This window comes from Rosa chinensis, chromosome 7 (assembly GCF_002994745.2).
Source record: "Rosa chinensis cultivar Old Blush chromosome 7, RchiOBHm-V2, whole genome shotgun sequence".
Classification (NCBI taxonomy): Eukaryota; Viridiplantae; Streptophyta; class Magnoliopsida; order Rosales; family Rosaceae; genus Rosa; species Rosa chinensis.
In genome coordinates this window covers 66264974-66336222 of record NC_037094.1, presented here as the reverse complement: position 1 = coordinate 66336222, position 71249 = coordinate 66264974, and the positions used below count along the sequence as shown (strand labels likewise).

General features: G+C 37.1%; 6 protein-coding genes, 1 long non-coding RNA gene and 1 other non-coding gene across 33 annotated transcripts; 6 read left to right on the top strand and 2 right to left on the bottom strand.

The window, feature by feature from the left end:
* Nucleotides 1–21805: 21805 nt before the first annotated feature.
* On the top strand, nt 21806–23639 carry LOC112178430 (ABSCISIC ACID-INSENSITIVE 5-like protein 3). Its single transcript, XM_024316576.2, has 3 exons — nt 21806–22835; nt 22963–23034; nt 23556–23639. The coding sequence occupies exons 1-3, from the start codon at nt 21987–21989 to the stop codon at nt 23637–23639; spliced, it is 1005 nt and encodes a 334-aa protein (XP_024172344.1). The 5' UTR covers nt 21806–21986.
* A 2959-nt stretch (nt 23640–26598) lies between these two features.
* Nucleotides 26599–28483, top strand: LOC112177097 (prostatic spermine-binding protein). Its single transcript, XM_040511204.1, has 3 exons — nt 26599–26858; nt 27222–27374; nt 27862–28483. The coding sequence occupies exons 2-3, from the start codon at nt 27258–27260 to the stop codon at nt 28303–28305; spliced, it is 561 nt and encodes a 186-aa protein (XP_040367138.1). The 5' UTR covers nt 26599–26858; nt 27222–27257; the 3' UTR covers nt 28306–28483.
* Nucleotides 28484–28690: 207 nt separating this feature from the next.
* Nucleotides 28691–34721, bottom strand: LOC112177096. Of its 3 annotated transcripts, none has more exons than XM_024315293.2 (14): nt 34554–34721; nt 34209–34291; nt 34033–34120; nt 33333–33432; nt 33162–33235; nt 32997–33080; nt 32685–32762; nt 32292–32416; nt 31953–32025; nt 31334–31395; nt 30878–31258; nt 30236–30338; nt 29468–29692; nt 28691–28960 (listed from the first exon to the last, which is right to left on the bottom strand). In XM_024315293.2, exons 2-13 carry the CDS (start codon nt 34289–34291, stop codon nt 29495–29497), a joined length of 1449 nt encoding a protein of 482 aa, XP_024171061.1. In that variant the 5' UTR covers nt 34554–34721; the 3' UTR covers nt 28691–28960; nt 29468–29494. The 3 variants fall into 3 exon arrangements, with proteins under 3 accessions (XP_024171061.1, XP_024171063.1, XP_024171062.1); XM_024315295.2 differs by having other exon boundaries at nt 33009–33080; XM_024315294.2 differs by having other exon boundaries at nt 34425–34566.
* Nucleotides 34722–35282: 561 nt separating this feature from the next.
* LOC112178734 (uncharacterized protein At4g37920) lies at nt 35283–39352 on the bottom strand. The gene is made up of 6 exons (XM_024316937.2): nt 39106–39352; nt 38192–38610; nt 37315–37483; nt 36378–36622; nt 35888–36075; nt 35283–35743 (listed from the first exon to the last, which is right to left on the bottom strand). The coding sequence occupies exons 1-6, from the start codon at nt 39248–39250 to the stop codon at nt 35584–35586; spliced, it is 1326 nt and encodes a 441-aa protein (XP_024172705.1). The 5' UTR covers nt 39251–39352; the 3' UTR covers nt 35283–35583.
* A 41-nt stretch (nt 39353–39393) lies between these two features.
* TRNAL-AAG lies at nt 39394–39474 on the top strand. The gene has a single exon. It is a non-coding gene; the product is annotated as a tRNA-Leu (tRNA).
* Nucleotides 39475–41367: 1893 nt separating this feature from the next.
* LOC112175268 (pentatricopeptide repeat-containing protein At4g18520, chloroplastic) lies at nt 41368–43862 on the top strand. Its single transcript, XM_024312934.2, has one exon. It carries the CDS (start codon nt 41554–41556, stop codon nt 43402–43404), a length of 1851 nt encoding a protein of 616 aa, XP_024168702.1. The 5' UTR covers nt 41368–41553; the 3' UTR covers nt 43405–43862.
* Nucleotides 43863–44404: 542 nt separating this feature from the next.
* On the top strand, nt 44405–45228 carry LOC121050464. The gene is made up of 2 exons (XM_040510475.1): nt 44405–44820; nt 44920–45228. Exons 1-2 carry the CDS (start codon nt 44581–44583, stop codon nt 45109–45111), a joined length of 432 nt encoding a protein of 143 aa, XP_040366409.1. The 5' UTR covers nt 44405–44580; the 3' UTR covers nt 45112–45228.
* A 7029-nt stretch (nt 45229–52257) lies between these two features.
* On the top strand, nt 52258–57628 carry LOC112180114. 24 transcript variants are annotated; one of them, XR_005803132.1, is made up of 6 exons: nt 52258–52532; nt 53421–53540; nt 53819–54230; nt 54453–55420; nt 55498–55564; nt 55903–57625. It is a non-coding gene; the product is annotated as an uncharacterized LOC112180114 (long non-coding RNA). The 24 variants fall into 24 exon arrangements; XR_005803137.1 differs by having other exon boundaries at nt 52258–54230; nt 54453–55082; nt 55200–55252; nt 55334–55420; XR_005803136.1 differs by having other exon boundaries at nt 52258–54230; nt 54453–55082; nt 55200–55252; nt 55321–55420.
* Nucleotides 57629–71249: the final 13621 nt, after the last annotated feature.

Below are 71249 nucleotides of genomic sequence, written 5' to 3'. Positions count from 1 at the left end.
ATTGGAAAACAACTTGAAGGAGAAGATGAAAATTTGTTTGTATTGGATAAAATGTTTACCACTGCCATTGTTAGTTCTCTTCGTGAAGCTATTGATCCAAAATTGAATGTTGATTTGGTGCCTTCATGCTCATGGAAAGATATTGTTTTATACATTTTAAAAGAGAACTCGAATTGAAAGGAGGAATCTTGGGTGAGCAATGGTACATTCCATAGCAGGAAAATTTGCTTAATAGAATATCGTCTCATATATGGTAAGAAAAAAGACAAAGATGAAGACGACAATAAATACGGAATCAAGTCAATATTGTGGAAAGATATTGAGCGAAAATATGTTGATTTTGTTGGAGTTAGTGCACTCATTATGCAGATTCCCAAAGATTTAGTTAATCTTGTCAATCAAATCAACGATGGTGAGAAAAAATTTGGGATTGCGAATGTGATAACCTGAATTTTTGTTATTTAGTTTTGGTAATTAATAATGGACCAGTTATATGAATAATTGTTATTGTGCTTTATTCGTAAGTCATATGTGAAGTGGAATGGTTTTCGTACGTATAATTATTCAAATTTCACAGTTGAGGGGGTCGTGAGAAGTTTGACTTTTTCTATGTTGGGATTCTCAGAAAACTTCTTTCACAAAAGTTGTAGAACGCGTCAATACGAGTTCGTGGACATATGGAACGCGTCAATCGGAGTTCGTATGAATAAATTATGGTTTTTGGAAAAAGTTTCCGTTTTAGTATAAATAGAGAAATTCTAAAAATCATTTCATAAATCCCATTTGCCATTTCCGGAAATCCTTCTCTCTCTCTTTTCTCTCTCGACTAATACCTTTAGTATCGAAGATATCCGTCCAGTCCGACCCGGACCCGGCCGACTCGACCCCACTTTCAGGCGGTTTTCGGCTGCGAAACTTTCCAGATCAGCTCGTCTCCGCCGTGCGATCCTCCCTCTGGCATCCTCTAGCGGCGATTCCCGGCAGTGACGGCGCAGCAAACCGGCGAACTTTGCGGTATTTGGACCTGGCAGGAAAACACAACTCCGGTGACGCCACTACTTCATGCTTCCTGTTGTGAGTTCGTAGAAGCCTCTTGGTTCGATCTGTGGTGGTTGTTTGGGTCGATTTACGTGAAACTTAGTTCAACTTGGATTGAACAGAATCCACGGCATGCGAGGTAGTTTTCGACCCTTGATGCTTAGTTTCTGACTTCGTACTAGTTATGAAAATGGTTAAGCATGCTGAGATGAACATCTTTGATGTTGGAAGTTTTGTGAAATATTGAGTTTTGGCTGGTGGAGGTGTTTTGGCAGCGTTCCGGCCATGTAAGAGACTGTTTTTGGTATTATATATCTTCTACTCGTCGATACGAGCGTTTTGATATATAATATGCAATTTTTGGAGTTCGTATGAATTTGTTATTGATGTAGGACAAGAATGGACTCAGTTTAGCCGAAAAACCATAAAAGTAAAGAAGCAACGTAGAATCAAGAAAAGTGATTGGAAAATAGGTAACTCACGCGTAATCAGGTTACTAGCTGCTGGAATATTCAAGAAGATTTGGTTTTGGACTTTTGGGGTTTCTCGTGCGAAAAGTCAGGTTTTGATTTTGAATCAGATTTGACTAACTTTTGGTCAGAATGTCCGTTTGAGACGCATGATACCTTTCCATAATGGGAACGACGAGATCTTCAAGACTCACTTTAGTGAGCCCTATCAGATTTAGGCCAAAATGTATCGTCTTAATTATCCGATTCGTGATTTAATATTTTTAGGCTAGTTTTACATTCTTTTATTTTAGGTTTTCTAGTTTATTTTGAATTTGTTTTATTTTAATCCGTGGGTTTTAGGGTTTCATTGTCAGTCGCCCTAGGGTTTCTTTTCTCATATATAAGCAACCTCAAACGGCTGCAGAATCTTTTATCATATTATCAATCAAAATTGAGAATTTTCTCTTTTATCTCTGGTGGACTCCAGAATCTTTATTTTAGGTTTATTGCTGGTAGACCTAGTTATCAATCCGACTGCGTCAGGTGGTATCAGAGCAGGTCTTCCCTGTCTCTTTTATTTTCCTTAGTAGCAATGGGTAAAGTTACGAAATCAGATATTGAAACTCTTACAACAGCGTTTACCGCTGCCATCAATTCCATGAATAATCAGATTGGAGAAATTCGTGGATTGTTGGGTGAGAGGAACAACAACAACAACAATAATCGGAATAGAGGCGGGGAAGGAGGCCAGCGAGTTAGGGCTCCACGTGGTGAAGTTGTTGATAATAATTCAGAATCTGGTTCTGAAGAAGAAGTTGTGCAACCTGAAAAACAAGGACAAGCTAATCAGGATTACAAAGTCAAGGCTGAGATTCCTTTCTTTTCAGGCAACTTGGGTGTAGAAGATTTTCTGGATTGGCAGGTTGAAGTGGATAGATTCTTTGAGATCATGGAGGTTCCAAAACACGAGCAGGCTAAGATGGTTTCTCGGAAGCTAAAAACAGATGCTGCTTATTGGTGGGATCAATTGCAGAGTTCTCGTCAGAGGCAAGGAAAAGAGCGTGTTCGAACATGGAGGAAGATGAAAGGTCTTCTTAACGAAAAATTTTTGCCTAGAGATTTTTCGATCAAGAATTACCCTCCCAAGGTTTTTGAGAAGAAGTTAAAGTCCAAAGAATTTTCTTTGCCCATTGAGATTAATAGTTTATCTGAAGAAAAGCCAGAAAATTTTCTGATGGAAGAAACTCCACAAGAAATCTTCCATGATGATCAAGAAGATGTTAAAGATGAAATTGCTCATGAAGACATGGTTATTTGTAATTGTGAAGTCTTGGATCCTGAAATAAATCATTCAGAACCCGATGTCATTCAAGAATGCAACCTTGAGCGCCAAGAAGAATCTACTACGGTTTCCTATGAAAGCCAAAATACATATGACAGACTCATCTGTGGTGTTGGGTTCATGATTGTGCCATCAGAATATGCAGAAGATCCGGCCAATAATCTACAGGTTCAATTGTCTAATTTTTTCTTAGGTCTTTTGTCTACCTATTCTTGTCCTTTATTCAAGAGGAACTCGAGGGCGAGTTCTTTCATAGTGGAGGAGAATGATGTAGGACAACAATGGACTCAGTTTAGCCGAAAAACCATAAAAGTAAAGAAGCGGCGTAAAATCAAGAAAAGTGATTGGAAAATAGGTAACTCACGCGTAATCAAGTTACTAGCCACTGGAATATTCAAGAAGATTTGGTTTTGGACTTTTCGGGTTTCTCGTGCGAAAAGTCAGGTTTTGATTTTGAATCAGATTTGACTAAATTTTGACCAGAATGTCCGTTTTGAGACGCATTATACCTTTCCATAATGGGAACGACGAGATCTTCAAGACTCACTTTAGTGAGCCTTATTAGATTTAGGCCAAAATGTATCGTCTTAATTATCTGATTCGTGATTTAATATTTTTAGGCTAGTTTTACATTCTTTTTATTTTAGGTTTTCTAGTTTATTTTGGATTTGTTTTATTTTAATCCGTGAGTTTTAGGGTTTCATTGTTAGTCGCCCTAGGGTTTCTTTTCTCATATATAAGCAACCTCAAACGGCTGCAGAACTATCTTTTATCATATTATCAATCAAAATTGAGAATTTTCTCTTTTATCTCTGGTGGACTCCAGAATCCTTATTTTAGGTTTATTGCTGGTAGACCTAGTTATCAATCCGACTGCGTCAGTTATGATTTTTACGGTTTCATACTCGTCGATTTATTCGATCTGTGAGGATTCGAGTGTCCGATCGACTTGTGGTTTGGACATATCGATCGTGGAAGTATTCCGGAGACTTTGGGAGGTCTCGGATGTGGCTTCGCCTCTATTGGTGCCACTTTGGAGATTTTAGTTCAAAACAGGGGTTTCAGATTTAAATCAAATGTGAATCGTTGCTAAGTTGAAACCGTATGTGGTTAGGTACTTGACGAAGTATTATTGGATGGTTATTTTGTGGTTGGCTGCTTTGTTCTATATTGAAGACGCAGCAGGATTTTCAAGGTGAGTAATCTCACAACGTTCATTTACGAACGGAGTTACCATTATTGTTTTGGCGTTATTGTTTAATTGCAAACTATAGTTGGTATTAGTAGGCATTCCTGAGCGAATGACTACGTATATATATACGTATATCTATATATATATATATATATTTACGTGAAATATATATATTCTTGTGAGTGATGCGTGATGAATAATATGCATGATTGTGTTCATATTATTGTTGAAGGCGGCTTTTCATGAAACAATACTGTTGAAAAAGATATTTTCTATTATTTGAAAAGTATTGAGTTTGATGTTACATTTTTGAGTGACTTATTTTAAATGTATGGGTCCTTGTACCAAGAGCCACAGATGGTGAGCAGGGATGGGGAAAGCCGAAACTAGATGTTTGTAACATTTTTAGGTCGGGTGCGACTTACTTAAAGTTTGATTTTAAGACCAGACGGAGTCTGAAGATCATATGTCACAGATGATGACAGGTCGCAGATGGTGACCTTACGTTTGATTCTAAGACCAGACGGGGTCTGAAAATCATATGTCACAAATGGTGACAGGTCGCAGATGGTGACCAGGGCAGGAAATCAGCAATCATGTCTTTGGCCGGACGAGTGGTTACTATTTCAGTTAGAGGTCTAGTTTGTCTGCCATTATAGCTTATGGGGGTGACGGTAGAAGTTGTTGGAGACTCATAAGTATGTAGTTTAAAAGAGAGTTCTGAGGGTATTCTTTCTTTTATCATCTAGATGAGACTTGATTTGCTTATTGATGGTTAAGTTAGCAAATAGAATATTGTCACAATGGTGACTTAAGTTGTCCCTTCGGTGGAAAGGATATGGAATGTTTGAATGAATCATGATTGCATTGTTTCCTTAAGCTGATTTGTGTGAGTTGTTGATTGATGTTCATGAGTTACTCATATGAGATTTCATAAGCTTACCAGGTTTGTTGTGTGGCAACCCGGTGCACTATTCAATGGTGTAGGGGTTAATCCTGCAGGTCAGGGTAATCGTGGCTGAAGCTGAGGTAGCTTGCTGGCAGCAGAACGGGTAGGAAGCAAATTTTGTTGGATTTTCCGTTGTATGACTTCCGCTATGTAGTAAGTTCTGAGGAGCAGTTACATTTTATTTTGTGATGACAATTTAATTCGTAAGCTTATGTAATATATGACTCTGTGGAGCGGGTCCATATTTACATAGTGGGTTTCAGGACATCAATATGTACTTGGGTTAAAGGGAAAAGTTTCCATGTATTGTGGATTGATGGCTGAACCATCATGCATGTATAATTATGAGATTATATATCGATTTTTATTTGTGTTAAAAATCAAGGGCGTGACAACAAAGTTGATGTTGGAGAGAAAATTTATGGAGCCAAGATTAAACATTTATTCCAAATATCTATTTGTTTGGAAAGGAATGATTCAATTGCAAGTTAAAGGTTCAACAAAAGATTTGAAGCAATGGAAGACTCTGTCAGGATTTTCTTTAACCAATGACTCTAATTCAAGGGCAAATTCTTTCCAACTAGGGGAGTATGATGTTGGAGCATATGAGCAAACATCAAATGCATTATTTTGTAATTTAATGCTAGATTCGTTATCTTTGATATTTCATTATTGAGATATTTTTTAGGGTATCATTTTATATTTGATTTAGGGCTAAATACTGTTTAGTCCCTGAACTTTTGCAGAAAAAACATTTCAGTCCCTCGCCTTTTAATTTGACAAGTTTATTCCCTGTTCTTTCAGTTTTACATCCAATAGGTCCATTCCGTTACACTCCGTTAAAATGTGTTGCTAACTCCCCATTTTAAGGATAAAATTACTATTATAGCCCTGACTTTCTCTTTCTTTGATTTTTTTAATTGTTTTTATTCTTTCTTTTTTTTTTCTTCTTCTTCTGATCCGCACCAATCCTTCCTCCACCAGATCAAACCTTAGACCGACCTCGATCCTTCCTCGACCAGATTCTTTATTGTAGTGCGTCCTTTTCTCTTTTTTACATGCCAATCAAGCGGTTTACAAACCATAGGTAGATTTAGTCTTATATCAGAACATTTGGAACCCCAAGCACCATGAAATGAGAAGTTACTTACTAACCCCAGCTGATGGGTTCATCAACAACTCAAGTGATTTTATTAAGTGATCCACCTCTATCGTTCATCATCTTCTCCCCAGATAGGATCAGATCATCTTCTCTCCGCCATCGTTCATCCATCCAGATCAATTTCGATGCCAAGAGATTCGTACCCCCTTAGATTAAATCCCTCTCTCTCACTCTCACTTTGAAAGTTTTGAATTGGGGGTTTTTAGAGATTATGGCTAATCAAGTCGATTTCGGCCTCGTGTTCCATTGCAAGCACCTCTACTCCTCTCCAGCTCTGATCTTGTTCTTGGTGACGAATAGGTTGAGTTGGGATTTTTATTTTTTAATTTTAGGGTCTTTTGATGCTTGGGGTGGTAGTTTGGATGCTTCTAAGTTTGTTAGAGGAGGAGAACTGAGGGAGCCGGGAGGAAGGAGATGGATGAGGTGGTGGTGGAGAAGTTGAAGTGCTCTAGTGGACTGAGTGAACTGGTTTTCATTTTTTTTTTTATTACCTGTTTGAGACCCCTCAGGCCTACAATAGGTATTTAATCTTAAACTGAGTCTCATCAAACTGAGTTGGCATAAGAGGATTAGCCACATCAGCCATTTAACGACACAATTTAACGAAATGTGTAGAGAATATATACATCCCACATGGGAAAAATGGGACATAGCCTATTGGTTTATAAGGGTTTGGGTCACTTCATCCATTGTCAATTAGTTTTGGATGTGAACCCCAGATTACTTTATCATATCCACGTCACCCAAAGTTGTCCACGTGTATGACTTGAAAATTCGCCACATGTACGGGGGCGTACGTGTTGGGAATATATACATCTCACATGGGAAAAATGAGACCTTGTCTATGAGTTTATAAGGGTTTGGGCCACTTCATCCATTGCCAATTGGTTTTGGATGTGAATCCTAGATTACTTTATCATGGTATCAGAGCCAGGTTATCCCATGTGTGCATGCCTCACGACCACACGAGCTCCACGTCATCCAATATAAGTTGTCTACGTGTATGGCTTGAAAATTCGCCACACGTGCAGGGGCGTGTTGAGAATATATACATTCTACATGGGAAAAATGGGACATTGCCTATGAGTTTATAAGGGTTTGGGCTACTCCATCCATTGCCAATTGGTTTTGGATGTGAACTCCATATTACTTTACCAGAATGGACCTATTAGGTGTAAAACTGAAAGAACAAAGAGTAAATGTATCAAATTAAAAGGTGTGGGACTGAAGTGTTTTTTCCTCAAAAGTTCAGGGACTAAACAGTATTTAGCCCTTTAATTGAATTAGCTTTCCATTTTAGCTCAAGTCAACTTATTCTCCAAGTATTGTTAACCCTATAAATGTGGGTATTGTAATCGTTGTTAGGAAGTTTATAGTTTATGAATAAAATCAGTTTATTTGCATATTTGCCCTACTTTATGAGTTTGCTACTCCTTATTTCTGGTGTTTGTTGAGTAATTGTTGGAGGCCTGTGTTCGATACCTTTTCCCCATCAAACAAAATATTGAGAGAAGTCCGAAATTCAAATCTTCTCTTAATAAAACTAAAAGAAAAGGAAGTTAGGTATTTTTAATAGTGATTTATTTACAATATACTCTATTGTATAACACTCTATACTACATTTTGTGATTATTCGGTTTAAGATGTAGAATTTTAGACTTTAGGTGGCAAAAATTGTACAACCTAAACTCCGAATCCTAACCTAGCTAAATGTTAATGCAAAGTGCTACCAAAAAAACTTAACAACGAACAAATTAATAAACGATATGCACAACGTACTTGTATTTAAAGTTTTATAGGGTTTAGAATTTACATTAGAGAGAAAACTAAAAAAATTAAAAGATGAAAAATGATACCGATCGTTTCAGTTAAATATTATATTGAAATTGAAAGAGAGAAGACAGAAGATTCGAATTGATTTTATTTTTTTTATGAGAAGATTCGAAGTTTATATACTTTTTAGGATTTGCTGTTGCCATCATATATTATAATAAATCAAGTGATTAAACTAGATCAAAACTGGTATGTCAGTGACTCAGTGTGCTAGATCACATGTGTTTTGTACATATAGAAATACAGAATACATTTGTAAAATGAGAAGACACCAATGCATCATCCATTTAAGGTCATAATTGAGTATAAAGAATAGGGCACAGTCTTACTTTTGCTTTATTTATAATGCCTCAGGATGGGACTTTGATTTCTTTTCTAACCTTTCAAAATTTGTTTTCATCAGCTAATGGCATCTGCTTCCCTAACTCCCATCACTTATGAAATCTAAAGTGATGATCTAGTGCTTATACCAAACGCATCACCAGCTTAAGATAACTTTAATAAAATGATTTAGTAAAAGGCATTTTGTTTGGACTCTAGAGTCTAGACTATCCCGCCCACCTTCTTTTCTTTTGTACTTTATGTTTTCTTTCTTCTTATGCATAGCAAATGATTCAAAAACTTTTTTTTTTCAATAACACAAGTACTTAGAGCAACCAAAAATTTGTTTATCTATCTCGATGATCTCCAAGCCTTGCACCAATAAATTTTTTTTTTTTTTTGAGTGTAAAGGTTGAGATAATGTATGTATTATAAAATGGAATGTTAACTCTTCCGCTAACTACAAGTTATAACATTGTAGTACATGTTACTATATCGCTCAATATAATTAAGTTGTTCATGTAATATCCTTTCGTGAAACACATACTGCCCGATTTCTTGCGAATATGTTGTTGGTCAAAGCATTAAACACCAACAAGTATCAAGTTTACATAAATTTGCAGAAGACCGATGGAACAAAGTACACGCAAGTGTAGCAGAATATGGCCTAACTGGTAAAGTGGTGATATTAGTCGTCGGAGCCAAGATTCTAGTCCCATGTTATGTGACCTTAAACAATCACAAGAAGAACCATTAGAAAAATCATGATAAAGCAAGGCATTCGTAGAGAAAACCAACCATTTGGGGTGTCAATATAACCATTAGATGGCTTTAAGATTCTCCATTAGCTCACAATACATGTGGTTCGTCATTATCAAATACTCAAATTCTATTCGTTGTGGACAAACAATTAAACATAGGAACAAATTGATGATCATGAACCGCTGGGATTCCAACTTTTCCCACTCAGAAGAGAAAAACTGAAAAAGCAACTCCTTTCTTTCCATCTTTTATCTTTGTCATAGCATACTTAAACACGCAGTCCCTTCGACGTCATAGCATGCTTAATGAACAAGGTGTTGTGGGCCTAACTCGGTATGTTATTAAACCAAAGATATTAGTTCAAGTGTGTGATTTTATCTTAAAGGATAACTTCCACAAAACTGAAGTTCTCTCATCTAATATGATCTCATTTTGTCAAATATGGTATATATCCTATAACTTGCAACAAATGTAATTGGTTCACATTGCTCTCTGAAGGAGTACACTATTAGCAAAACATGCATTTTCACACGGGAAAGACTGTCACAGAACTTCACACGGACAAAAATCCGTCTATAAAGTACTATATTATACACAGAGTTCCGTGTGTATACATGTTTCACACAGATATCTGTGTGAATGATTTTAATGGGACTTGAGCAAACATGTGAACATAAAATTAAAAAATATATTATACACAGATATCTGTTTGAAGATATTTAAAATATAAATATAATTATATATGAAAGTGTTAACATTTACTCATTTAGAATTAAATACATAATTTTGATAGTGTAATTTTATCTGGTACACTATTCGCATGTTTGACACGGATACCCGTGTGAATTCTTTTCAATAGCTTTCTGCAAGTTCCAATAGGGTCCTAAGTTGTAAGTCATTCCACTATCTCTTCATTCAAGTTTTTCAGATCTCGCAAGTCATAACCACCCACCTCCCTCTCCCTCCCTCTCTCTCTCTCTCTCTCCAGATCTATCTATGAAGTATGAAGCTTCACTTCTTCACAAACAGGAGAAATCCAACCATATTGAAAGGTTCAAGTCACCGAAACCCGAGATTTCAAGACCGCCTTCTCTTCCTTGGCAAGGTTTCTGAGTTTTGGGTAAATTTGTATTTTTTTTTTTGGGTAATTTCGTTATATGATTCTAATATAATTGGGGGTTAGGGTTTTAGATGCCAAATCTGTAAATCCTCTGCAGGTAAGGTATATGGATTTCAATTTCCTCTCTTTGTTATTCTTTGTAATTTCTTGCTATTTTTGTGTTTTTTTATTGTATATCTGTGGGAGTACTCACCACCCTCTTCTTTTAGCCAATGCCCTCTTCTTCTTCAACGTCAATGGTCTCGTCTGGGTCATCAGCCAAGTCCTCTCTAGCTATTGAGTACCTTAATTTTCATTAAAAATTTGATCTTTTTGGCTTTCAGAGATTAAAAATGTGATCTTTTTCCTTATCTAATCTGGGCTTTTGGTGCAGATGATCGATTTGTATTGGACGGTGATGCCCGTAATGTTGGTTCATTATTACCGGTCTCACCCTCTTGCTGATTTTAACTAGTAATAGGATCTATTATTTGTGGATATGAAATATTTTTTTTTTGATGCGGTTGGTTTTGATTTTATGTTGTTGATAGGTTAAATATCCGTCTGAAGTGCAAGCCCATGGATTTGATCAAGAAGTTGTGTTTCAATCAGGATGAAATCAACCCTGAGATGATCAGTCACTGCATTGCTGCGTCTGGTGTGTCATAGAAGCTCTCAAGACAATTTGAAAGACTCCAAATCTGGAAAATCACATGAAGGACAATACAGTAGATGGAGGAACCAAAAAAAAAATCTAAATGAGGTTAAATTAATTAAAATTCAATAAATATATAAATACAGACACAAGTGTAGTTGCTGAAATTAAAGTGGGGTCCACATAAATATTACACACGGACAGCCTTTTCTGTGTGAAAGAGCATTAGCAACGCTCGCAACACGTACAAATTTTAAATCCGTGAGTGTACTGTGTGAAAAGACGAATACACGCATAAATCCGTGTAAATTTGTACTTATTTACACAGATTTCATCCGTGTGAAAATGTCTGTTTTTCTAGTAGTGGTATATCAGAAGAAATTTGTTCTCTTGTACAAGACACATAAAGCTAAAGTTTTATTATTTATAACTCACTTCGATGCATTCACGAGGACTTGTTTTTTATAGCCTCATAGGACAGCTGAAGAGTGACTCTTAAACTTTTCTTATTAACTAGAACTAAGAGCAACTCCTACAGATTCCCCATATTTTGATTTTTCTCTACTTTAAGGAAAAATAAACCTCTTTTGCTCCAACAGATTCCCTATAAGAGCAACTCCAACAGATTCTTTATATTTTGATTTTTCTCTACTTTAGGGAAAAATAAGCCTCTTTTGCTCCAATAGATTCCCTATAACTATCTCTTTTTTAGGAAAAGTGAGGAGAGAGAAAACCAAATTCCCTATATTTACAGCAAACTCCAAAATTTTAAAGAAGAATATGGAGATTTTATAGATTACTGTAAACTATAGAATCTGTTGAAGTTAGAAAAGAAAAATAGGCTAAAGGTTTGACTTTTGCTTCTCTATAATACAAAAATTATAGAAAAGCTGTTGGAGTTGCTCTAACTATCTCTATTTTAGGGAAAGTGAGGAAAAGAAAACCAAATTCCCTATATTTATAGTAAAATTTTAAATTTTACTTCCCTATCTCTAAATAAAGAAAACAAACCAGACTCAAGGAAGACAAAAGGACGCAGCTCATTTATTCACCAGAGAATTCTAAGAGAAATCTAGATCATTCTCATTTATTCTCAACATGCTTGCCTCGAGAGTGCTAATAACTTCCTTTTCTTTTCATGTTTTTTTCTTTTATTTTCATTCCATATTGTAGTCTCATGACCAAACGTACCCATATTATAGCTCATTTTTAACCATCATATTCATACCATACGAGGAAACAAAACACTAAACTAATTAAAGTGACCGCGATATCAATGAGATTGGTTAACCAGTTCTTAGATTGGTCGATAATTTGTACGTTCAAGATAATCTACAAAAAGTGAAGTTCCGCAATCATGAGTTACATCGTACGACGAGAGAAAAATAAAAGAAAGAAAGTAGCTAGTATTTCTTATTCTCTTGTTAAGGATTGTTCTCACAAGCTTCAATAATTTGGCCTTTGACGCTTGGATTCCCCACTCAATCAGCCAGTCTCTTCTTCTTTTACTTTTCTGCTTTCTGCGATATTTGTCTCTTAAGATGCAGAATAGTGCGAAATATGGACTACGGAAACTGAAATGACCTTACTGGCTTATTCAAATTCCCTGGAGTGATTGACATGTTGGGTTTTGGTTCAAGTTCGTACGTAGTGTGAGAGCATGCAGGATCTAGTTAGCTAGTTGGTGGTACTTGGTATAACTACTATTTTAAGAATATATATATATATATATATATATATATATATATATATGGTCATTGGTCATTGATTCTATTGCAAGTCCCTTTGTTCTCTGTCCTTGTACAGTTGATTCTGTGCTAAATTTGGTGGTGCATGTAAGAGGAAGGCCTTTATCAGCCACTAGTTATAGTTTGATTTGGTTCCCAGCTCGATTTGCCTTTGTCGATCAAGTGGGCAATACAAGGTGGATTCCTCGTTTAATTGTTTGGAGAAAAAGAAAACATAAATGGTTCTGTACATGCTATACTATATTGGAATTAAACTATTCTTTTTAGACTAGGGTTTATATGATTTTTATTTCTTAAACATGAACTCAAAACTGAGAAACGCTTAACTTTAGATTAGAAAGCGTTGTTGTTTTAGATATATCTATATAAACTTAATATTAACAGGAAACGCAGTTCTTGGCACTATGGCGGCTCAAAAGGGACAAACTATATATATATATATATATATATATATATATATATATATATTCATTCTTGTACGTCTTCTCCCGCGGGTGAGGAGGACGAGTACTACGTGCCCTTTTACTTAATTGGCTGGTTTAACTTGTATTCTGACTCATCATCCTGGAAAGGATGCAAAGAAAGAAAAACAGAAAAGCATGAAAAATCTGAGTGGTGACCACGATACCCACTCATCGATCATTCTCTGATTCATTTATCCGTTTCCTTTTCCTTTCTGGCATGGGGTACAAATAATTCATATCACTTACTCCAGTCATCGTTATCCAATTTGCATTATACGAACTCGTTCATGATAAACTTTAAGAAAACCTACACAAAGCCCCGTCCCCCATCATGGGCCGTAATAAATTGTATGCGAGGGAAAGTTCATAAGAATTAACATACGAGTCCAGAAACTAAAACCCATTGCAGCATGAGAATGCAAAGAGAGAACTAAACTTGCATGGAGAAGAAGGTTTGCAATCTCCAAAACTTTGCCGTTAACAAAGTTTCAAATAATTGACTTGCCATGATTGATCGGATCCTTGATTGTTTGCAACTAATTATAAAACTTTCATCATGGATGTTAAAAGACAATTACATTACATTACTACCAAAGCAACAATTACCCACAGAGTATAGCTTAATAGCTTCTGCACCCCTAAATCCTAGCCGCCCATCGGCTTCACTACTCTTGGCCATCATTGTCATCATATTTCTTGGGCGCGGTCCATGCATCGGCATCTGTGGCGACCTAAGTAGTCGTCGTTCAAGTATTTGTTGTTGTTGTTGTTGTTTTTTTTTTTTTTGGCGAAAGAGTCATGGTGTTCGATCAGAGGTTCACAGTCATTGCGGCAGGTTTTTGCGCTACGGTGGGTGTCGCGAGCTGGGTTTCGACCGGACTTATTGCAAAAACATAAAGGAATTTGGTGGTCCTCTGCGTGCGCCTATACCTGATCTGGGGAACATCTTGGTGTTTTCCGGTGAAGGCTGAAACAAGAATGATCAACCCCAAAACGAGGCTCCCCTTGTCAATCTGATTCCGATAAGATTTGGTGATGGATATCGGGGTTAGGGCAGCCATGCTGGGAGTCGGCTCTACAGTGGAGGTGCAGCACGTCGGCAATCCCAAGAATTGTACGGTAGCCCTGGATGTGGTCTTGACGGCATTGGGTCAATGTTGAAGCCAAGCTTACCAGAGGGCCTATTGGGCTGGGATAGGGCCTTGGGGCCTCATAGGGAGTGCACTTCTAGGGCTAGGTTTTATTTAAGTTTTTTAACTTTACCTACACTGTGTCATAGTGGTCCGTAGTTATAGACTTTCTTTTAATAAATGAGCATGGGGTGTTCAATGAGTAGACCTATTACTATGTATCGCGTAGTATCACTTCAACTTCTTGTTTGTCCATAGATGGCAGAATGGTCATTTTCGCTTTAATTAAATGACAAACCGATATGATTTATTTAAAAAAAAAAAACAATTACCCACAGATTTAAATCTGTGTGAGATAAGTCTATCTCACACAATTTTCAGTGTGTGAAAAATTTGACCTATAGTATGCACACGGATTGTTTTTCCATGCTCTCTCTCTAGGGGGAGCTATTACTCATCTCACACGATCTTGGAAGTCCGTGAATCTTTGACGTGGGCTCCATTATCTATTCACAAGCATAATTGGTTTAATGAAATGTTTTTTTGTGTGAAAAGCTTCTTAACTCACATAGATTTCTGTGTGGAATCCCAAAACCCTAATGCACACTCATTTATGTGTGGAAAGCAACTCAGGACTGATTTATGTGCGGAAGCCTAAACCCTAGCTCACACTGATTTCTTTCTAGAACCCCTAAACCTAACTCACATTGATTTTAGTGTGGAAGAGTGATAGCATCCAAAAATATATATATTTCTGATAATTAATTTGCAACCAATTTTTTTCTTCCCGGAACATTTATATACTCTTATTTCTCAACAATAAATATACTTCAAACTCATTCATAATTATTTCCAATAAAGTAAACAAATCTACAACTCAATCGAGAATATTAAACTTTACATTCCTAGCAAGATCTTTACATGCCTAGTAAGATGACATTTCATACCCTAAATAAATTGTTAGATTCCAAAAAAAATGCTGCTTTCCAGAATACATTGGTGTACAAGGTGGAATATCACTAAGATTTTTTTTCCTTTTAACAACATAATCCTAGGCCCCATCAAAAAACCCGCAGATCAAGTGGACCAATGGAGGCCCGCCTGCCCAGAGGGCCAAAAGCCCGGCCCGGCCCGTCAAAAAGCCCGCCATAGGCCTGGCCCGGTGGGTAGAGGGCCGGGCTTGGTTTAGGGTTTTGAAACCCGGCCAGGCCCATAGGCCTAGCCAGCCAAAAGCCCTTTAGGCCCTGCCCTTAAAAGCCCTTTAGGCCCGGCTCGTAAAAGCCCTCAAACAAAAAATATTATATAAATAACACAGAAACTCTTGTGCAGAACACCTAACTTCTATGAATTACTGGGAACTTCTCGGTTGGAATTAGGAGCTGTACCCTATATGCATGGAAAGCCCCGTGTGTCTAGTTTCTGAGGAATTTTACAATTTGTATTCCGACTTTTCTAGAATGAGTTATGGTAATTTAAGTGAAGGTAGTGCAGCTTGAACAAGAATCTGCAACACAGAAACTGTTGTGCAGAACACCCAACTTCGCTGAATTACTAGGAAATTTTTGGATGGAATTAAGATCTGTATCCTATATTCATGGAAATCCCCATGTGTCTAGTTTCTGAAGAATTTTACGGTTTATAATTCTGACTTTTCTAGAAGGAGTTATGGCAATTTAAGTGAAGGCAGTTCAACTTAAAAGAGAATCTGCAACAGAGAAACTGTTGTGCAGAACACCTAACTTCACTGAATTACTGGGAACTACTCGGATGGAATTAGGAGCTATACCCTATATTCACGGAAATCCCCATGTGTCTAGTTTCTGAGAAATTTTATGGTTTGCAATTTCGACTTTTCTAGAAGGAGTTATAGCAATTTAAGTGAAGACAGTTCTGCTTGGACGGGAATCTGCAACATTTTTTACAGGTTCATGTCTAGAACCGAACTTCGTAGAATTACTGAGAACTTCTCGGATAGAATTAGGAGCTGTACCCTATATGCACGGAAAGCCCCATGTGTCTAGTTTCTGAAGAATTTTACGGTTTGAGATTCTGACTTTTCTAGAAGGAGTTATGACAATTTAAGTGAAGGCAGTTCAGCTTTGACCGGAATCTAGAAGGCCCAGCACATATATTTGGAAATCTTCAGTGTGCCACATCATCATTATATGTATGTGTGTGTAGACTTTGTGTGAGTGTGAATTTGTTGTAATTTAGCTTATGGTGAAATTGGAAGTTCTCATACTTCTATATAGAATATGTGCATATATATTCTACATGTCATGACAACGGTTGACCGATTCGATCGGATTAGAAAATATGGTGAAATTGGCTAGATTTTTTACCACACTTATAATTTATTATAATAATCTCATCCAACTATCGGTTTTTCCATTTTATTTGAATTGATAGAGGTTGCTCTTTGGAGTGTATGATATATAAATATAGGTTTATAAGAGTAACTAAGTTTGACCTAGTTGATCGAGTTCGAAACAAGAACTAAATTGGCTGAAATTTTTACAACCACCATAAATTACAATCTCTCCATCGAGCGGTTGGTTTCTCCAAATTCATTTTTCACTTCATGTTTGCTTTAGCATGAACCTCAACAATTTAAATAAAATGTATAAGTTATAATACGTTAGGAGGCAAATTGGTATAGACCAACGTCTTTGTAATTAAAATTGAAGTTTTTATCTTATGTTCACTCACATCCATCTATGGAATATTTACAGACATGATGTGAAAAAATAAGCACGTTTCGCGGTCATTGTGCCATCGGTCAACTAAGAAAACATACAAGTGATGACGGTTGACCAATTCGATCGGATTCGAAAATATGGTGAAATTGGCTAATTTTTTTACCACACTAATAATTTATTGTAATAATCATATCCAACGGTTGGTTTTTCCATTTTCTTTGAATTGATAGAGGTTGCTCTTTAAAGTGTATGATATATAAATATAAGTTTATAAGAGTAACTAAGTTTGACCTAGTTGATCGAATTCGAAACGAGAACCAAATTGGCTGAAATTTTTACAACCACCATAAAACATTACAATCTCTCCATCGAGCGGTTGGTTTCTCCAAATTTATTTTCCACTTCATGTTTGCTTTAGAATGAACCTCAACAATTTAAATGCAATGTGCAAGATATACAACTTTAGGAGGCAAATTGGTATAGACCAATGTATTTGTAATTAAAATTGAAATTTTTATCTTACGTCCACGCACAGCCATCGATGAAATATTTACAAACGTGATATAAAAAAATAAGCACGTTTCGCGATCGTTATGTCATCGGTCAACCAAGAAAACATACAAATGACTACGGTTGACCAATCCGATTGGGTTCGAAACTATGGTGAAATTGACTAAATTTTTAACCACACGCATAATTTATTGTAATAATCACATTCAACGGTCGGTTTTCCCATTTTATTTGAATTGATAGAGGTTGCTCTTTGGAATGTATGATATATAAATATAGATTTATAAAAAATTAGTGTCTTTAAATATTTATTATAAATAAAGCCCACAAGGCCTGTCTCAAAAAAGCCCGCAAGGCCCGCTTTATATGAACGGGCTTGGATCATTCGATTTAAAATAAAGGCTAGCCCGGCCCGACCCGCCATTATTTAAAATTTAAAAATATAATAGGGTCCTTGACCAAAAGCCCGAAAATGAGCCAAAGTTATCCCACTTGCCCCATCAACAGATTTTTACTCCCACTAACCCAATTTAAATTAAAATGACAATTTTACCCTCGCCTTAATTAATAAACTACAGAATGCCACTCTATTTTATCTTTCATCTCTTTCTCTCTCTCCACTCTCTCTCCAGCACGATGCCCATGACGCCGGCCCCCTCCCTCCCCGTCGCTACTGGGTATGCCGCCATCGCCGTGGTGCAAGAAGGAGTTGGTCCTCCCGGAAATCGACATCGTCCTCCTCACTCCTCCTCCTCCTCCTCCGCCGTAACCAGCCTCCTCTCCTATCTCCTCGAACCCGTTCAACGTGTTCGCGAACGGCGGCCTCCGCTGGTGGCTGCCGCCGAGATCGGCATCGGAGCGGGCGCGCGTGAGAGTGATCAGGTGTTGGTTTGTTTTACGAGATACGGAAAGAGGAGACCTGAGGGAAATGGCGCAGGTTCGGGGGATTTGGGGCACCATTTCGGGTTCGGGCGAGGAGGACGACCCGAGACCCGAGTCTTTGGAGTGGGGGAGCCATGAGTTTAGTATCGGCGACGATGAGCTTCGTAGAAGCATAATGATGATGGGCCTGAGAAACCCCGAATCTCAGACTCCTTCTAAAACCCTAGAATACAACTGAAATTCAGGTCTGGAGAGAAGAGGGAAATGTGAGATAGAGGAAACGGAAGGGAATGGAATATATTTTATATGGGAGGGAAAGGGGGAGATGTAGGGATCAGATCTGAGCCGTTGGTTCAGTGTGGAGTGGGAGGGAGATGGGAGGGGGCGTTGATGTTAAGGGCGCGTTTGGCAGAGTGGTGGTGCTGCCTCAAAAAGTCGAAAAGCGTTTTGTGCCTTTTGGGTTGGTCGGATGGAGACTCGGCGTGAGAACAGTTCAAACACTTGGCCTAACACACATGTGATGTGGGATGTGCCCCCTTCATTATCTCCTTGTTTGGGGGGCAATAGACGGCTATTGGGGGGCAATAGACGGCTATTGGGGGGCAATAGACGTTTTGAATTGATGTAATCTCCTTGTTTTTTTTCTGTAATCAAAGTTTTATTTGTCTAAATTTAGGGAGATTAGTTCCCATTCTGGCAACTGAAAGTCCTATTGAGGGGCAATAGGAGTCTATTGGGGGCAATACATGGTTGATAGTCGTCTATTGGGGGCAATACATAGCTGATAGTCATCTATTGGGGGGCAATACATGGCTGATAGTCGTCTATTGGGGGGCAATAGACGTCTATTAGGGGGCAATAGACGTCTATTGGGGGGGCAATAGACGTCTATTGGGGGCAATAGATGTCTATTGGGTGACCGAAATCCGGCGACAGGATTCCGGCGAAAGTTGGCCGGAATCCGGCGAGGTTGGCCGGAATCCGGCGAAGTTGGCCGGAATCCGGCGGCCGGTGACCGGATTCCGGCAGCCGGTGACCGGCTCAGGCGAAGTCTCCCATGGTTTCTCTCTCTTCTATTTTTTTTTTCTCTCTCTCTCTAAGTAACAAGGGGGTGAGGGTAAAATAGTATTAAAAAAAAATTAAAAACAAAAAAAAAGGTATTAGGGAAGACTCCCTTAGAGTGTATTGGGTAAGAGAGAATTAAAAAAACTTAATGGGGTAAGTGGGAAAAAAATCCCTAAAAATGGGGTAAGTGGACAAAATCCCAATATAATAAGGCCCGACCCAAGCCCGTTGACGAGCCTTACTGATAATCCTTGTCCAAAAACATAATATCGGTTCCATCAAAATGCTTTGAGGACCAACTCAAAGTACACAAAAGAGAAAAGTAATGTTACCTAATCGAGAACGATAATTAGTAAAAGCCTAAGCATCAATTCAGAAAGAACAACATTCAAAGAAACTGCAATACTGACTCCCAGCACTAACATTGGTTGGAATAGAAGTGCAAGATCGTAGTCAATGAGTGGCAACTCTAATGTAGGATGCCTTAGCCTTAGATTGTACAAGACAATGGCAGCTGCTTTGCTGGTAATCATACCCAGAAAATTATCAAGATATAAATATATTGTTAATGTTATTAATTTTATCTTGAAATAATTTGGAATTGATCACAGACCTTATAAATAAAGTTCTATGCAGCAATCTATCAAAAAGACAAAAGAACAGCAGCAACATGCGATAACTACACAATACTTATATTTTGATATTGCGGTTGATGATTTTTGTCAAAGCCAATAATCAGAGTGGGAATTGGCACAAAAAATCCACCCTCTCCAACACCTGCACACTTCAGAATGCTGCTCCAAGGAATCCAATTATTGTACCAACCACAATTTTCTAGCCAAATCTTATTTCCTGTGACATAATCCAATTATTACTAGACTTCCCCACCTAGCTAAATAAGCTAATAAAATCTGAACATAATGTATATGATTCTTTGTTAGTGTACTGTATAAGAGAGGAAGTAAGATAGACCAAAAGGGATTGAAAATGGGAAAGCAAAAGGTTTAACATGGTTTGTCATTCTTGGACAGCATTTGCTTATCAAACATTTCAAAGTCGACGTGCGTTATCAAATTCAAGACAACATATATACTCTACAAAGGATGTGAAATTGGACTTACGTACAGGCCAGACATGCCTATAGCCAAGGACTCCATCGATCAGTACGCTATTTTGATACACTGAGTAATTAGAATCAACCTCTTTCCCATAATTTTGACTAGAAGAAGCTTATTGCTCCGAACTTTCATTTTCTGAAACAGATATCAAGGCTAAAATAAGAAAGCAAATCCCAACCTTTGTTATCAACCTTAGCCTCCACCAATTAGATGATCTGCTCCATGCCATCTGATACCTAAGATTTACTTCCACCGATTCTTCCTCAACCCTGAAACTCGAAAAATAACATAGATCTATCGAAAACATCCTTCCACAAGGAAAAGAAGAAAGAGGGCAGACAGAGAGAGAAGAAAACCCTAACACCAAATCGACTTCAAAAAAGCCCTAATAATCCCTCCTCCCCAGATCTTCAAATCGACTTCATTACTAACCCTAATTAGAAGTTTATTTAATTATTTATGAGGACATCAGCGTTGTTATATTCTACATCTCAAAAAAAGAAAAAGAAGAAGAAGAACACTCAACATTCTCTTATATCTCAGACTAACTAAAGTTAATATATCAATAAAAAGTAATCGATTGTTTTAAGCATTATGTCTTGGCCATGTACTTATTTTTGGGAATTATTTTCACAGAGTATCACCTCTGTTTTGTTTTCATGTGCGTTGTTGGTTTGGTGGACTATCATGGAGGTCATGTCGACCTGATCGATTTTAGAATTTCACGACCTCAATCTCAGCGAGGTTACTCAACTACATATACGAACCTCTATTTTGGACGTCAATAGATACCATCGTACCCATTTAATTCTCTAGAGGGCGCAAGACCATTTAATTTTCTACGTACATTAGCATATTTTTTTGTCTTTATTATATGACAAATTCTAAAATCTCATAGAATTAGCTTGCTCACTATTGGGCAAGATTGGCTTTATTATTTAGTCAACCGTTATTTTGTTTGGAGTCCGGGCAGTCAATACAGATTTCTAGTGTGAAGTCTAGTGACAATTTCTGTGTAAGAGCTTCCATGTTGGAATGCTGTTGCAGATTGTTGCCCCAAAACTCATTGTAAGTAGTTTATTATTAATGAAGTTATTCTTGATCAAAAAAAAAAAAAAAAGGGGAACAGAGGTTGAGAGAGAGAGAAAGAGAGGTAAGTGAGGAACTGAGGATGGTTGGGTCTCTATATCCCCAAAAGTAGCATGAAAATCTGGTATGGCTGTTAAGATGAGAACTCTCTCACTGAAAATAGGATCCTCTACAACAAATCAACTTTCGCCAGATCATTTCTGGCGGCTCACATTTCGCTTCTCAAGCTTCTTGACTGCTCACTCCATCTTCACCCACCTTTTCATTCCTCACATTACACAATGTGACTCTTCCCTGAACCTTCTTACCAACTCATCAACATGGTTTGAATTTTCCGTTTCTTTAACATTTTACTATTCTTTACATTTCCTTGTATGCGTAAAACATAAATTTCTCTTTTGCGTGTATACCATATATATCCAAAGGTGCCCAGGGCATGTCTGACTGTGCTATCAGCAGATAGATTTTGGAAGGATATGGATGATAGAACCTTTGTGTCTGGAAATGGAGATGAGGAACCACAGTTTCCCCCATTGGCTAGGCAGGGTTCTAATTACAATCTAACTTTGGATTGTAATGAGGTTCAAAGCAATTTGGGCAATATAAGCAAGCCTTTGAATACAAATATGGCACATTTGGATGAGTTACTTAAAAATGTGATATCAGTTGATCAAGAAGGGCAGCTGCTGCAAAACCCTTCTTCTTCTCCTTCTTCCTCACTGCCCACTTCACTTTTTCTTGGGAATTTCAATTTGAATGGACCATTAATGAGCAGTAAGAAGAAAACTATGGATCAGGTATGGAAGGAAATTGTTCATCATGATCATCATCCTCTCAATCTCAATTCCGCTGCAGCCGATGAATCTTTGCATCATCAAAGAATGACAACTATTGGAGAATCAACATCAGCAACAACACCACCTGACCATCTCCTAGTTCGAGCAGGTATCCTAAATGCTCATCCAACGATGCCCATTGATCCAACAGCTGCGGTATCGCAGCAAGCAGATTGGTTTCAGTTCCAAGTTGCTGCTGCTACTCAGCAGCAAATGACAATGTTGGACTCGAATTTCAAGGTTTGTGAGTCAGTATTTGAGAACTCTTCATCAGCTATGAATCTTGACACTTACTCTGAGAATCATCAAGTGGGTATGTCATTTCCAATGCCAGCAATATCAGCAGCATCATCTTCAGAGTCTCAGGCAACTCATGCCCAGAGGAAGCGCAATTACTCGGATGAAATGAAGGAGAAAAGTATTGAGAGGAGGCAGAAGAGGATGATAAAAAACAGAGAGTCAGCAGCAAGGTCAAGGGCAAGAAAGCAGGTCATTTTTGAATCTTACAGTACAAGTTAGCTTTCTGACGTAGTTAACGTTGGTTACTCCATCATATCTATCTCTATAAATAATATGAACTTGCAACTTATGAGTATGCTTTTGTTTAATGGTATAGGCTCATACCATTCAGTTGGAGAGTGAAGTATTTCACTTGAGAAAAAAGAATACCTGGCTCAAAAAGCAAAAGGTACCAGAATCACAAATTTTAAACAACCAGCCCAACTGTTATTCTGTACTTATATTGTGATGTGTAGATTTTTGTTTCATCAATCATAGGTTTTCTAGTCAACTTTTGCATACACTAATCTTTTGCCTCATTTCTTAAGAAGTCTGCTTTCAGGGTTTAGTGGTTGTCTAACATGATATCAAAACTCTATTTCCATAAGGGGGTTCGAAGCCTCCGACTCTTGATTTTTGATGGGTGAAGCAGCACATGAGGGCTTGGGTTAGACTCTTAAGTTTAGTGGTTGTCGTACATGTAACACATCTGAAGACTTAAAAGGAGTTTCAGTCTTCACCTCTTATCATCATCTTTTTAGGCCATGCATTTAGATTTGTATATGATATTAGGTTATTCATTTTCCCAGATTAAGAACTGTACATTATTAGTTTTTTGGTCATTATCTCCATGTTAATAAGACTATATATATTGCTTGGTATCAAACTGTTAACACTAGCTCTTTACTACTTGATGTGTTTTTGATGCAGGAAGTGGAGATACTCTTATCTTCAAATCCTACTAAATCCATGCCTAAACACCAACTTAGGCGCATCAGTTCAGCTTCCTTTTAGGCTTCTAGCGTAGCAGCTGTTTACACATGGTCTTCCTTCATTATCATTCAGCTTCCTCTATTGTGTCGTTTATGGATTCAGAAATTTTGGTTTTGCATTTTTGAGAATTGGTATTTTCCATAAGAAATAACTTTCTTTCAGTTTGATTTTTATGCGGAAACAGTAGATAGTATACAGAATCCTGTAAGGCTAGCCAAGTAGAAGATGAATCTTATCTATTTATCTATACTGCAAAGTATATAAACAAAAGGAAAATGATAAATTTAATTCAGCATACATCCAAGCTCAGATTTATCATTTCCTAGTATGAGTATAGCACTTTCCAATTGGGTTCTAACTTTGGCTTGGCTGGATGTAGGTTTTTCTGACCTCTTGGTGAAATTAATTCTTTCCAAGTAAATATATAAATACACACACACACACACACACACACACACACATAGAGGGAATGATCAAGAGAGGACATCCTTACTTTAAAAATTTGAGGATTTGTACTATTTTACACTAATATATGATCTAATTCAATGATCTCAACCGTTGATTATTTAGATTCCTATGCAAGAATGATGTCTACAAAAAATCAACTAAATCCATAATCATTTGGTTATTCAAAATTGTAAACAAATGTAATCCGTTAGATAAAATTAAAACGAACGTTGTGCTAATCAAATTGTTAACTTTTTTTTATTTGGCTAATTTTTTGTAGGATTCATATGTATGTAGGTAACTAAAGAATGAGTGGTTGTGATTATTAAAATACATCCTAAAAATAAAAACATCCTCACTTTAAGAGTTTAAAGACGTCATCTTATATATATATATATATATATATATATATATATATATCCTATCCAGAGCGAGGTGAAATTTCAAAGCAAAGTTAGGGTTTAACGTCACTTTTCGGTCACATATCCACATCTCGACCGTTCAGTTTTTAGATACTAATGTATAGATTATCTCCTCAAAATTTCAGTCAAATTGATGGTCGTTAAGGCATTGAAAACTGCCTTAAAGATAGTACGGTTCAGGTTGGATAGATTTAGTTCGTCCATTGGTTTGAACGAGTTAGATACTTTATAGATCATCAATTTGGCTGACATTTTGCAGAGATGATCTATACGTTAGTACCTAAAAACTGAACAGTCGAGATGTGGATATGAGACCGAAAAGTGACTCTAAACTCTAACCTCGCTCTGGATAGAATTTATATATATATATATATATATACACACACACACACTGGATAGAATTTATATATATATATATACACACACACAGACACATCAAATGCCTCGTCTTGTTTGAAGTTTTGTTGTCACCCTCTCTTAATGTTCTAACGTGTACGGGTGTGCTAGAAAAGCCTCCTTTTGCAATAAAAAGAGAAGCTATTCATGCAACATGTTTTGCACATATAAGAGTTGATAGTCACCAAACTTATAAGTTTGTCTATCAAGTGATGTGTCACTACTTCTAACTTGTTATAGTTAAATAAGGCTTAAGCTAGTTTGAGAATGTTCAAAGTTAAAAGAAAGCCTATGTATAATATTGGAGTTGAGAGTTTGTCATGCGGGCATCATGATAAAGATTGAAGCTCTCAAATACTCATGATCAATTATATACTTGTCATGAGTCAAAGTTTGTTTGTTATTTCTTTGAGACATTTTATCGAACACATTGTCTATTATTTAAAATAAAAATTTAGAGATCGAAATCTAGGTTACACGAATATAAGAATGATCAATTATATACTTGTCATGAGTCAAAGTTTGTTGTGTTATTTTTTTGAGACATTTCATCAAACACATTGTCTCTTATTTTAAAAGAAAAATTTAGAGATCGAGATCTAGATTACTCATATATAAGAATGGAAGAACAAAAAAGAACAGCTACTAGGGTCATGCAAGAGAGAATCAAAACCTGCGTCAAAATGTGTTTGGAACAAATACCTGTGGAATTTGAATACTTTCCCAGTGCGTGTTCACAGGTATCACTGTCTCCAGGATTTATGAATCGAAAAGTGAATACTAGTGCGGAGAAAAATGCTGAGATTACATTATTCTCTTCCCTTTCTTTTGCTTTTTCCGGTACAGCTCCTCAAAGTGGTGTGATCCTGTATAGTGGCAGCAAATCCTAACAAGAAGAAAGTTAAACGACTGCAATAAATTGCAGGAGGATATTTCACAGATCTTATGCTGAACCATCACCGAAAGTGAAAACCGATTGGCCCCTCCAACTAATATGTATGGTAACTGATCCGTATGTCATAAATAAGGCTTGACGGTTATCTTTTCTTTGGTTAATAACGTAAAGTATCTCTTTCAAAAAAAAAAAAACGTAAAGTATTTGAAATGAAAATGTACGTGGAACTCATGCGGAAATCTGTAATTAAAGTCATTTTCTACGTATGTAATAATTTTTAGATTCGATGTAGATAAAACATATTGGAGAATTAGTTATCACAAAAACTATCCTTATCTTCTTTCGATGATCTTGAAGTATAATATATTGAATTATTTATACACTAGCTAGCATGTTTATAATCAAACAAGTTTAATGAGAACTACTTTGCATGAATCAGCTTCATTCTTGCTCTCATCCGTATTGTTAGCAAGGAACATAATGAAGATGAATATCTTTTACATTCATTCTCTCTTCTATTTCTAAGCAACATTAACCATGATTTGATAATTGCTCCAAAGAAAAAAAAAAACCCTGAATTTGATAAAAGGTAATGTATCACTACAAAGGTAACCCAACTCTATGTAGCTGCATACTCGCTATAGGGTGACTAACAAACCAAAAGGGGATTAATAGTAAATTAAACCCATACCTAGCTATCTAGTCTGACTAGTCTCTCGGGCAGCCGAAGCATGGTACTGTATCACTGCCCATGCTGCCCCCATTGGTCCTACTACATTCATTTCCAGCTTCTCGGGCAATCTCTCTCTCTCTCTCTCTTCTCTCTCACACGCACACGCAGAAAGAGAAAAAGGTTTGGTTCTCTCTCTCTCTCTCTCTCTGCAGGATCAAAATCCGACGGTGGAGAATCAAAGTGATTCCAACGCTAGCTTAACGACCGAAAGCTTCAGAACGACTACTCACTCTCTTTAGTCTTTACTTCACAGTTCAGATCTCTAAGCAAACCAAACCAACCAAAGACAAAGCTCAGTACGACTCTCTCTGCTCGGTCTCGACCTTCAGCTTAAACTTCAGGTTCAGGTAATATAACCACTTCTCTTTTTTGCTTCACCATTTCTAATTCTCACTTTCTCTTCTATATCATACGTACTTACCATTTCTCTACCTTTCTCTTTGGTTTTTTCACCGTTGCCTGAGCTATCTCATCTGATCTAATTACAGCAAAAAAAAAATTAAAAAAAAATTGCCTTTATCAGAAAATATCATACTGCTGGGGCTAGTCTTCCTGCTAATTAGAATTTCATTTGATTTATTTTTTTTTTCCAGAAATTTTTCATAGAATATTGATGTACGTAGTATTACTACTACTTAGTTTTGTGAGAGAGATCCTACAGTGGGAACAGATCTAATTGTCTTCTATGTTTTTGTCTACTTAATTGACAGGGATTTTGTTCTTGTACGTTGAGTGCGTCCGTACAAATGGAGACCAAAAAGAGTGGTCATGGTGAGGTTAGGGTTGGAGAGGTCTGGTTGCTGACGTGCGCTTGGGACGTTCTTGCCACTCTGCTTACCTCAGCCTTGCTGTCTTTAGCTCAGGTCAGTTTGTTTCTTCTCTCTCTTATATTTTGTCCAATTCGGAAAATTAAGAAACAAAATGGTTTAGGCTCCAGAGTACAATATACTTTTTTTTTTCTTCTCCAAGGATGTTTTTCATTTATTTAAGTTAATTAGTTTGTTAGCTTTGAAAATAATGACACAAAAATAATTTGCTAAAGGGTATGTATGCCAACGTGAAAAAGACAAAAGCTCATCAAAAAAGACTTGACAAAGAAAAGGAAATGAATTTCGATGACATATTTGGCTCTTCCGATCCAAAAAGTGGGGAGACTTCTAGATTCGTTTAGGTATACAAAAGTAGTGTTTCTTCAGATTTCCAAAATTACATGAAGAGCATAGAGTTTGAATTCCAAGGTTATTATTAATCAATCCTACCCAAACTGGCCTTCATGTGTATGTTCAATGTTTCCTGTGTGTGATTTCTTGACGTACAGTTTTGGATTGCATCTTTATCCTTTGGTTACAGAATGCCTCTACTTGTGGACCAAAAAACCGCGGAGCCAATGAGAATGAATATTCCTACTCGGAAGCAGTTGATGGTGATGAAGAAAAGAACAATGATGGTGGCTTTGGGGACCCCGAAGAGGAAGAAGGAGCTGGGAACAATTCTGAAGATGAAGGAGCTGGGAACAATTCTAATGGTAAAAGCAACAACAGTTCCAAAGCTGGGGCTGGAGGCGATGGGGGTGAAGAAGATGAAGAGGAGGACGATATCAACAACCGTGATGATAATGATGATGGCGAAGTAGATGGAGATGAGGACAAGGACGATGATGAAGATGAAGACAACGAGGATGAGGATGAAGGTGAGGACAAGGATGAGGAAGAAATTGTAGAAGAAGATGAACCTGATGATGAAGAAGACGAAGAAGAAGAGGCCCTTCAGCCCCCAAAGAAGCGGAAAAAGTGAACTTTTCCTGGTTATCAAAACTATGCAAGAATGCTGTTTAACTTTGTACTCCTTTAAAGAGGGAACCTTCTGTCCCAGAACTATTTAGGCTCATTCTGTTGTATTTCTAGACGTTTTATGATCTAATTAAATGAAAAGAAAAGAAAAGAAAAAAAATGGACTTAGTTTTCTGTTAAAACTTAAAAAATGCTTTAATTTTGAAAATCGCGGTTATGTAACAGAAGGTTATTTCTTGCAATAATATTTACCAAGAAGAAATATAAATTAAAAAATAGGTGGAAAGGCACTTTAGGAGATGGTATGAATCAACACCTTTACACCCTTCAAAAAGGGGGACGAAAGCTAGCAATCAACACTCATCACTTCATTTGTACTAACAAGAACATACCCAAAATTAAGGATACCCTCTATACATTAAACTGGCAACATAAATACACCTGTTATCTTGATTGAATCCAAGGATATAGCATAATGAATCTTATGAACAAGGATATAGTAATAACAATAAAATGAAGGGGGGAAAAACCCTTAATCTATTTAATTTACATATATAACAACCACAGAGATCATTTCTATTTACATTGAACGAAGTTCATTCCCAGACTTGTTGGTCCATGCAGTCTTACCTTTTGTTCAAGTATCAACTTCGACATACCTGTCAAGAGAAAACAGAAGAGGTTTACATTTTCAAATGGTCGGGGAAGGGAACAAAGCCAAAAACAACAGAGGTAAAGAATGCGGGAGGATACTCAAAGAAGCTTAGCAATATACATACAAAGATAGAAAAAATTGTATCAGCATTATGATGGTTCAGATTCAAGTATAATACAGAGATATCAGCATAATACTGTAATAGATGTATCAGGTTCTACTGAACTCTAGCCCTTGATACAAAACTAAAACTCATCAAACATGCCATTAGGGTCCAAGAAATAAGAGACAAATCACAAAATGCTAGTTTAAACCAAGTTTAAATTTTTTGCTTCCATTGCATGTAAAACTCCTTGGCAGTATACAATTCCCATAAAAGATGTGCCTTTCAATTATCAAAAGAAAGTAGTGGTTTCATTTTATTTCAGTAAAAAGGTAGGTTTTAGACAAGACTATACAAAGAGTACCAAGCATGAATCGTGAAAATAGAACTATCCGAACAGTAACTTACAATAAGAAAGACTGCATTAGCACCAAATCATGTCTTTGTTGCATCAATAAACATCGCTCGAGTCCAATGCTCAATATCTTCAGATTGGGATGGTGGAGGAAGAGTCGGATGTTCCACAAGATCCCATCCTTCAATCATGCATTCATTCTTCCCAGAATCAGACATCTCAGTCGAAGAAAGGAAGCTGGTGGCATAATTAGGAATATTATTTTCACAGAAGTTTTTCTGCAAAGGGAAAACATGAGTATGAAGAAAAGGGTATGGTATATCATGCATGTAAAGTACAGCAGCATATCAATTCAACACTAACCAAATTGTTTATTATTGCTATGATTCTAAGATCCTAAGAGGTGTAAATTAGATAATACACAAAACTGAGATATGTAATGAGCATTATAGAATAGCAATTCTGGGCCTTCCATGCATATAGTACGCAGTTAAACTTAGGTACCAGTGAAGGTTATGCATTAATAATGTTTATATGACCCTTTTTGGGCCACGTTGTCAATGCACCAGATCATTGACAACAGATGCCAACAGCCGACAATTAAGATATTACAATTACGGCTCGCAAAGGAGAAAAAAAAAGGACAAATATCATTGTGGTTATGAATAGGAATATCTCTTAGAAGCCACAAGAAAGAAGAAGGCACTATATCAGTGTGTAATGGTGTGACGTTGTTGATTAACCTAAGGCAAATGTCCCTTAGCTAAAAAAGACAAAATCTAGTAATCTACAAAATAAACAGAGTTGAAGCCCATACATACCGTCATTGTCATTGCATGTGCACTATCCAGTAGAGTGGTCGAAGATATGGCAGAGTTCACATTCCATACAGATTTGTTCAATTGTTGAACTTGCTTACATGACCTGAAAATTAAAGGAGAGTCTGATTAATGTTTATCAGTAAGCCATGCATGCATGTAAAGTAGATTTCTTTAAAAATCATAAGAGTATTAGGAAACATTTCCCAGTCCAGGAAAAATGATGCCAAGAGTTCAAAATCCATGGTACACTGATAAACTAAGAGGCTATTATAGTAGATTTTAGCATAAGCAGCCACACATCAATTTCTTGTAAAAAAATTGTTCCAAACGAAAAACAATTTAATGTACACTTTTGATTTTGAACATTCAGATGTTTGAAAGAAGACAAATTAAAAATTTTAAAATACTTAGAAATAAGTCAATAAGCTTTGCTCTTTTTAAGTTTAAGAAAACACTTTTTTATGCTACATTCACTTAACATAGAATGCTTTAAGTTACAAAAATCACAATGATCTAACTTGCAGGAAAATACTCCTGAATTACTGCATGCTTATCCAACAATGTTAAAAAGCGGTCTATGCATAATAGAACTGAAATGGAGAAACAGACCACAACTCACAAAGGCATTGTGGGACAGTGTACCTTGAACAAGCCATTTTTAAATAAAAAACTGAATGGACTTCCTTGGAAGAAGATAAGGTCGACAGCAACTTTGCAAATGCTTCAAAGGTAGATGCCTCAGAAGGGACATCTAAACACAGTGAGTTATAACAGTATGCTGTAATGCATGCCACACTTTTCTTGAGAAGTGAAATTCCTCTCTGCAAATCTTTGTGGGTTTCAACAGAATGTGCAGAAGCAGAAGTATAATTAAAGCTACTACTTCCAGAAGAATCAAGACGGGGTTTCCTCTCTGATTCTATTGAAGCAACACCAAAATTACTCGAGCTTCTATCAGACCATGAATTTTCCCCACTAGTAGAGCAATAATTTTGACGTGGAATAAATAGCGGATATTCATTGCTGCAATAAAACCAACTCTGTCAGTCAACAGAAATATAGTTCCTCCACTGTCAAAGAATAGCTCTAGCGAAGTACCTCCGAGAAGATGGGCGTGCATCCCAATAAGAATCTCTTTGCCATATACGAGAGCAAGAACCCTGAAATAAAGACCCATTCTTATAAGACAACTGGAGGTCAAAGTAATCCGTAATCCTCAAATACCAAATGAAGAGCTTAGTTAATGATGAAGCTTGATATGTCTTTTCAGAAGAAGAACATACCATGAGAAAAAGAAAGTAACAAGATTTCACTGGAAGATGTTCTCAATGAAGATATGCTTTCATTCCAATGAAAAGTCTTCCCAAAATTGAGGAAGACCAAAACAAGTCATAAGCCAAAGCAATTTAATGAGTCTAAATACTAATCATTTTCATTGTACATATTAATAGCTTTGATATCATATAGTCACAAGTATTTCCAAAATAGACAATCTGCGAAAACTTTCTCAGATTGTAAACTACATATTTCCAAGTGCTTCAATAGAAAACACTTTGATATCATATAGTCACAATAGTAATTCCAAACCCTTAAAAGAGTTGGTCCATGGTAGATCTAGACGTTGAGGTGTAGCGAAGAGCAAAAAGACATGATTATATTCAAACCATAGTCTTGATAGAAACTTTAAGCCATTATATAGAGGATGAACATAGCTTACCGCAAAACCTGAGTTATGAAGGGCTGGAGCACCTAAGTTCTGAACAACAAGATTCAAGAGTTGAACCATATATCTGTTTTCCAACAAAAAAAGGCCAGTTATTAGTGCAAAGCACAACATCTCCTAAGTTAAACATGATCCAACTATAGAGGATCTAACTATAAAGAAAGAAGATTACTTTAATTTTAATATACTAATGTGCACCCAAAAAGAAGAGCAATATCTGCCGCTATTTTAGGGTGATTCTCAGTGTTATGAAAACTATCTTGCTATCCAGTACCAACATATTATCACGCTTCAAAGCTTATCTACATATATATAATCTTAAAGAGAAATTACCCCAAAGAAGCAGCAAGATCTTCTGAGGGAACTGAGTGTGGATCTAGCCCTCTTGGCAACGATGCATTGCAAATCTGGTCATATTGACCACCAGAACCGTCTTTCCTCTTTGCGTCTACAGTCACCTAAAAGAAAGAATGAACATGAAACTGATTGGATTTAAACTATGCGAACACAAGACTTGTATAAAGGTAATATAAATGCCAATGATTATTCACAAGCCAGCCCCAAACTGTAGTGAAGCTATGGAAAGTTCATTGTCTCATTGTTACCAAGATTTGAAATTCACATTCAACAATTGAGTTCACAATCCTTAATAGAACTTATAAGTCATGTCCATAATCCAGTTTCACAGTTGCGTCATGCCCATAATCCAGTTTCACAGTTGCTTACCCGACGTTGGGGAAACAACTTGCATATTTGTTTTATAACCACCGACTGTTTATGAAGACGTTCAGATGTAATTGCCATCTGCAATTCAGATAATTTATTAGAAACCAAACTTCTTGTGCAGATAATAACACACTGTCTAGTAGAGAACAAAATAAACTATATAACAGAGACAAATCTCCCACCCCTCAAAATAGCAGAAAAACAAAGTGATATAGGCCAAAGTAAATATACCCTATTTCACATCTTCTGATACTGATAAGGATATACGACTTTTCCATATAACTTCCATTAAATCTACATTTAAATTAGTACCAATTTCCTTACATGCCCTAAGCTCTGAGTGCATATAAGATTAGGATAGAACTTCTCCAGTTGTTCAGCACGATTTTTTTCTAGCTGCAAATACAAAAAGTTAGAAGTCAGCATATATCTGAAAGATTGAATAATGGAATGAAATACAAGATTACTGTGTTGTACCATAGAGAGGGCTGATTCAAGCACCCCATACTTGACTTTTAGATCATAGGATGTCTTCTCAATCTTAGCCTTCCCTGTAACTCTCACTCAATCAGTATAACAAATCCATAAAAAAGAAAAGAAAAATGACTAATATCAAACTAGAAATATTTTTCATAACAGTCATCTAACCTTGCGCAAGTTGTTCTTTATTACGCCGGAGCTTTTCCCTCAACCTTACGAGCTTCTCATTTTGAAGCACTCTCCAATTTAGTTGATCATCTGCCTTACCCTGACAAATGTACAATACATCAGTAAAAATAATTTAGCAGGGTGCCTTCCAAAACATAAATAGTAGTTTGACATCATATGTACAAAATTCTGATGATTGCATGTGCTACAAAGTGGACGATCCCTATGACTTTCTCTTAATTTTTTTTTAAAATAAGGCATATACTTGGTTATCAAAGATTCATTCAAGATAAAGCAATTAAACAAAGTTGAACGTGTATCCTTATTTTTCTACAATAGCATCATTATAAAAACTAATGTAATAATTTCATGGTGCTAACCATAATCCTAATCCTACACAGAGCCTATCTACTATCTAGAGTCCAGAACCCAAGCTTTGATCCACTGTATACTTTCTTTTTAGTGATACTTCTGTGGCACAAAATCAGCACCTCATTGAAACACTTTCAAATTCCAATCATGTCAGATTCCGCAGCCATTTTAAAACTTTTATATCACACATCATTTGCACTTCTATGCTTACCACATAGAATTCTACCTCAATATACTATTCCCCTGAGGTGCAATGTACAAAAAGCGAAACAGCTTAAAAGAAAGAGCAATCAAAGCCCTTCCAAGGCAGCAGCAGAAGATAACAAACCTTTGCGACAAGCGCATCACTCAATCTCGAATACAAGGAATCGCGACGACTCTTTAGTGCCTTCAAAGAATTGTTGTAATCATTCAATCTGAAACACACACATCCATTACAAGCTCATTACATCAACTAAGCTTTATAGTTACTCTTGAGTAATTCACAATGCAAAAATATCATACCTGTAATTGACACAGACAGCACAGATGGATGCGAGATTCGAATTCTCACAAATTGCACAATTACTGGATTTCTTGTTCGTCATCTGGTTTCCAAATTATTAAAAAAAAAAAAAAATTAAAAAAAAATCGCAAATATCAGAATCCAAATTCTAGTTTTACTTGAGCGATTGATGCAAACAGAAGAAAAACCGAAACAGAGCGAGGATCGAAAACCACATCCACTGAGATATTGCAATTCGAATTCAGAATTCGTGTGAATTCAACCTAGAACTCTGAATTTGCGAACTTTCATATGGAGAAGTGATGAAGAATTAGGGGAAGAGAATTGAGGAAGATGTGGCTTACAGGCGGCGACGGTGGCGGAGTCGTCGTCGGTGGCGATCAATAATATTCAGGGTTTTAAATTTTGCGCGCAAAAAGAAAAAAAGAAAAAAAAGGAGTGTGATTTTAAGGCGACGAAGAATTGGGATTTTTGGTCATTCCGATATAAAATCATGGGCCATTTGGCACGGAAATCTATGTCCTAAATATAATAATCAGAGTAAAACTACAGTTTTTTTTATTTAAAGTTTGCACCTTTGAGTATGTAAGTTTTTCACATTCCGCCCTATTTGTTCAAAATGTCACAATTTCGCCCCATCAGAGTAACATTTTACACATATAGGACTTTTACGGGAGTAATTTTTTCGTAAGATTAAAAGTTATCACCAGTATATCTTAATGTTACCAGGAAAAGGATAAGTTCATGGGAGCAGTTATTTCAACATAAGAGTAAGTTCTAGCTAAGTTATTTTTTAGATAATGAAATTGAGACTTTTTGAATAATATAGTGCTTATAGTTTACAACAACAAACTACACTAAAAGTTTCTGGAAACTGCAAGTTAGCCTACAATAATATGATCAAGGTCTACATGCTCGTAAATTATTATCAACTTTGTTTACTTTAGGGCATTAAACTGCTCTTCTTACATCACATTGAAGTTGTAAACTGGGTTGTGCTAGGTTGTTTTGGGAGTTCTAGCTGTTAACCTTCAACCTGTGATTTCTTTTTCTTTTTTTTTGGAGGAAAGAGAGCCTTGCAATTTGATTTATAGTTAGACGAACTTGTGAGTCTGTAACCATACAAAGCTGTGGTATACAACGAAAAGGGGGTTGCTGTGCATCACACTACAAAAACCCAACAAACTGCAGCAGTTATAACTTATAACCTATAAGGCTGCCAAATCATTTGATGTCTAATTCTTCTAGCTTCACAGTTCATGCCACGAAGAACGTAAATTGTAACTCCAGAGACTCGGGTCAAGGGTCCGGGAGACCAGTAGTGTTGATCTTTAACATGTAGACGCATACTGTTGATGGTGTATGTGCCCTTGGTTACAAAAACTTGTTTTCGACTACTTTCTTCAGGTCCTCCAGTTTTTTGATGATCTTTGGATTCATCAGGTCCCTTGCTTCCCTTATTAGAGTACCTTCCCTGCTCAAATGATAAGCATCCACGACAGCCTTTATCCAGGTGTGAAGCTTCTCCGGTGTCCTGAGAAATATGATAAGAAAAGAAAAGGAGCATCATTCAATGTGCTGCGAATATCTGCGGATTGTGGTTGAACTTAATACAACAAACAAATGTATAGATATCTAGAAGCTAATTAGTAAGAGTAACTGAGTTCTTGATGCATACGTGTAGAGGTTATCTACATCCTTCCCTTCAAGTTCCTCTCCCGGGGTGAATGCATCTTGTAAGGCAGACAGCCGCTCCTCAGGATCGTCAATTGTGAGCAGATACTTAACTATCCGAATTTCTTTTGGCATGAGCTTCTGAAGATTACCTCTTGCAGTTACATACAAATGATATAATACATCTTTAACCTAATCAAAAAGGGCATAAAAGTTAGCAGCAGCCAAGGTGATCATACTTTAACTAAGAAGCGTCTGTGAGTTCATAAAAACTACTTTCAGGACCACCAATCATCATAATGTTTAAATCAAAATTAAAACTGTTTGAGGTGACTTCTACTGTGTATGATATTAGGAGACAAAATAGAGTCAGAAATATACTTGTTTCTTTATGAATAAGAATGCATTGGTTTGCCATAATAGTGCTGCAACCACTTCATTAGAAATTTAGAGTTATACAAAGACAAGTGTTTATGAGGCAAGCCATCATTTACCTCATCTTTCGTCATGCTCGATTCCTTGGCAGCTGACCAAGCTTTTGTAATCATCATAACCAATGTTGAGTCAAGTTGATTTTTCTCAGCCAAGTGGTCTATCTTCCTACAAGCAGCATCAACAGAAGGAGAGTCGATAATATCTTGAAATTTCAACTCTGCAGCATTCAGTGCTTCAATGCTTTCAGTTGCAGAATCATATGCTTGTACAGCTGCCAAGCACGTATTTCCAATGCTTGCCAAAGCTAGACTCATACAAGAAAGAAACTCTTATCAGTTTTCAAAGAAGACACAATGGTTAAGAAATACTAAAGCTTCACACATTTACTTAGCATAGATCCTATACCAAAGTCTATGATTTTATCAACTTCCAATATTATTGATGGTAATGCAGCAGATTTCTTGACATGGTTGGTATGCTATGTGGTGCCTTTGATATCTATAAGGCCCTTATTGAGGCTAGCCTAGATAATATTTTATCAATGTCCATATTACTACAACACAACTAAGCTAACTACATATACTGTCACACCTTTATGGTCATATTAAATATTTAAACAGAAAAACCTGAAATCGGATTTATGTGTGAAGCTTAACATGTCAATGATCTTCAATTAAGTTGGCATTGTACTTGCGCAAATTATACCTATTAAATTAACCAGAGCTGAGCCATCTGACTGCTATGTGCCGGTTTACCACACATGCCGGATTAGATGAGAGCTGTATTGTGTTATCAAATGAAGGCAAATATTTTGACTTTTCTTACTAATGAATTAAATGATACTTATGCCGATCACATAGGATAAAAATGATAATGACCATCCAATATTGCTAATGATACTTCAAGAATAAGGCACTGAACATGTTAATCAAAACATGTTTGGCAAAATGCATAATTGAGTGATAACGTATCATCATGTAGTGAAAACAATCTCACCATTTTGCTCTTCTAGATTCTCACAATAGGACTCAGAAACCGTGTGAAGATGCACAAAAAATTCTTTTGTGAAATCTTTGCGACGTCTGGCAACTATGTCACTAATATCTGATGGAGCCCCTCTAACAACTTTAAGCAGTTCATTGTGTCTTTGAACATCTTCATCAATCTGTGAAAGAGAAGCACCCAAACATTGTTAGTTTAAAAGCACAAGTCAGAAAAAACTCAAACAAATATAACCATCCTTGATAACTGCAACAAACATTTAACTACTCATTTTCCTCAAACTAGTCATGAGAAATGAAACATAGATCCGAAAACTCCTCATTACACTTATCTATCTTGGATTTTATACAACAGTTCAGTTCTGAACTCCTACAAAAGACAAAAAATCATCTTTACAAGAGGAAAAAGACCTACTATTTGCTTCAATTAAACCTGATCACTGAATCAGTAGTTAAGCTCATGGAAAAATAAAACCAAAACCAGGCTTAATTCTCACTTGTACACCAAATAAAAATAAATTTCACACTTCCCTTACATGTAAAAACACTATCTACCTGAATGAAAGATATCTAGGTAATGAATACGATAGTCTTACTCTAGTTTGGTCTGCAGTCTTAAGATGTCAGAATTTAGACCTACCTCTTTCAATTTCCGCCCAAGCCGAAGTATCACTGAATCAGTAGTTAAGCTCATGGAAAAATAAAACCAAAACCAGGCTTAACTCTCACTTGTACACCAAATAAAAATAAATTTCACACTTCCCTTACATGTAAAAACACTATCTTCCTGAATGAAAGATATCTAGGTAATTAATACGATAGTCTTACTCTAGTTTGGTCCGCAGTCTTAAGATGTCAGAATTTAGACCTACCTCTTTCAATTTCCGCCCAAGCCGAAGTATCTTATGCTTCATTCCAGGATCATCCTCAGCATCGGCTCGGACCTGACAGCGCTTAAAGAAATGAGGCCTGATATCATCCCATTCCCTACTGAAAGCCAATAATCTTCTCCAGTCAGTTGGAGTGGGCTTGTCAACCATGAAGACCTCAATAAGCTTATCGCATATTCGGGTCATTTTGTGGTCATCCAAAGACCCAACACCACCTTCCCCTTCCCCCTTTTCACCATTTCCTCCATCTTCATCTCCAACCAAAGTAGGATCAGAAGAATCGGAAACAGACAACTCTTCCCCACTAGAACAATCACTTGGCACTGAAGTTTTATCACCAACAACAGCTGCAACAACCGATAGCCGCCGCAACCTGACCGGTTTAACTAGTAACTGAAAACCTACAATTTCATAACAGCTATCTGTTATACAATGACTTCAATATCAAAACAGCAACAAAGACCCTAAACCCATCTATTACAAAAGGTAATTCACATATCCTTTGATGATTGTTGGACACAAATTGCACATTACTTTCACTTCTTACTTTGAAAAATAACAGACACAGGGTATTGACACCATGTTAACAGACTACAGCAATTAACTAGAGCCCAGAAAACACAATTTCTAGCAAGCATAGAGCAAATTAACAATACCCGGTTAAAAAAAAAATTCAAACTTTAACTCAAGCATGTATATAACTTTCACTTCTTACTTTGAAAATTGACATACACAGGGTTTTGATACTATGCTAACAGACTAAAGCAGTTAACTAGAGCCCAGAAAACACAATTTCTAGCAAGCATAAAGCAAATTAACAATACCCAGTTAAATAAAAATTCAAACTTTAACTCAAGCATGTAACTTTCGAATGAAAACTGGTAAAAAGTAGATACCTTTGATGGGTTTAGAGGATAGGGAGAAGTTTTCAGACGAAGTTCTGATGAAAGATAGATAAGAACCGCGGTCACTGGTAATTGTTTTAGGGGCTCTTAGCGGGAAAGAGCAAGAGGGTTGGAGAGTGGCTGTAGAAACCTCCATAGAATATGGGCCAAATTGTTTTGGTCTCAGAGACCGAGGAATAGGTTTCTGTGCAACACAGAAGGAGTAGGGGTTTTTGGTTTGAACTGAAAAAAGGGATATGTGAAAGGAGGATTAAAGTAGAATAAATTTTGTTCATCAATGTTGAGATGGCCGAGTTGGTCTAAGGCGCCAGATTAAGGTTCTGGTCCGAAAGGGCGTGGGTTCAAATCCCACTCTCAACAATTTGCTTTTTGTTTTTCTGTTTTTCTCAATTTTAGGAAAAGATAAAAATTATATTTTTTGCAAGTAACACTCTAGAGATAACCGCTTGGGTTCGTATTAAGAATGCCTAGGCCTAAAGTTTGAGGTGGTTGATGTAGTTGAAGAGGTAGTAGCTACTAGCTAGGCTCACCTTTTGGAGATGTGGAGGGAAGTCAAAGTTTGGTGTTAAAAGTTTCACCAAATTTTACAACGTTTAAAATACCCTTTAAAATCAAATTAAAAACTCATAATGAAATTATCTGCTAGAATTATTCTGGTAAAATAAAAAAGAGAAATTGTATATACATACTCCAATATTCTTAATACACATCACACTCCTCTCCACTTTTTTGAACTGTTCATAATCCCAAAATGTACTTCTATGATATGAATTAAAAAAATAAAATTGAAAGAACTTGAATGGAGAGAGCAATTCCTATTAAAATATCGTCAAATCGGTTTTTCTTTTTTCTTTTTACTTTTCTATGAATTTGATGAACATTGATACATATATAAGGATGATGGGACGAAAATGTTGAAGTGGAAGAGAGAGGTTAAACCTCATAAGTCATCATAATCCAATAAAACTCACATTCTTAATCTCCACCACCATCCTAGTTAATTTATTTCATGAAAAAAAATCTTGTTGATACTTGAATAATTGCAAACGGTCTCATTCTTCCAAAAATCCATAAGAATCACAAATGGTAGAGACCATAATAATTAATAAGCCTTGAAACTCTCCATGTTCCAAGAATTGTGAAATGAAGAACCTTGAACGTTAGCAGTATGAAACTCAACATCCATGAACTATTCGAATTTCTTAGAGAGGTCAATATAGGCAACAGGAGAGAGCTTGGAGGCATAGTTTGAGCGAAAACTAATAGCCTTTTTTTTTAATTAATAGAGGGGTATTAGAGGAACTTTAAAAGAAAAATTGAAAAAAAAAAATTAGGGAGTATATGTTGAGTAGATAGGGATGTGTACATAAAATTTTTCAAACAAAATATACAAAAAAAAAAACATAAAATTGAGAAGTTTTTATGTTTTCCTCCTCTCAACAATAACATATGCATTGTACGAGTTTGAGGTTAGTAATTAATATAAAATCATACGTGTAAAAATGATATGCAAAGATTATGTGTTGCGATGTTTATGGTTAATGTTCCATCTCATATCTCTTGCTTATATATATATTTTTCTGAAATAATCTCTTGCTTATATTTTGAAGAGCTTGGTTTGTTTTATCATTCCAATTTTATCGGATGTCTCTTGGAGGGACAAAGTTTAGTTTGTTTCAAGTCTTAACATGTTTTATTATATTATAATTTCAACCCGTACAGTTAAATGCAATTGCTTCATTCTATAAAAAAAAAAAATTAATTGGGGTGGGAGTTCTGGATGAATGTGAAAGTTTCCTCATATTTTTAGTTTTTTGTCTCACTATGCCTATAAAGGATCTTAAATCTCTGCTCAATCATAGTCTTTTCATTTTATCTTTACCTCAGTAGAGAACACATAGAGGATTGCATATAAGAGAATAACTAAGATTTTACCGTTTACCGTAGTAAAATTTCAGTCTTGCTATATACTTTTTGTTGTTCTTTTACCCTTTTAGTCACAGTCGAGTCACTTTTATTGATTGCAATATGCCTTGTAATTCATGCATACGATCCAAGTATAGACGACAACCAAAAAATAATAATGAAAGTAACATCACTTGTAATTCATTTCTAGATTCATATTGTCAGGATATATATATATATATATATATATATATATACACACACTAATTCATTCCATGCGTCTAATTTTAAATTTATCGTGAATTATATCAACTGAGAACTCGGATGACTACTCTTAATGTGTTAGCGTGGATATTTTCTCAGCATAAAAATACAAAACCTTTTGTTTCAGACGCGATATTTTTGGAAGGTGCAACTTTCTACTCGACCCAATTGGAAATGAGCTGACATCTACACCGGAGTTCACCTTTCTCAAACTCAGATTTTGCTCCTTCTTTGTTTCGCGCCATTTTCAAACCGCATAAACAGTAGGCAATGCTTTCGCCAACTTTCCTGCCACCACATATTGGCTTCAATCTCTATCAAACGCCTTCTCTCTTCTCCATTCAACCACCAAAACCATTCAAGCATTCAAATTCAAGAACCATACACAACAGAACCCCCACGAATTTTCCTTCTTCTTCTTCTTCTTCTGAAATCCCATCTGCTGCATACGCTGTTCAAGATTTAAGCTCCCCAGAAAACCCAGATGCCGAATTCTCCGATACACGGTCACTCCGCCAGAGCTTAAGACCCCATCTGCTTGCGCTTTGGCTTCGGTCGTGTCGTAGCCTAAAGGAAGTAAGAACACTCCATGCGCTTATTTTGAGGTGTATAGGCAATCCTGTTACGTATGTTTTTAATAATTTGATGTGTGCGTATTTGGGTTTTGGGAAGTTAGTCCATGCACGCAAGGTGTTCGACGAAATGGCTGTGAGAAATGTGGTTTCTTGGACCGCTATTATTAATGGGTACTTGAACTTTGGGTTGGATGGTGAAGCTTTGGGGTTGTTTAGTGAGGCTATTGATGAGGGGATTCAACCGAACGGGAATATGTTTGTGTGTGCGTTGAATTTGTGTTGTAAGAGGTTGGATTATGAGCTCGGGAGGCAAATCCATGCAGGGATTGTAAAAGGTGGGTGGAGTAACATGATTGTTGACAGCGCTATTGTTAAGTTGTATGCGCAATGTGGAGAATTGTCATGTGCTTTTCGCGCGTTTGATCAGATGCCGAAGTTGGATGTAGTTTGTTGGACAACTATGATAACTGCTTGTTCTCAACAGGGGCATGGGCGGGAGGCTTTCTCGCTGTTCTCGCAGATGTTAAGTGATGGGTTTTCTCCGAATGAGTTTACGGTGTGCGGTGTTCTCAAGGCTTGCGGTGAAGAGAAGGAGTTAAGGTTTGGGAGACAGTTACATGGTGCCATAGTGAAGAAGATTTACAAGAGTGATGTTTTTGTAGCCACTTCTCTTGTGGATATGTATGCAAAGTGTGGGGAGATTGAAGACTCGAGAAATGTATTTGATGGAATGAGGAACAGAAACACAGTTACATGGACATCTATTATAGCAGGGTATGCAAGGAAGGGTCTCAGCGAGGAAGCCATATGCCTCTTTCGACTAATGAAGAGGCGAAACATACATGTCAACAACTTGACCATTGTAAGCATCCTCAGAGCTTGTGGATTGATTAGGTATTCACCAATGGGTAGGGAAGTTCATGCACAGATAATCAAACACTCAGTCGAAACAAACTTATATCTAGGAAGTACTCTAGTGTGGTTCTACTGCAAGTGTGGGGATTACTCTACTGCCACAAAAGTCCTCCAACAAATGCCTCTCAGAGATGTTGTCTCGTGGACTGCCATCATTTCTGGTTGTGCACATCTTGGACATGAGTCTGAAGCTATTGAGTTGTTGAAAGAAATGATGGAGGACGGGGTGGAACCCAATGCATTTACTTATTCATCTGCTTTGAAAGCATGTGCTAACTTGGAAACCATTCTGCACGGGCAATTGATTCACTCCTCTGCAAATAAAAGTCCAGCCATGTCCAATGTGTTTGTGGGGAGCGCTTTGATTTACATGTATGCAAAATGTGGCTATGTAACGGAGGCATTTCAAGTTTTTGACAGCATGCCTGAACGGAATCTGGTATCATGGAAGGCTATGATAGTGGGTTATGCAAGGAACGGTCACTGTCAAGAGGCTTTGAAGCTCATGTATCGAATGCAAGCAGAGGGTTTTCAGCTGGATGATTACATCCTTGCTACTGTTCTCACTGCATGTGGAGATATTGAGTGGGATATGGATCCTTCATTCGTGTGTAGCCTGCGGTCCAGGTGATCTTTTTGCCTAATTAGAAATTCAGATTAAGCTGCCTGGATTACATATTTATCCCCCATAAGCAGCATACCTATCAACTGAACGAGGATGAAATGTTCCAATGAAGTAATGGGAGAAACCCAATTGTCAAAATTGGATTGCCATGACCTCCTCTCTGATAGCACTTGCTCTTTCATTATATTTAAGAAGAGATGGAGCCTTCAGCTCTACTGAGTTACTAAATTGGGAAATACAGAACACTGGATGAGAACAATTAGCATGTAGACTATAGGCTGTACTACTAGTGTATACTGTTAGTGTAGCTACTGTAAATATACTCTCAGTTTAAGAAACAGTGTACTTTATAAGATGCAGGAAGATCTTATGAATACGGTGTGCAATGATGTACCGTAGAACTTTCCACTGTGTGCATATTCAGGCGTTATAACTTCATCATTGAGGGAAATGTCTATCAACTATGAGTTTTCGAGTCTCCACTGCATGTGATTTAATCCCAAAGAAAGCCGCTTAATTATCCCTACCCAAAACTGAATTAGTAGCTATCAAAGTCCTTTTGATTTTTAATCCAAAACTTTCATTTTCTAATAAAATAAATTATGTTATTCAAATAAATAAATAAATTTCGTTTTGCTACATACTTCTCTACTAGTTAGCTAGGTATCCCATTATCAATTTGCTCGAAGCTATGGGGCAGTAACAATGTGTCCCATTTGTTTCAGGAAATAAAACTTGTAACATATTATGGATTGAATAAGGGTTAAAAAAGATTTTTTTAGTTGAAAAAGTCATCCCTTTATAAAATTGAACAAGCAGTACAATAACGACACATTTCTAATAGTACTCAGAAAGAGTTGTTACGCAAAGTCCACTAACACTAGGGATATATTAACAAAGAACAAGCTACTCAGCACACCCCCGGCACATCGTACCTTTTAGAATCAAGCCCTAAAACCAAAGAAGCGACATGGCAGACCAAATATTAAACCAAAGAAGATAGCAGAGGTCTATTCGGATTTGGACTCCGTCTATGTTTGTGAAACTTTATCCATATTTGATGCGGTAAGGAGTACCTGTAGTAGCTTGGCTATAAATATAGAGCCGGGCAAGGCCTATATCATCATACCTCCTAAACCCTAGATAGGCCGACACATGTTTCGTACTAGCTAACCGGCAACAATGGCAGTTCAGAAGGAAAAGACCAATACAAGGTTCAAATTGATCCACTTGGAGATTGCCCTCCTCATAATTGAGAACCTTGCAGTGTGGCGTCTGCTAATAAACCATCGCTTTATATTCCCTGGCGGCACCTCCACGATGGGGGCTCTTCTGGCAATGGGCACCCTCACGACGTTTTGTACTCTATTAAGATTCTTATACCTATGGCTAATTCCGGATGACATCGAGTACCAAGTGGATGTAAGTATATGCTAGTTATTTTACTACTTCACTTTCAATTATATACCACTTGTTAATTTTGTCTTGAAACTAATTATATATGGTTTATATCAATTGCAGTGGGTGGAAGATTATGCTTCATTGTTCTTTGAGCGACTTCTGGTCTTTATTCATATATATTGTAGCTCGCCTGAATATTTTTGGTATATAATCGTCGGAATCTATGCGATGTCGACCATATGCAGTGTAGCCAGTGCTTGCAAGAAGGAAGGAAAGAGAGAGAGAGAGAGAGAGCTGATTTTGAGAAGATAAAACCAACCATATGCAACAGCAACATAGAATGAAGAAGCTGTTTATATTTTGTTGAACTTTATTTATTTTATTTTATGTTGAGATGCAAATTGTAACCTATCAATAAAACAAAACACATTATTTTTCTGGGTGCTTCTATTCATATCTCTTAAATTGACATTTGAACTTTTTTTTTTTCAAGTGATAATTGGCGTTATCGATTCAAATTTTTTTTTTTTTTGAATCAAATCAATTCTCATCAACTCAAGCCAGAATGGCACGCATACCTTCCCTTGCCAACTCTATGGGCAAGTTTAGGACGTGACATGCTAACACCACTCATTAACAACTAGTGCTCACTTATTTAAAAGCAAGCTTATACACTATGAAAAAAAAAACATTATAAATAGGCTAAGTCTAAAAAATAAAACCTAAATTTGGGCCATACATAGGTGCATAAGAGTGGTTAGAAGCCCAAGACCCGAACTTCCAAGCCCTAGGTCCAGCAACGAAACCTAGCTTCATCCGATCTCCACAGTTTACATATCGCTTATACGCCGCCAGCTGCCCACCCCGCCGTAGACCACCACCACGAGCTGTCATCCTGCCTTAAGAAAGACCACCGTCATGTGCCGCCATCAAGAGGTCCCCTGCACCATAGGTAGATCCAGGGACGAATCCCCTTACATCCAATCCACAAGAAGCCTCACCAACGGTGCCCACATAGCCGCCACCATCATCTTGGATCGAACCCATTCTGTCGTTGCCCTCGTTTTTCTAAATTAGCGAGCATGAAGCTAGTCTTCTGCCGCTTCGACCCGAACAAATCTGAAAACCCTCGCTGCCAAGCCGCAAGCAAAGCAAAATCAGAGGTCAATGGACCATATTCCTTCCATCACCCGTCCGGTGCCAGCAGCATCACCATGTCGGCGACACCACCGGACAAGAAGGAAATCACTAAAAGTTGTCCTCAGACTGGCTAACTCTCTTCGTTCGTTCTCCATAGAGAGAGCAATAGGGTTTTTACATTCCTTAAACTAATGAAATGGCACATCATATTCCTTTCTTCCATTCTTTCAAGAAATTAAACGTATTCCTTTGCCATATTCAAAGATTCAAAGTCCTTTTTATAATATTTCTAAAATCTTAAGAACTCATAATTTTGCTCTCCATCTAATTTCGTTCTCCATCTCCTGCAACATTAAACCCTAATTTATGGATTAAAATCTATGGAAAAGAGTGACAACTTAATAATTGAGAACCAAACCATGATATTCCCCAATTTTGCAAACTGTTATGGAATTTTGAGAACTCTTTTGGAAATTTTCTCAAAAGAAGGGTTTAGGGAATAGAAGTTGAAGAACAGAATGATAACTAAAGATAGTTCGATATTGGAAAATTAGGAGCTGAGGACATTTTGGAAAAATTAGGGAGGTGTAATTAGCATATTAGGTATTGGTAAAAGTAAGTGTGAGGTCTAGTAAGTAGTGAGTTTCAAATGACAATTCTAAAAGTATGAATTGAAACACTGTTGGATCATAATTCATATACATATTTATGCCCTAAAACATGGAAATTACTTGTTCTAAAGTCCAATTTAATGTTGACTAATCAAATTCTATGTTTTGTAGAAAATCTTGACAAGAGGAGAAAAAAGTGAAATTCCTGCAAATTTTCCGTGCACCACCACTTTTGGTAGCACAAGAGGCAGCGCACCACCACTCACGGTGGTGCCGTGTATTTTCCGGCCACATTTATAGAGGAGCAAAGAGGATGAGTACCATAGCATCTATTCCATTACATCCATTCACTATAATTCTATCTTAACCAAATTCCAAAACCTTTTGGTTCCAATTCAACCAAACACTCCCTATTATCCAAAAGTCCATCATCATCAACACTCTAATATCTATCATGTTTTAGGCTTAATCATCATCCCTCACTCATCATTTCCTACTCCAACCTATACCATCACTCCCATGCCATTTTCCCTTGATTTTGGGATCTATTACCACTCATATACTCCACCTCCATGCTTCTTACAAGGCTTGAGCTGCTCCCTTTTGCTTCACAACACCATTTTCACACTTGAGCTGCTCCCTTTTGATTTAAGCACCCATTCTCTCAAGGAAGAAGGCATCACCCATTCCATCCCATTACATCTTCGTCATAAAACCTCCATATCCACCTCCCAAAATCTAAACCCATACTACTCTATCTCCTCCATCACCACCACCATTTCTTATCCATTACCTCCATTAACACCACCACTACTACATCATTTCTCCACTCTCTTTTCTATCATCATTTTCTCCACCTACTCCACCTATTCACACAATACATAATACAAGCTTCACTATCTTTTATCATCAAAACTTGAAGAGCAAGAAGGAGAGGGAATCACCACCACCACCATCACCACCAAGATGTGAGCTTGGGGACCATCCAACACACCACTAAACCAACTCTATCACTTTTACTCTAGATTATATTTTGGTGTTTAGTTTGATTATAAAGTTATTATATGTAATTATGAGTGAGTAGTACTATGTTGGGGCTAGGGTTGAAAGCCCTAACCAATCTTATATGAATTGATGTTATAATATTATGTGATGCAATTTTCTTTAATATGCCTATATGTTAGTTCAGGAGTTGAATGCATATGCTTAGACTTTACCACTTTGAGTATGTGTGTTTGCTATGTCATGATATAATGTTTAGAGCTTGGTAACCTTTGAATGTTAAAGCATGAAAGCACACTAGGTGTGCATATAGGGGTTGTGAATTGTAATCACTTAGAGATAAGATTGGTTGGTTTGCATGATTTCTTTATCTCCAAACTTTATACACTAGATACCTAACTGGATTGAAATGCATGACTTAAGTAGTTAAGTGCTAAACCCGAGAGGGGTTGCTTGATATCACAAAAGGAGCATGTCCCTTGTCATACCTGAGAGGGATACAAGGAGAGAAATTGGTTAATTAATTTAGCATCATTCATATTGAAATGCATCAATTCTTGTAAGGGGGGTTAGTGGTAGACAATCTAAATCCTAACTTTCATCCATTTGATCACTAGTTTAGTTTACATTTGAGCATCTGGTTATTTTCAATTCAAAACAATATTCAAAAACCAAAATCAAATCACTACTCCATCTTGCACATACTCACCATGAGCCTAGATTTCCTTGTGATTCTAGATTTGTGATTGTACATTTGCATATTCTAGCTCTCCTTAGGTTCACACCCTAACTAGTGAAAGGAATCCAATCCTCGTGGGTTCGACAACCTTTCTTAAATCCCTATACTATTACTTATAGCCCTTATACTTGAGGGTGGCTGTTTGGCTAACAAACACCATATTTTGCCTTTTGTAACTTATAAAGATATATCTTATCATATTCTTTTATCATCGTCTTTACAAAAGTCTTATTAGAAATCAATAGGCGTCTTTTACTTGTTGAGATTTGGTCTTGCACCTCTTAAAGTAAAGTTGTTCAACAATTTAATTCATTCTTCAACTCTATCTATAAATTGCCCTTTTACCGGCTTTCCAACTCTCATGTGTCCCAAGACCCTATACCTAAAAATGGTCTCAATGAGAAATTCTTGACACAGAGCACAATGAAGTTGCAATACCAAACTGCCAATACAATCTCTAAAAACATGAATTTCATAGTACTCCCTTCTTTGACATATGCTATAAGATTTCGAATTTGCAAGGTTCAGTTCGCAATGAAAGTATGTAGCTTAGAAAACAAGACTCACAATTTTCTATGAGGGCTCTTGACCGAATGTCTAAATTTTAACCAAAACACTCCCACTCACCCCACCAACTAACTGGAATTCTCACTCACCTCATTTAAAGACAAAAAATCACTTTTCGGCTCAGCTCAATAATTAAATTACAATTGGCCACTCAGATTCAATTGCACTCTCATCTCCCTTGGCTCTCGCCGAGATATTAACGTCGAAGCTCTAGCAAAACCACAATGACTCTCACCTTAAAACCCTATTTCTGACCTAAATCCAAGCTCATCTCTATCACCAACTCCATAAAAAGACTCATATTTTCCTCTGTTTCATCTTCAAGATCAAGCCTTGAACATTTTCTCAACCAAATGATAGTCGAGTTGACTTCCAGTTGTCCAATTAGATCAAATGGAGAGCTTGAGTGCCGTCCGATCACAATGTCTTAGGAATTGGGATGGAAGATCTTCCATTTCACGCTCACCTACGGCATAGAGGATCCGCCACCGCCGCCGCCACCAACACCACAGAATTTGAATGGCACGCCGTCCTTGGCATCATCTTAGTTGATAGTGTCGCAGCAAGATCAAACATGCATGGGAGAAAAATTATAGATTACGAACTTGAGGGATCCCACCGGTTTGTTCCGATATCTCACCTATATGTGTTGGTATTGCAGCACCACTTAGCGCTTTACCTTTCATCAATTAACTTTCCACATAGTGATTGTATTTAGGTGTAGCCATATATCTTGAAAGAACAAGGAAAGCATGCTACAAATAAGGTTGAACGAGAATAGCAGACATGAGCTTGGGCCTTTGGGGTTCAATACTTCATATATACAGGTGTCAATAACCATGGATATCTTTCAATGAAGTATTGGGTTCTACACATTGTGCCATGATATCTCTCTCTCTCTCTCCCCCCCCCCCCCCCCCCCTTGATTCCAATGTGTGTTCTTTTGGTGGATATGTGTATGGAAAGCATTTTTATTGATTTTATTGTCCTGCTAATAAAAATTGAATTTATGTAGTCTCCTCATATTATTCCACAATCAAAGTTTTATTTGTCTAATTTTAGAGAGATTAGTCCATCTTCCCAATGACCAAATTTTATTGGTTTTATTGCCCTCCAATAAACTTTTATTGCCCCCCAATAAAATGTTTTGAATTGATCTAATTTCCTCATGTTCTTCCTCGACCAAAGTTTTATTTGTCTAATTTTAGGGATATTAGTCCTCATTCCCAATGCTCAAAATTTATTGCCCCTAATAAAAAGTTTTGAATTAATGTAATCTTCCCATGTTCTTCCTCAATCAAAGTTTTATCTATTTAATTTTAGGGATATTAGTCCCCCTTCTCAATGCCCAAAATTTATTGCCCCCCCCCCCCCCCCCCCAAATCTAATTTTCTCATGTTCTTCCTCGACCAAAGTTTTATTTGTCTAATTTTAGGGATATTAGTCCTCATTCCCAATGCTCAAAATTTATTGCCCCCTAATAAAAAGTTTTGAATTAATGTAATCTTCCCATGTTCTTCCTCAGTTTTATCTATTTAATTTTAGGGATATTAGTCCCCCTTCCCAATGCCCAAAATTTATTCCCCCCCCCCAAATAAAAGGTTTTTAATTGATGTAATCTCCTTATCTTCTTCCTCAATTAAAATTTTATATGTTTAATTTTAGGAAGATTAGTCCCCCTTCCCAACACTCAATTTAGGTATCATTATTTGACCCGCAGGCCTGCAAAAACTCCCTAGCCCATCGAAGAAAAGCTTAGCCCTACTAGAAGAAAAGTCTGTTTCGGCCTGGCCCATGTGGGCATAATTCAAGGCTAGGGCCGAGGATTCAAAGCTCAGGCCTACCCAAAGTCCGAATAAGGCCCGGTCGGCTGACCCTTACTCATATTGAGTCTTTAGTTGCTTGTAGCCACTTACTATATTACTGGCTTTATACTTGGTGTTGTTGGAGATTAATAAATTCAATGAATTATACTTCAGGTGCATGTTCTTTAGATGATTTATTTTGATAAATCATGTCAATTTTTGGGCAAAGGTTTTAAGCCCAAATTTATATATGTACATATAGATACTAGGTATTTTCAAAGTTGGACAACATGTATTTCAACCATTATTTAATGCCTAACATTTTTAACCACAATTATGGAAAAACATACCCCACATATATATAATGATCCCTTTAATGGGTTTTTAGTTTCTTTCTTAATTTCCCGGGTGTTTCAAAATTAATAATGGCTCATGCTTAATATCATTCCCAGCCTGGGCCTATTTAGGTAGCCCGGCCCAAAAAAACCCGCCAGGTCTTAGGCCTAGGGCTGGGCCTAGGCTTTGACTTTTCAGAAAAAGCCCTACCCGGCCCATAAAATTGCATAAACACGTTAAGGCCTTGCCCGACCCAGCTTAATGATGATCCCTCCCTAACCCAAATGTTATTGGTTTTATTGCCCTCGAATAAAATTGGGGGCAATAAAATCTCTGGTGACCTATGAGATCTCCGATGACCTCTTTAGGGATCTCAGATGAAGTTCGACGACCTTCGGCAAAGTCCGGTGAGGTTCTGGCAAACTCTTCGATGACCCTACTCTCTCTCTCTCCCACTTTATCTCTATGTGAGAAAGGGGGAGATGACAAAATAGTCCTAAAAATAGAAATAAAAAAATAATAAAAACAGCTTAATTGGGTATTAGGTAATAGAATCAATTATCTTATTGGTAATGGAGAAATTCATAAGTTTTTTTTTTTTTTTGATGAAAAGAGGTCAGCCCATTAAATATATTCAGCAAGCAGTACAAAAACGAAACACCCCTATTGGGTCAACAGACAGAATCGTTCCATAGGAAACCATTAAAAACCTATTCTACACAAGAATAAGACCCAGGAAACCCCTAGTACACCCACCTTTTAAGGAGATTAAGCACCATTATTCCAAACAAAGATCATAAACCTCCGAAGCAAAGAGTAAAATGAACCCTCAGAGGAATTGATCCTTGCGACCTAAAAATAAAATTAAATAGCATGAGAATAAGAGGAGGAGACTCCCCTTCCATAACTCCTTCCTTCACCACACCATCCACCTCAGAAATCCCCGTGTCAATGGCATTCGCTATAGCTCCAGTATCACCAATTTTGTCCCCCTGAGACTTCCATTTCCGAGGTTTCTTCACTTGCTCTTCCAAACCAACACTACTAAAAAAAATTGCAATTGCTTCGCTTTTTTACTTCAGCAACGGTTGCCGTCGCAATTGAGACCTTATTGCTACGGAAAATGTTCCGTCGCGATTAAGTTTTATCATTTGCGACGGAAAATTTTTACCGTAGTAACTTTATAATGAATTGCTACGCTTTTTTCTCTTGCTGTCGCAAAACTTGCTTCTATTTCCCTCACTAACATCCCGATCTGCAGCCCTAAATAACCTCTCTCACCCAACGCTCTATCTCTATCACACCCAAACTCTCTCTGTCTCTCTTCTTGCCCAAGCTCGCCCATGCCAAGTGCTCTCGCTCTTTATCTCTATCACGCCCAAACTCTCTCTCTGTCTCTCTTCTCACCCAAGCTCGCCCATGCCAAGCGTTCTCTCTCTCTCTCTCTCTCTCTCTCTCTCTTTCTTGCCCAAGCTCCGCAGCGCCTTGAACAAGACATAGTCGAGGTCCGAAAGAATCGTCAGAGAGAATAAGGTGATTTTTTCGAAACTCTAAAACCCCTAGATTTCTTTTAATCTGAAGTTCTGTTGTACCCGACCGATTATGCGATTTTTTATTGCCAGTTGTCTCTCATATGCTGATCGATTGTGTTGATCTTTCATTTAATTTGGTATTGTGCCAATTTGATTTGATTTGGGTAGATTTCGTTTGGGTCTGTTTAGGGCTCAAGATCTAATTTTGATTCGGTTTTCTTTCTGGATTTTCTAGCCAAAGGTCGATGAGATCTTTCCCCCTCCCTCAACTCCTCTTTCGCTCCAGTTCATTTTGCACTTGCTTCTTTATCAATTGGGTTACATTTTAATACACCACAGTTCATGGTTCTGAAGTTTCTTTTTAAAACTTAGAAGCATCTTTTAAGGCTAAAAATTAAGATCTTGACATGTTACACAGTTGTTTCAGCTGCGAATATAGATGCGTAGGTATAGTAATTCTTTCTGTTTGTTACTTTTTCCAGTGATGGTTTTGTAGGAGCTTTCTTTTGTTTCACTTAGTCCTCTCTCCCAACACACGTTTTTGTATTCTTATGTTTCTTGCTAATTTCTGCTTTTCATTTCCTGCACGAGTAGAAATTTCATTGCTTGGATAGAGAAAGGTACAGTCCATTTATATGTGTGCCTTCTTGGAAAACAAGTATGAATGTATGAAATTGTGTACAAACAGTAAAGGGTACAGTCCATTCATATACATTCATATAAACAAGTATTGCATGAATTAACTCTATCGATTTCTTCAGTGCAATTTATTAGGAACTAAGCTGTGATTATTTTGAGTTCACAACAACAGATCTTTGTATTTCATTTTATTAGGAGCAAAACAGTTCAGTTTGAATTTTAAATTCCTTTTGTGGTTCCCCAGTTTCAGATTTCATGTACTTTACAAGCTTGATAATTGATACCTGAAGTCACCAACTGATGTGTATGAGAAATTATGCTGATTTTGGGGTTTCACTGATTCTGAAATCAATTAGACACCTTACAAATGGTGAGTAATGTTCAATCACAATTAAGATGCAAGGATAAAGTGCTATTGTGAATTCTGGCAAGGATCAATTAGACTTTAGCTTGAAGCTGATAGACTTTTGGTATAGTATGTAAGCGTTGTTTGGTGTATGAATTTGGATTGCCATGATGAATAGAAGCTTGATGCCATTGAAATAGAGCATATGATATGTATTGAATGGATCCATTAGGCTAATTGTGTATAGGATTTGGATTGATCCTTACACATATTATACTGATCCCGATTTTTATTTCATCTAGAAGAACATTCTTCTTCTAGACTGTGAAAGGAAGCGTATTACATACTTTGATAATTGGCCAACAAATGCTACAAAGCTAGCTTGAAAAATCTATGTTGATTAAGACCAAAGACAAATGCATGGATAAAAGGTATGCAACAATGATATCATTGAAATACATACAGTGCCCCGATTTTTTCTTTTTCATTTTCTTTTATTGATATGCTACAAAAAGTCATGTTATATCACTAGAATTGCAGTCTTCATAATTACTATTGTATCTTTTGCTGCGGAGGTTATGATGTTCAAGTGCAACGTTTTATATAAGTTTGTCCAAGACCTTTACTTCTTTGTGACTGGAGGTGATGGTGAAAATGAACTCATTTAGCCACTGTCCTTCAGGGATTCTTTGATGCAGATGCCCTTTTCTTGAGGTAAACAATTGGTAATTCTACGATCTAATGATACATATGAAACTGTAGTTCTTAATCATATGTATTTATTTCCCATCCTTACCTCTTCACTGTGTTGTTCAAGCTTGGTTTTTATTTTATTCTTTCTTCATTTTTTTTTCATACAATTTGTTGAAGCTTCATTTGTTCATTATCTATCTACTTAATTTTCGTCACTAACAAAATAAATGTGTTTGGTTCAAGGTCTCCTCACTGAGTTGGCTTATAATAAGATACTCTACAATCTGGATTTCAGAAATAATGCAATCACACAGTGGTCACATCTGAAGGTTAGATGCAGAAAATTGAAACTTTTCTTTGTATAATTTTGTTTCTTTATTTCATTTTACTATGGTTCTCTTTTATGTTCCAATGTTTCATTTATTGATTGATCTGAAGAACCTCAATCTGCATGCTCAAAAGCTTAAAACAGCAAAACAGGTATTAGCCAGTATCTTGCCTTTTCTCCTTTGTATAAAGAATTTGAAACAGAGTATGCACATGCTATTCTGCTTAGAATCATCAATTATGCTATAACCTGCAAGATTGGCAAAGTTCAAATAAATTAAGCGTGCATTGAAATACTCAAACAGGGTTCCATATATTACTTCGTCGTCCATTTCGACTTATTTATTTATGAAGTATGAAATGGTTTAAGGACAATTACTGTGTAGATCATAATATATATTATATCAATCCTCTAATGTCAGCTTTCAGCATATAAAATGGTCTTGATACTCCTACTTTAAATGACAGCGCATTCTTTTGCAATTGGTGAAGCCGAATCCCAGATAAAGGCAAATGATATTCATTAAGAAAAGGCTCCAGTTGCAGGTACATAATTTTTATGCTCAGGTATATTGGACGAATAATATATATACATGTGTTTTATCATAGCATTGTGTTAATATCTCTTAGGTTTCAATTCTCCAACTATGATCTGGATTTCAGTTGGTTTCAACTATGAGTGGTACACTGAAAAACTTCTTTTGACTGCCAAAAAGGTTGGACACGGATACTACATCAAAAGAAATTTTACCAATTCTCAAGACACTACTAATACTCTAACCAGGTTATTTTGGCAGCCGTAAGAAAACTGGATCTGCAGACTTGCTTTTTTCAACTTGAGGCGCCAATAACTTTCACGCTCTAAGCAGAATTCCGGAAGGCAAGTAGGTTTCAATTTCTATTTCTATTTATTGGCCTTGATTTCATAATGATTCAAAATTGAATAACTTATTCAATGCAGGACATATTATTGGATGGCACTACAATTGTAGTTGGGCAACTCTCATTGAATTCGAAGCAAGAAAACCGTAAGTCCCTCAATAAAGTAGCATGATATCTGGTTAGAAGTTAGAACATTCAAATGTGCTCAGGTTACACACTAAAATAACGTATTAAGCAATTTAATTGATTCAAAATCTATGCCGCTTGCATGTCCAGAGAAACATAAAGGTGTCCCAAAACTGGCAGACTATTGTCTTCATGAATTGATACTACCATTTATGAAAACAACAATAAAAAAAAAAAAAAATCTATCAATATAAGGGTGGTATATGCTACATATATTTTTCCATTACCTATATCACAAACAAGAATCAACTACATTAATATATGAAACATTATTTGCTCTCTTTTATTCATTTTGCAGAAAATCACCACTCTCAGTTTTGATGATGATGCTCCGCAAACCGAAGTCAAAATCTCTCTCTGACCAAATCCAAAACCATAGCTTCTATACACAAGAACAACAAGAATGAAGCTGCAAATACATCTGTCCAACATAACACCAGAGCAGTGCTTCAACATATAACTACTAAGTTTTACTTGCATTTATTCATTGTAATGAAAAAATTTAGATAATCTGTACCTGACCGCAAATGGAAGTGGTAAGGTCTACTTGATCTCTGAAGGTGGTCTGGAGACAGCTACACCGGCATGAGATTGAGATTCAATTAGGACATGACTTCAATCTGTGTTACGACCAATTGAATCTCAATCTCATTGTGTTGTATCTTGCTTCAGACTACCTTTTAAAATCAGGTAGACCTTGCCCACTTCTCTTTGAGATCAGAATAAGTGTACAAACTAAGTATACAAAATCATTGATATTCTTATGTATACTACAGCCCCTTACTTTTCTAAACAAGTGACTGATAATCATAATCATATACCCCGCAGCAAAGTGCGGGCTAATATTGCTAGTTCAATGCTAAGTCAGGAATTGTTCTCTGTTGTTAACAGTTAAAAGGGTCTCTTAGAGTCCGGTTATAGGATGACATCTTCTGTTAACAATAGTAATTGACAATGCATGTGCAGAGCTTGCATGGAAAGGCAGCTTCATAATAAATATATTTTGTGCACAAACAGTAAAGGGTAGAAGAAACTGTTTCATATATTTTTCCCTTCTTAAAGGTAAAGTTGGTCTATATGAATGTATGAAATTTTGAATGAAATGTTGCCAGATTGAACTTCAAATTCTCTCATAAATGACAGGATAAAGTGTTGTCAACCGTTGATACCTTTATTTTCTATATATAATCTAATATTACCCTATTAAACCTTCTGTCTATCTGTACGCAGGTAACGAGTGTTGGAATCAATACTGAATGGGGATTGTTGATGGCAAGTATATCTCTGAGGATACCTATAAAGAAACTCTTCTACAAGTTCTTGCATTTTTTCTAGAATGTTGTTCTTTAATTTTGGAAAATCACTTACAGCTGATTGCTATCTATTTGTGGTCTGAAAGTTATCTATACGGCTAGAGCTCTACTCTAGTAATATTCATATTGTTATCTCTCTGCTGCGTACAAGTGATTATGATGGATGTAGGTAGGCTTTTACTATTCGTCACAATTGCTTGCATCTGTTATTCTATGGTAAATTAAATATAAAGCCTAAGGTCTATGATTTTAGTGCAGACAAGGTTGACATCGAAACTAAAACCGAAAGCGAAGAAGGCATGGTTCCAACTTCCTATATTAACATTAAGTTTCTTGTGTTTTTTGTGCTGTGCTTAATCATGTTTTCTGTAATGGTTTGCAAGCTCATTTTCTTCACTGTTGCTTGAAGTAAATGATCTCTTACCATTCCTGTAAGAGTCTGATAGATTGTTCTTTGTTATGCAGATTTGTGTTCTTTCCAATTTCTGACCTGAAACTGTTGAGGATGCTAGCTAATGAAGGTCCTGCAGTGTTGTGTTCCTTGCAATCTCTGACCTGAAACTGTTGAGGAAGCTAGCAAATGAAGGCGTTACAGTCTTTGTTTTTTTTTTTTTTTTTTTGGATTTGTGATTTTTGGTTGGTGTAAGAATGATAGATATTGTATTTTGATATTTGTCAATTTATAATATTTGTGGAACATGGTACTTGCTTTGGTGTGCAATTTTTTTTTTTTTTGGGTGTGCAATACACCCTTTTTTTTTTTTTTTTTTTTAAATGAAATATCTATTTGCAACGGCAAATTACCCGTCGCAAATAGTTTACCCTTTTTTTTTTTTTCTTTTTTTCTTTTTAAAAATGAAATATCTATTTGTGACGGCAAATTACCCGTCGCAAATAGTTTAGCCATTGCGACGACAACAGTTTTCCGTCGCAAATACTTTTTGCAACGGTATTTTACCGTCGCAAATGGATTTTGTGACGCCACCTATTGCAACGCAAACATTTCCGTCGCAAAAAGCTCAATTTTCCGTCGCGAAAAATTTTTTCCGTCGCAAAATAGGTGTCGCAAAAGCAATTCTTTTTAGTAGTGCAAGAACCCGAGCAGATTTGGGTTTATTCTTACTCCCCCGAGGTTGTCCAAGTTTCTTTTTTATTAGGAGAAACTATAATTTTGCCATTCTTATGCTGCAGCAACAAAGTTGTGTTTTCATCAACTTGCAACTCAGAAGAGGGCAGAGCAAGATACCTTTTCCCAACCTTGGCATGTTCAAAGGCAGCCTTACGTTTCGACCCCACAGGCACCAAATCCGAACCCGATAGATCCAATGCCTTTTTCTTCTCTATCTTCTTTGCAACCAAACCATTATGAAACTCTATCATTTTAGGCATTGAAGTGGATTGCACCATGGAAGCCCAATTCTTAAAGCAATTAACCCTACCCAGTTCTGCAAGAAAATTGTCAACACATCTAGAAACACCTGAGATCGGGGACGAAGTTAACCCTACATCACACAAAGATGCATGGGCTCCCACGACCTCATGCAAACCACGCTTCACTTCGGTGGTCACGTGCCTCCCTACCAGCTTCGGAGAAATCACCAACTCCATACGTGCATCGATCACGTCCCTCCTTCTGTACCAGAACCTCCCCCGAAACAATTCCAGATCCGGAGTCAGTATTCTGTTCCTCCAACGATAAGCTGGCCATCGCAGCAAGCCTTCGAAGTAACCCCCCCTTCTCAGTCACAAGGAAGCCATGACACCCCATGACATCATGCTCAAAGAGACCGCAGTCTTTGCAGAAACCCTTCATTTTCTCATAAATCAAAGTGATCTCAGGTTCAACTGTGGAGGAGAATTCAAACAACATCCAAGTACAAATCCGACGACGAGTATCCAACGTCAGGCGAATTCTTTGCTCCTCTTCCTTCCGGCGAAGAGCCGTTTGATCAAACCTGATCACTTGACCAATGGTGGAACCAATTAGGGTTAGGATAGCCTTGTTGCGTCGACCTACTGGCAAACCTTTTACCGCCACATATGTCTCCAAACTCCACAGAGGGATAGCCTCCACCGAGCCCACCCCATCATAAACATCGAGCATGAGCATCTTGTTCCTATAGAACCATGGACTACCATGGAGAGTACGGTTACAATCTGCTTCACGAACAAACTGGAACAAGAACCGATCCCATGCATCTAAGATTGTGAGCCCCGACTTGATTTGCCAAATTGAAGATATAGTACATTTAAAGCCAGGAAACCGAGCTTTTGGACCGAGCAGACGACCCACCATGTACCAGTGGTTATCCTGCAAAACCGCTAACCCTGCCGGACCAAGAGAAACACGGGCAGAACCATTGGATCCAACCGTAAGACAGGCAGAGGAGTTCGCCATCACCTCCTAGGTTAATGTTTGGGAAAATTTTGTCGAAGGAGAAAACTTCTGTGAGAAACCCTAGCAGAGAAAGACGGTTAGGTCAGACTTGAGAAATTCATAAGTTTGGTGAAGGAAATTCATAAGTTTGGTGAAGGAAGGGGGAAGAATTTCCCTAAAATTAGGATATTTGGACATTTTTCCTTATTTAAAGTTAGCACAAGGTAAAAACAAAAAGATACTATATATGTCACATTCTCATCGTGCCGTAGCCCGTAGATGTTCCATCTTGTTGAAATTTAAATTCTTTATTTAATTCTTTCAATTTTCATATAGAATACCATGTAAAATAAAGTAATTGAAAATTTGGAATTTCATAACCCTCGACTTACTATTTTTTTTTTGGGTCAAATTTTTCCATCTGAACAAAACAATTGAGGATCTTCAATTTTTGCGATGAGTAAAATGCTTGTATTGTTGATTAAATGTAAAGGTGTATAATTGGTAAAGAAGGTAAAGAAGTCTTGGACCCTAGTAATTACCTTATCTTTGATATCAGACCTATAAGCATGGTTATAATTTACATTTAAATCTTCAGGGCTTGGAGCTTTGAGTGCGCCAATTCTGCTTGATAAATCTCCATTTATGTAACATGAGATAAAAGGAAATCATTGTCAGAAGAAGAAATGATAGGTTGTATGGAATTTGTAAAAGCATCTTATTTACATGAGGTTGGACATTTGGTGTAAAACGAATTTAGGATAGCTGTGTTCAAAATTCTGGCTATTTGTGTAATGTTATTATAGCATATTTAGCAAATTTTCTATTTTGACTCCTTAACTATATTGGAGAGCATGTTTAGTTTTTTTTTTTTTAATTTTTTTTTTATCAAAAGTGACTTTTCCTTATGACTTTTATTATTTTTGTTAATTTAATACATTCATTTAAAACATGAGAGAGAGAAAAACACGTGACAAAAAAACTATGAGAAAGCAGAGGTCGATCGTGCCTGTAAGGATGCGCCTCGCCGAGGTGCGTCAAGTGCCACCGGATGGGATGTTGGTTTAGGTGATTGAGGATTGGAGCTGGGAGGGCTTCTTTTGCACTGTTTTCAGTCGACGGAGGTAGCTGCACATGAGTTAGGTGAATGGTAGATAGTGGTAGTCGATCGTGTGGCTTAGGTGTGCACCCGATCTGGATTCCGCGTCTGTGGTTGTATCAGATCGGATCTCGACGTGGATGGATCAAAATTTGGGTGTGGCTTGATTTCGTATCCTGCAGCAGAAAGAGGCGGAGGGAGTCACAGTGCTGGATTGGTTCTTCTGCTTTGGTTATCAAGGAGTGGGGTTGTGATGGTGGAGGTGATCTTTTGGTGCTCTGTCGGCGGTGTCTATTTGACGGAGACCGGGATCCGAAAGCGGTGACGCAATGGTAGTGGCTAGGCCACCGGTGCAACAGCTTTCTTGAGTTGGGTTCGGTGCTTGGACTCTCTTGGCCTTGGCCTAATTGCGGGGCAGTTCTGGGCCTGCTAGTTCTTGGGCTTGGGGTTTTACCCTGGGTTCTTTAGGGTTTATGTTTTTATTTAATGTTTTTATATATATATATTTTATGTTATTTAGTTTGGTTGCACTTTTTGGCGAGCAATAAATTTGTACATTTGTTGTGTAGGACTGGTCGGTTTGTATGCTTGTCCGCTCACTCAAAGTGCCTTGTCTGCTCTAGGTAGGCGGCTAGTTTCTTGTTTCGTTAAATGGTCACTACCGCTCAGTGGTAGGGTGAAGCTAAGTGTCGGCCGATTTATCTTCAAAAGGTAACATAGTAGGAAAGCTGTGCTTTCAGTAATTATGTTATGCTGTAATCGAATTACAAATCGAGTTATCTTTTTGTTATGTCACCGCTATGCCAAAGTAAATAGAGTAGCCAGTAGAGAACTATTTGCTAGTTGGTCCGGGTTGAATACATTTATTTGGTAGAGACTCCTGATATCATTTTTGGACGTTCTCCAGATGTTTATTGTAATAAGGGTTTTTGGCTTAATGTCTCCCCTTGTATTCGACAATTTCATTAATCAAGGCTTGAGGGCAACCGCACCAGCATTTAAAAAAAAAATAATCATTTTAAGTTATTCTATGTAATTTATAAGTCTATTTAAACTATTTTTCTTCATTTAGTAATTAATATAAGGGCTAAATACTATTTAGTACCCTGTGGTATGGGTCTAACATCGATTCAGTTCCTCAACTTTCAATTTCATTAAAAACACCGCTGCAATATCATTTTCTCATCCAATAGATCATTTTGTCGGGATTCCGTCAATTTCAGACATTAACTGCTGATGTGGCATTTCAACTCAGCAAAAGTGGGGCCCACATAGAAGTCAAATTCCCAAAATGACCCTGGCCAACTGAAATGGAAAAATCTAAAATAAACTCAAAATTTTGCAGGTGGGGAGACTCGAACCCACGCCTGGACATATGCAATTGAAAGCCCCAACATTGGACTGGTGTATTCCCACACAAATAATGTATATTTATATACCCAACCGGATATGGAAAAATCCAAAATAAACCCAAGATCTTGCACATGGGAAGACTCGAACCCAGGTCTGTTCGCATCCAATTAGAAGACCAAACCACCAAACCACTTGGATGATTTTGATGTACTCCAACAAAAATAATATATATTTGTATGCCAAACCGGATATGAAAAAATATGGAAATCAACTCTAGATTTTGCGGTTGGTGAGACTCGAACCCACCCCAACACACATGCAATTAAAAAGACTAACCGCCAGACCACTTGTACAGCACTAATATAGCCCAACAAAAATAATATATATTTGTATACCCAACCGGATATGGAAAAATAATATATGTTGTTATACCCAACATATATATTTGCATGGTAATGATACGCTCCAATAAAAATTATATATTGGGTATATAAATATGTATTATTTTTCCATATCCGGTTGAGTATACAAATATATATTATTTTTGTTGGATCATATTAGTGCCATGCAAGTGGTCTGGTGATTGGGCTTTTTAATTGCATATGTGTTGGGGTGGGTTCGAGACTCACCAACCACAAAATCTAAAGTTTATTTCCATATTTTTTCATATCCGGTTTGACATACAAATATATATTATTTTTGTTGGAGTTTATCAATATCATCTAAATGGTTTGGTGGTTTGGGCTTCTAATTGCATGCGAACAGACCTGGGTTCGAGTCTTCCCATGTGCAAGATCTTGGGTTTATTTTGGATTTTTCCATATCCGGTTGGGTAGATAAATATACATTATTTGTGTGGGAATATATCAGTCCAATGCAATTGGTTGGGTAGTTGGGGCTTCCAATTGCATATGTTTAGGTGTGGATTCGAGTCTCCCCACCCGCAAAATTTTGAGTTTATTTTAGATTTTTCCATTTCAGTTAGCCAGGGTCATTTTGGGAATTTGACTTCCATGTGGCCCCACTTTTGCTGAGTTGGAATGCCACGTCAGCAGTTAACGGCAAAATTTTGAGTTTATTTTAGATTTTTCCATTTCAGTTAGTCAGGGTCATTTTGGGAATTTGACTTCCATGTGGGCCCCACTTTTGCTGAGTTGGAATGCCACGTCAGCAGTTAATGTCTGAAATTGACGGAATCCCGACGGAATGACCTATTGGATGAGAAAATGATATTGCAGGGGTGTTTTTAATGAAATTGGAAGTCGAGGGACTGAATCAATGTTGGACCCATACCACAGGGTACTAAATAGTATTTAGCCCTTAATATAAATTTGAAAATAGTTAATATAGGAAGAACTGATGCAAACGTATTTTTAAAGTGACTAGCCAAAGTAACATATTTATATTATATTTTTCGTATATTGATAGCTCATCGTCCTTTTTTCTTTGAGACAATTTTCCTTTTCATTTATTTTTTCTATTATTTAAATTTGTTTTAGAGAAATTTTATTTTCACGTTGTTAAATGATAGATACACATCTCCTACTTAATACACAAGCTATTACCTTTTTTATTTTAACATTTTACTAGAACACGACCCCAAACTTCCTAAACTATCCTCATTCACAATACACAAAATCTTTTCGCTAAATACATATCTTCTTCTTTTTTTGCTGAAATAAATTGAGATAAATATCTGATATTTTTTTTCTTATACAAGAGAGACTACCTTTTTTTTTTTTTTGAATAATGTTGATTTTATTAATAATTAAGCCATAAAAAACAGGTCAGAGTCTAACAGAACTTACTCATATGCCAATGGGGAATTGCTTGTCATTGAGGACTTGACCAAGACAATACTCAGATGCCAATTGTTGAGATTTGTGAACTACTAATGATGAAATTAGAGTGAAACAAAACAATACATCACAAGAGTTCTTGAGGAATTTTTCAACGGTTTTCCCTTGCTCTTGATTGTCCATATCATTTGGATAGTTAATACATTTTTGAAACTAGATTGATAAGAAGGCTCAATTCAAATTCATGATATCCATCTGCGGTAAACCTGGAAACAAAAAAAAAAAAACTGCAGATGTTTCTTAATTCCAACTATGTTTCTTTATTGTTAATATAAATATCTCTTTTGGTAATTTAACTTACCCATAAAATGTGATGTTGGGTGTATGAAAAAAGGGATGTGTATTTAGTATTTAGAGGTGAGTGAATAAAATTTCTCTTTTTTTTATCAAGAGAAATACTTGTATTAATAAGTGAAAGCCATTATAGCTTGAGGGGCTATATAGTTGTCTCATTAAACCTTGCTTGATCTGGCAAGTAAGAAAATTGTCACACCTCATTGCATTAACAAGACATATCATCCATTACAATATCCTCCAACCTTGCTTGACGGCTCCAAAGGAGGCGAAGCTGTTAGAGTTTCAACAGAGAAACCAAAAGATAAAAAAAGTCATCTGTATGAGATGGTTTAATACTGATAACAGATCAAACCCCTCCAAATTAGTTACAAAATTAATTTCCTCGTTTTATCATGGGATTTGATAAAAAAAAAATGAAATTTTTATGTAAGGCATTTTCGATAAGGCCTCATTTAAATTCCACACCAGGCCTCCCAAAACTCACGACGGCCCTACAATAGTACACATATATATTATGTACATTCGAGTACTTTGATAGAAAACATATCATTCTATAAAGCATTTGCTGGTCATGTTGTTTAATTTTGGTTAAGTTAAACATGTTCTTAAGTTGAAGAACAATGTTGGTGAGCAGTGGTCTATTGGTTATTTGGAATACTGACACCTTGGATGTCACATGTTAAAATTTCACTTATTTGGAATACTGACACCTTGAATGTCATATGTTCAAATTTCACTTATTTGGAATACTGACACCTTGGATCTCTTATGTTCAAATTTCACTGACATCATGAAATGGATAGGGTGGGAATAAAAATCGCCGTCTATACTAAAAAAGGAGAAGTTGAAGAAAAAAAGGAACCACCACATGTGATTGTTGTAAAATTTTAATCAAAACTTGCAAACGCACGAATTGTCATTAGTATAGTGTGCAAGTACGAGGTCGTTCCAACTGAGGATTGATAACTAGTTTAAATCCTAACTCAATTAATCCAAACTAAGAACACATAAACACAATGAACAATTAAGAGAAAGAAGATATTGTTTTAGATTTTTGAATAAACAAATAATGTGAAAATTAGAGAAACAAACAAAGTTTATAAGTTAAAAAGCAGAGATGATAGAACCTAGGGTTTCGCAATCAACCACTAACAATCCTATTTATGTTTCGATGCAATTAATAGATTTTTTTGTTTCTTTTGATGACAATTCTCGTATCTAAGTCCTTCTCAGGTACTCTAGACCATAGTTTTCCTTAAGTGTATGATGCTCTCCCCCTCGGGTAAAGATCTTATACCCTAGCTATGCAGTCTATCCTTCTCAAGTATAATGCAATGATTCATTACGTTCTAGACAACAAGAGAATCAAGCAAACCATTATTTTTTCTCAAGTAATAATGTAATTTACCACACTTAATCACAAGAAGCTAATCAAATTATATAGCATCTCTACTTCAAATTTGTCTTCCAATGACTAGATGCAAAGCCCTAAGGTGATCAATCAAAAAACTTAAACATAAAACATAAATTCAAATAGTGATTAAGTATTTATCATAGAGAAACTATAAATCCATCAATAAAATATCAAAGTACAAAAACAATCATGACTGGGCCGGCTTCTTTTGGGGAGCCTACTAGTGTGTTGGGCCTTCGAAAGCAGCGTGAGGATGATTATGTTCTGGATGGGATGTCACGCCCAGATTTTCAAACACAGTTAATAAACAAATAAACAAAAATAAATACTCCAGGCGTGATGGTTCAGATATCAATACAAAATTTCTAGAAAATTTTCTTTAAAGAACAAGTAAACAAGATGCCCTGAACTCACAATGTCAGTATAGACTCATTCTTTAGAGTCATATATTACATTACACTAAGTTTACAAATTAACTGAATCTACAATTTAATGAGTAAACAAACTCACCACACTCACAACACAGCGGAAGACTAACAAGTTTCTAAACCTATAACTGCAACAACAAGATACCTCTCAGCTCCAATCATGTTCACCCTAACCTGCAAGATAGACCCCTACACAATTAAATAGTCCACTGGGTTGAAATAACAAACTTGGTAAGCTTTTGACAATTCGTGTAAGTAAACTCAAACCAACAAAACAGAAACACATGCTTAAATCATCTCAGCCTAACAAAATCGATATGAAATTATCACCACAAAAACATCAAGTTCATATCCTACCATATCATGCTCACGTAAGTTAACTCAAAATTTAAAACCCACATGCTTTGACTCTCAACTGATGCATCTAATTTCACAAAGGTTCAATTGAACAATCAAACTCAAGTAATGTTTTAAAACATTTAATACCCCAGTAATCCAACATCGTCCTCCATTTATCTCAACCGAATAATTGTCACCTCAGTGACCTATCACAATCATTGAAATCTCAGCAACCCCTTCTCGAAAAATGTAATGCATTCATAATTTGAACCAAGTAAAAAGTAATCCCTGCATATGAATTAGTCTAGGAGATCATATCAAAAGCACATAACCAAAATCATAGTAATCCTTGCATAGAATTTAGTTTATGAGACTACATTAAAATCAAATCAATAGAAGCCATAGTAATCACTCATAGAAAATTAGCTGAGGAGATTACATTAAAACCAATCAATTCAGAAACAGTAATCCCTACATATATTTTGGTTCAGGAGATTACGAAAGAAAAACAAGCAATTCGATAATAGAAATAAACTAAAAATCAATATTCATTCCTCTATTGATGACACAATTCACCACAACATCAATCTTAACATTAATCACTCAACAATAATTCACATCCTTTATACAACAATCATCATACAATTTTTCACCACTTTGATACTACTGTATCGATTATCATCACTTTGGTAATACTGTATCGATTATTACCATTTTGGTATTATAGCATAAATTATCACCACACTGGTTCGGCCACACAGGTCGTACTACGCCATATTCTATTTATTTGATCACACAACTCAAAATGTAATTCCAGATCTCAGTATCACAATAACACTGATCGCCTTAAAATATTGTTTCCTTATCTCCAACAACCTCAAAATCATAACAAAAACTAAAGTTGTAGGAACCTTAAATGTTCGAAACGGAGATAAAAGTAAACATCTTAATCGTTTATAGTCCAAATAACTAGTAAATGGGTAATTCTGTATACGTGGTGTAACACTTCCCTATATTTTACTAGAATGAGCTGGGCCTGGCATGGCTTCAAAAACTTATCCTAATCCCTACCCTTTGTAAAATGGGTTCGGCTAAGCCCGCCCATTAACTTGGGCAGGGCCAACCCATAGCCCACAACTTGGGCTGATTTTATAGGCCTGGGCAGAAGCGTAGAAGCACCAGCAGTAGTAGCATCTTTGAAGAATACACCATTGAGTGGGATCGGATAGGGCCAAAGCTTAAATATATTAACCCTTACTCATCCATAAGGCCCGGGCTACAAGGCTCAAAAGGGTCTAGCCGGGTCGAGCCTTCCAAATAAGGACGGGGCGGGCCTTCCCTTGTTTAACTTGAAGAAAAATATATATATATATATATATATATATTTTTTTTTCTCAAAATGTGGCTAAAGCATTTTTTTTAGCCACATTTTTTTCAAGACTCACTTCTCCATTTTTTTAATATATCCTTTTTGTTTCTGCAATTACCTGAATAATGAACATTTATAAATATTAGTTACGGTGAGTAAATTTAATTAATTATCTATCAAAATCTCCCAAAATTAATTGTTCTTTAACAAAGAAAATAAAAATTTAAAGTAAAGAAGGCTTACTAAATAAATTACAAAGTAAATCAAGAGTCTCAATGAAAGGTCCTAATTACACGTATTTGCATGCACATAATTGTATCTTAAATATTGAAATTTTTCAAACTAATTATTATATAGGGAAAATGCTCATTTACCCAATTTTAGCTTTAAATTTGCCTACTTGCTCCACTAACTGTTTTTTAACCCCGTTTACCCAAAACACTCTAAGGGATTATTTCCCCTTTACCCAATTAATTCTTTTTTCTTCTTTTTATTTATTTTTGGGACTTTTTTGCCCTCTCCCCCCTCACCGATTTCTCTCTCCTCCCCCCTCACCGATCTCTCTCTCTCTCTCTCTCTCTCTCTCTCTCTCTCTCTCTCTCTCTCTCTCTCTCTCTCTCTCTCTCTCTCTCTCTCCCTCTCTCCCTCCCTCCCTCTCTCCCTCCCTCCCTCCCTCCATCCCTCCAGCAGGTCGCCCATGACGCCTGCTCTCTCTATCGCCGCGCCGAAACTCGTCGTCGTGCTCTCTCTCTCTCTCTCTCTCTCTCTCTCTCTCTCTCTCTCTCTCTCTCTCTCTCTCTCTCTCTCTCTCTCTCTCTCTCTCTCTCTCTCTCTCTCTACCTCCCTCCATCCCTCCAGCAGGTCGCCCATGACGCCTGCTCTCTCTATCGCCGCGCCGAAACTCGTCGTCGTGCTCTCCGCTGCCAGGCTCGACGCCAAGCAGACGGTCCTCGTCGCTGAGAAGCTCGGTGAGGCAGGGTTTGACCTTCTGAAGGAATCGACGACGGACTGAAAACTGCTATCTGGGACTGAAAACTGCTATCTGCTATTGTGCAGTCATAACCATAAAAGTTGTAACATTAGTGCCCCCCAGTAGACTTTGTATTGGGGGCCAATGATGACTGCTTTATTTATTGACGGACTGAAAACTGCTATTCTAAAGTAAATGTAGTGTTAAATTGCAGTAGTCGATATATGAAAAAAATTGTGTGGTTTGTGTCAGTATACTGGGGGGGCAGTAGACAGAATATTGACCCTCATAATGTGTGTTTTTAGACATTATCTGCTGTTTTGAGTGTGAATAACTTCTATAATCTGTGAAACATAGGAAGCGGTGTAATGTTTGATGGTCTATTGGGGGGCAGTAGACACATTAGTGCCACCCAATAATGTCTTTCTTAGGAGACAATAATCATCTCTTGTTGATTATAAAATGATCATTTTGGTTTTGTTTGTGATAAAGTGCAATACACTGTGAATCCTTGAAACTGGTGCAAGTTTTAATGGTTTAGTGGGGGGCAGCAGACACATTACGGCCCCCAAATAATGTCTTCATACGAAGTCAAAACCCTTCACTTAACTATCATTGACAGATTATTGTACTTTAATAAACTCAAAACAACATAAGACTTATCAAAACTCTAATTTTAGTGATTAATTAACCACAGTTAAGAAATTAGTGGGGGGCAATAATCTGTCTATTACCCCCCAATAGACCACAGTTTTGACGTCGTCCGAGACCTGCAAGTGAAACCCAGACCCGATTCCTGCGTGTAGCTTCGGAGCTTCCCGGACATCTGACGAACAAAACCAGCGAAGCCCAGAGGGGTTGGGATCGTAGAATTAGATGGCGTCATCCTCGGGTGGTCCGACGGTGGGACAGAGCGGCGGCGGTGGACACCGACATCGACGGTGGAGTGGTGGGCGTGGTGGCTCAGAGAGAGAGAGAGAGAGAGAGAGAGAGAGAGAGAGAGAAATCGATGAGGGGGAGGAGAGAGAGATATGAGTGTAATTTGTTAATTAAAATGAGGGCAATACTGTCAAACACTGTTAAATTGGGTAAATGGGGTTAAAAAACTCTTGGTGGAGTAAGTGAGCAATTTTTGGCCAAAAATTGGGTAAGTTGTCACATCCCCTATTATATAATTAGTTCACTTTTATTTGATTGTAGGAAATAAGCGGTGTTGAGAATTTGAAAAAAAAAAATGGTGTAAAATTGAAATAAATTGGACTTTTCGACAAGGAATCGAAATAGTCGATTTTGGTCAATTATAGTCAACTCGAGCGAGGATGTAGAAATCGATGACCTTAAAGAAATTATGCACATGTGCTTGAAGATCGGAAAGAAGAAAAATAGAATAAAGAAATGAAGGAAGGAAACGACTGTTTTAATTAATCATTAGTTCGATTAATTAAGCAAGCTTCAGCCTACAGCCGCATTCACGTGCAGCAATTAAACATTCATTTTGTTTAATTATCTTGAGCCAATTAGAAGATAACACATGGTGGCCCATCAGCGTGATATTTTGCTTCTGTTCGTCACGTGTTCAGCACGTGTACTTTCCTCTTGCTCACGAAATAGAAAGCCACGGGCCCACGAGTCCACGACCTCTTAATCTCATGGATTCCTAATCTCATTCCCTTAATTAGTTAATTCCCTTTTCCTTCTCTTCGTCACGTGGTCAGCACGTGTACTTTCCACTTGCTCACGAAATAGAAAGCCGCGGGCCCACGAGGCCACGACCTCTTAATCTCATGAATTCCTCTCAATTTCCCTTCGACCTGGACCCCGTGGCCCCCCCATTTCTATTTCCCTTTTCATTTCTTCTTCAGAAAACCACCACCATCACAATTTGTTAGTCACCATCACAATTTGTTAGTCAAGGTCATTATGTATTATTTTTTTTTGATCTGAAAGGAGGTCATTATCTATGTTTAATCACAATGTTTTTATTGTAGAATTTGTCTGGCAGTAAGTTTTTGAATTAAGGCAAAAAACCATTACATTGATCACAAGCTAGAATGACCATTACATACCCTCCTACTATTAATTAGAGGCAGGCAAGAAGTTGTGCTAGTGTCTACAGTGGTACGTAGAAACTAGGGCACTCATTTGACATTAAATACATTCGAAATAGCATAAATCTTCCTTCGATACTACTCCAGAAGATCTGCTAGAAGCATAAAAAGTGCATTGGTCCCTAAAAAAATTATTGGAAGTAAACTAAGCTACTAACATAATGCAAGCCTAAAGCAACCAGGCTCAATTTAATCAGGCCCAAAAGGGAACAACCCAAGGACAGCATCACCCAAGCCATAGCAAACCAGCCCAAACTAGCCCAAGTCGTCATTTTCTGCACGTGCTGCCACCCCTCACCATCTCGTTTGGCGCTGCCGTCACTACTGCTACCCGAAGCCTCATCACAACAATTATGACCACCGTGAACCCCAGACGCCTGAAAACCAAGTAAACCCGAGACGCCACGCCATGAGATTACGCAGAAACCAGATCGATGTAGTTCACTTAGAGCCACCATCGCAGTTACCGACCTCAAATTCACAGCAGCCAACCAAGCAAAACAGAGATGCCGCACCGCAACGCCACGAACACAGAGCTGCCGCACCCGACGTTGAGGCAAAATTTGTCAAAACTTCGAGCACTGGCATCCAACAAAACTGTCGCCCTAGAGCCCCCCCTTAGATCACCCCTTCGACAGCAGCACAAAGAAGCCGGCAGAGCCCGGAGGCCCACTAGACATCTCGTGCTGCAGGACGAGGGCAAATTTGCAGAAGGAGTC

Coding starts and splice junctions, on each gene's coding strand:
- LOC112175268 (XM_024312934.2), top strand. CDS start 41,554: ATGCTTTCGCCAACTTTCCTGCCACCACATATTGGCTTCAATCTCTAT.
- LOC121050464 (XM_040510475.1), top strand. CDS start 44,581: ATGGCAGTTCAGAAGGAAAAGACCAATACAAGGTTCAAATTGATCCAC. Junction 44,821..44,919: donor ACATCGAGTACCAAGTGGAT/GTAAGTATATGC, acceptor TATCAATTGCAG/TGGGTGGAAGATTATGCTTC.
- LOC112178734 (XM_024316937.2), bottom strand. CDS start 39,250: ATGGAGGTTTCTACAGCCACTCTCCAACCCTCTTGCTCTTTCCCGCTA. Junction 38,611..39,105: donor ATCCTCTAAACCCATCAAAG/GTATCTACTTTT, acceptor ATGAAATTGTAG/GTTTTCAGTTACTAGTTAAA. Junction 36,076..36,377: donor CGAGCATGACGAAAGATGAG/GTAAATGATGGC, acceptor CTTTTTGATTAG/GTTAAAGATGTATTATATCA.
- LOC112178430 (XM_024316576.2), top strand. CDS start 21,987: ATGGATGATAGAACCTTTGTGTCTGGAAATGGAGATGAGGAACCACAG. Junction 22,836..22,962: donor GGTCAAGGGCAAGAAAGCAG/GTCATTTTTGAA, acceptor TTAATGGTATAG/GCTCATACCATTCAGTTGGA. Junction 23,035..23,555: donor CCTGGCTCAAAAAGCAAAAG/GTACCAGAATCA, acceptor TTTTTGATGCAG/GAAGTGGAGATACTCTTATC.
- LOC112177097 (XM_040511204.1), top strand. CDS start 27,258: ATGGAGACCAAAAAGAGTGGTCATGGTGAGGTTAGGGTTGGAGAGGTC. Junction 27,375..27,861: donor CCTTGCTGTCTTTAGCTCAG/GTCAGTTTGTTT, acceptor CTTTGGTTACAG/AATGCCTCTACTTGTGGACC.
- LOC112177096 (XM_024315293.2), bottom strand. CDS start 34,291: ATGACGAACAAGAAATCCAGTAATTGTGCAATTTGTGAGAATTCGAAT. Junction 32,417..32,684: donor AGTTGTTTCCCCAACGTCGG/GTAAGCAACTGT, acceptor TCTTTCTTTTAG/GTGACTGTAGACGCAAAGAG. Junction 31,259..31,333: donor GCACGCCCATCTTCTCGGAG/GTACTTCGCTAG, acceptor GTTTTATTGCAG/CAATGAATATCCGCTATTTA.